The sequence below is a fragment of the Argopecten irradians genome, chromosome 10 (genome assembly GCF_041381155.1).
Source record: "Argopecten irradians isolate NY chromosome 10, Ai_NY, whole genome shotgun sequence".
Taxonomy (NCBI): Eukaryota; Metazoa; Mollusca; class Bivalvia; order Pectinida; family Pectinidae; genus Argopecten; species Argopecten irradians.
This window is the reverse complement of record NC_091143.1, coordinates 14,639,053-14,700,000: the sequence shown is the minus strand read 5'-3', so window position 1 is coordinate 14,700,000 and position 60,948 is coordinate 14,639,053. Positions and strand designations below refer to the sequence as shown.

The 60,948-nt window shown below is 34.4% G+C and overlaps 2 protein-coding genes across 2 annotated transcripts in view; one reads left to right on the top strand and one right to left on the bottom strand.

The window, feature by feature from the left end:
- The first annotated feature begins 933 nt into the window (after positions 1-933).
- LOC138333196 (RNA polymerase II elongation factor ELL-like) lies at positions 934-36,794 on the top strand. The gene is made up of 12 exons (XM_069281404.1): positions 934-1,075; positions 18,393-18,443; positions 19,153-19,265; positions 19,688-19,813; positions 20,175-20,519; positions 22,688-22,758; positions 23,201-23,363; positions 24,161-24,236; positions 26,269-26,431; positions 27,031-27,079; positions 27,327-27,498; positions 28,664-36,794. Exons 1-12 carry the CDS (start codon positions 944-946, stop codon positions 28,820-28,822), a joined length of 1,620 nt encoding a protein of 539 aa, XP_069137505.1. The 5' UTR covers positions 934-943; the 3' UTR covers positions 28,823-36,794.
- Positions 36,795-60,633: 23,839 nt separating this feature from the next.
- LOC138333193 (mucin-7-like) overlaps positions 60,634-60,948 on the bottom strand; it is a 5,072-nt gene continuing 4,757 nt past the window's right edge. Inside the window, exon 2 of the mRNA XM_069281402.1 lies at positions 60,634-60,948. This exon is cut by the window's right edge and continues 1,344 nt beyond it. The gene's annotated coding sequence lies outside the window, so the exon portion shown is untranslated.

The window sequence follows — 60,948 nt, the reverse complement described above, 5'->3', positions numbered from 1 at the left end:
TAACATCAGAAAATGCGTACCGATGACCTAAAATAAGGTTACGACACCAAACATATGCAAGATTTCCTGCGTAATATGTGAAAACAATGGAGAGTCAATTCGCTGTTTTGCCGTCTGGCGCAGTGATAGTCAACTACCGCCCGGTATTTAGGACGACGGCGGGAAACATAATACGACCCGCGTTATGAAAATAAACATTTTATTTATTTTAATCAAATCGTTCAGAAGGTGATGATAAATATAGTATTAACGGTAAGTTAATAATTCTTAAGACTCTACAAAATTATCGATCTTGTTTTACATTCCCATTTTAAAAATTTAAAGCCGTTTCGGTACGGTAGTGGGCCTTTAAGCCATCGATATATATCTTCTTTTGTTATTAATGTTTTTAAGACACCTATAAATTTTGCTCCGGAAAGGTAGTGGCCCTTTAAGATGTCGTGTGTTAGACTCTTATACAAAAATACAAATTATAAAAAAAACCATCAGAAAGGAACTTTGTATTAAAAAACCCAACTCTAAATAATTTCGAAAAAGGAAGAAAAAGGAAAACAAATTGGTAATATCTCATTATTTTATATGTTAACATAAACGACTCTCACCGTGTTGAATAAAAAAAAACAGACAAAGGCATTTTTTATCGGAGACGAATAGGCGCGGTAGATTTGTGCTATGCCACCTAAAATGTTCAGTTCGAGTTACTCCCCTTGTAAGAACTTTCCACTGATTTATTTTATTCCCTATTTTTCGTAAAATTTGTAGGCTACCGTTTTGATTAAAAAGAATATCAAATTAATAGCAAGATTTTGTTTCTCCTCTTTGTGTTCCTTTATTTTTATAAGTATTATCAGAATGGTATTCTTTTCGCAATATTTTTGACAGCAGATAATTTTATGCATTTTGAGACGACCCCCGATGAAAGCCCTCAGTGATCAGACCTAACATGGCAGCACTGGTGGAAGGCCGTCACTATGGGCTCTCATCGTCAATCTCATCCCAGGAGCATAAAACTGTGGTCCAAGTAAAGTTAACTGACTCGGCCCTTAAAACTATTGATGAATTCCTCAAAATCAAGGTAAGTATTGGAAAATTTAATCACATAACGAGTTATGTATGGGCCAAGTTCGAGACCAGACCATATCCGAAGGATTTTGCAAAGTCGACAAAAATATTTTTTGTATTATCGTTTTTCTATCTGAAATTTGATCATATTTGACATTTCAGAATGTGAATTGATACTAAGTGATCAAGAGTGTCACTATACGAGAACTTTTGGGGTCTTGGTTATTTATTTTGATGGAGTATTTGATTAAAATGTGTGAAATATCCGTCCAATATGGTAGCCATTCAAGTCAACATTTTACGTCTGTGATTTAGTTTCCGGATATGTTGTTACGGTATCAGTATATCTTTCTCTTTCACTCAATTCTGAAACAAATGTGGTCTGTTTATCTGAAGAGAGTCTGTTTGTCCCGATATGGTATCGGATACCATGATATGCAGTCTACCTGTTGCCAGTCATTACCATATGTAGGCCCACTGTCGAGCCATATCTAACATATGTTGTTGACAAGTCCAGGTCAGTAGGCCTTTAGATTCCTATATTTCCACTCAAATGCTACAAAAATACCATAAAAGAGCAATACAAAGGAAAATCACTTTATGGGCATATAATTGATGGATTTATCTTTTGCTAAAGAATAGATTTTGAATATATATGTGTAATTTTTACTCAGAGAAATGTTGGAGTTCTACATAGGAGAGGGTTCAGTGTATGTTGATGATATAGAAAGGTTTAACAGTGACATCAAACTTACCTACTTTTGTTTGTAGCGTGTGTGTAGGGCTGGATCAATATATATATTGATATACCGATACGTATCAGTTTTCAGAAGCGTATCGAATATCGATGCGCAAACATGCTGTATATCGCTGTATAGTTTTATTAACTCAACCTACTGTTTTTTTTATAGAAAGAGGAAATTCCAAACAAAATTTATTCTTAAACATTATTCCAGTACGAGCATTTTAATCAAAAGGAAGTGTTAAAAGTATCTGTCACCCAGATGGATTAGAAATGTCTTTTTATAGCTAAGAAAATGAATTGACAGAAATAAATCAATATAGATGGTGAACCAAATCAAATGTTTGATAGGTTGTCGCCAGGTTATAAAATGTTTTATCAAAAGTGTCTTTTATCGTCACAATATTCAAAACACAATAGTCAACTGAATTTGAAAAAAGATGTCCAGTATTTCGTCAATACGTATCCAGTGTTTTTCCTGGGTATTTTGGGAAATTGCCACGTGATGAAAATTGGGAAATTTTGTGCGATATAAGTAGGAAATGAAAAATTTGAACGGTGTTTATGGAAATTTTGGAAAAGGTAGAATAGATAATTATGCTTCTCTAAGAATCAAGTGTAAGAATGGTTACTAAAATACCACATTCAGACTTGGGATTTCCTGAATTTTTTAGTTTCGTCGCACAAAATACGCGTCAACTCACTGATTTGGGAAATTTAGGCATAGATTTGGGAAAAAATAACAAGAAATACAATTGGGAATGGGGCCTTATTTCGGCCCCAAATATATAGGCAGGAAAAACACTGGTATCGTGTATTGTTTCAATGTTTTTTCAATACATATCGTATTGTTTTAGACCTTCCAATACCCAGCCCTACTATCATCTATATGAACAGTAAATATCCATGGATTATTGAGTCAATGAACTCACAATCATATGTTACAAATATGTAGCTAAAAATGTAAAACTGTTATTAATATACAGAGTATTTTAGGGGTTTCAAAATACCAAAATGATGCAGATGAAATAAAGTTTGCTGTTTTGATTTTAAGAGAGAGAGAGAGAGAGAGATATATATATATATATATAGTCGCATGCCACCTCCCAGTTATTGTGACGTCACCACTAATTTTAGACTTATCAACTGTAGTAATACTTTACCCACATGGTTTTGGTATCTCAAAAAAACACTGTAATGGACTAGATTGATCATCGGTGACCATGTAGATCAATTGGTGGATCTATCTAGCATCCAACTATAGTGATAGGAACTTAAGATCCCAGAGGGTCCAGGTTTATTTGAAACCCAGTCCAGCCACTAGTCCATTTTCTCCTCTCCTGTTACAAATACGGTAAACCTTCGGTTAGTTCAAACAAAATTAAATAAGTATTGATGGACTAGTTCAAATTATCCGAAATTAAGCTTCAGGAAAAAATCGTGAGTTCGAACTATCCGAGTTGAAATCGGTAAAAACCAGTTTGGGTACCGATGTACCTGGCATAAGCAATGTAAGGCAGAAAAAGCAGGAAAAGTATTTAGTTTCCTGACGATTATATATTCAATCATTTTCTCGTAAACATGAGCATTTAATATTGGTGAATTTATAATCAATTGCGTAACAGTAGCCGCATGCATATGTGCACGTGGACAAGGCCCCAAACAGCACCGTTCACGATAGCGGCCTATAATTTACATCAACGTCCGTAAACTGATCATGAGATAGAAACTTTATTTAAACCACAGAAAATCTTGTTAGATCTTTGTTATATATCGTAACAAACGTAAATTTATTTATTTACTTTTTTAGTTAAAGAAAATCCGGTTGCATTTACGAAACTGCTGTTGAAAATATTTTTTACACATTCATTTCGTAAAATTAGGTCATAATAGCACTGTGAGTGTCAGATTGTCCAAAACCCGATTGCATATATTGTCTGCTTCTAAAATTACGTAACTAGTTTTAACCTGATGAAAAGCTACGTACAGTAAAACCTCTCTATTAAGACCACTTGAGGGTCTGAGTGAAAGTGGTCTTAATAGCGGGGTGGTCTTAATACCGAGGTGCATCGGATTGACTTCTAACCAGTAAGAACCGTAACTCTGTACATTATAATTAAAAATAGTATATATACTTGTACTGTTCATGTATATACAATGTATATCTTATATGTATACAGTTACATAATAGACTTGTATATTTTTATTTAGTTGAATATTTTGTTTTTAATTAAATAATCTAATTAATAAATTCTAATAAATTCTAATTCACATAACATACACACATAGATTTCCGCCTTTCTCTTCAATATCGACTGCACTTGTGTTTTACCGATACCAATCTTGTTCGGCGAGTTGACTACGGCCTTTGCTACAGTTATGTAAGGAGTTCAACTTTCTTATTCGTTTACGTGGTGTACCCTTCTTGATTTAAATTGCATATGAATTTAAAAGAGGTGGAAATATTACATACAAACGTTTGAAAGTTATCGTGTTTGTATGGAAATTTAATTTAAGTTTTGTCAAAACAAAAATACGGCGACATTCTTACCGGATTAATTTCACAATCATAACGAAACGCCTTAGATCCACGATGTTCATTTTACTCACCCGTGAAGATAGGGGTTTAAATACTGCTACTGTAAAATCATTAGAGCCCAGGTTAATGTTTTGATTAGTAAACTAAAGATCGATTACTACACGCGCTCTTTCAAGTGATCCGATAATTGGTCTAGTTTCACTTTCAAAGCGCCACCTAGCTACTAGGTCAACATGCATGACAAGGGCGACGACCCGTATCGGTAAACAAAAGATCGAAACCGCACGTAGACACGTGGTCATCTTGGCTAAATAATGGGGACCATCAAAAGCCCTATGGTCACAGTTATTATGCGTATGTATCGGGTAATTAATTGGATTATAATTGACCTCGATTCCGTCACTCCAATACCCCGCTTAGTAAACAACCGACCGTACAGGTAACGGTCTGTCACTTGACAAGCGATTGACGGACACGGGTGAATGGTCGTAATGAAGCGGGCAATAAGCGTTGGCTAGTGGTCAACTGACACAGGTGAATGGTCGTAATTACGGGGTCAATTACCGTTGATCAGTGGTCGTTGGGACTGCCTGGACTGGTCGTAATACGGAATAGCGGGGTGGTCGTAATACTGAGACGACTAGCATGCGATGACGTAGCTCTGAACGACAGACGGGAGAAGATTTATGACAGATGGTCGTCGTCAGAGCTACGATTCCGTCCCCATTGCCCGTAGTGTTGCAAAACATCCAGCGGTGAAAATGTTGCATTTCATGTGTGTCATGTAATTTTTTAATTAAATTCAACAATATCAAACACTTTTAACATAAAATGATTATTTATTTACCCACCTCCATGTCTAAATTATGTTTTGAAGCACTTTTGAATGGCTCACATCTCCGACACGGCTCACTTGGCCGCCATGATGCTTCTCGTTAGAAAGTCTCGCGCTCCAAATATGGCACCTAGTACCATATATGAAATGACCTACAAATTTTCACTACGAAGGAAATAAATGTTACAAAGTTTTTAACATGAACTTTAAAAATTCTTTTTTGCTTAATTCTTAATAATACTTACATTTTGTTCAGTTTCACCATATTTATTCTTAGTTTGCTGGGCTTTTAAACCTTTAAACATATTTTACCTGTTGAGTGTTTCATTTCGTCACGGTTTCCGGTAAATCAAACATGGCGGCGTATTTGAACAGAATTATACATGTGTTGTGTTTGCCTTGGATTTTACCACTAGTAGTTGATGAAAGATTATAATGGAAAAGTTTGTGAATTGAATATTGATCATAGTTGTCAGAACAATACAGTTACATAAGGATAATACCCGAAATATCTTTTTATCAGTCTCAAAGTGCCCGATGTGGATCACATCGGGGCTTGCAACACTAGCGGTAACGGGGTGGAATTCATAACCTGCCGGGAACGGAGTGGAGGCAGGGTATGATTATTCGTTCTATGAGACGACCAGTACAAAGATATAGAGGGGAAAATAACGGGACTGAAAAGAAGTGCCCGTAATAGCGGGGTGGTCTTAATTCTGAGGTGGTCGTAAGGCGAGGTTTCACTGTATCTATTGTTCAATTACCCAACACGTGGATTGTTTTGGCTGGAGCTGAATATGTAATCACACCCACTTGCTATGACCCAGCGGCTGGCTTTTGATGCTCGCTGTGACACCTCGTAACTGGCCTGTCCAAGCCAGCGTGAGGAACGTGTTTACAGGTAATTTAACACCTTGATTGGCTGATTAAAGATAGATTGAATGCATATTTTAATGTAGACTTAAACTGATATCCGTATCTAGATTGGACTTAACAAACATTGGCGATTTCTTCCACTTGTTTCCATCAGGTATAGCGACAAAAATCTTACTTTTACGTTCATAATTTGAGGTGTTCGAACTATCCGAAATAGGATTGATTATAAAAAGTCAGTGTTCGAATTATCACTAGCTAAAAAATTACTGTTTTTTCTGGAAAAGATTGCGTGTTCGAACTATCCGGCGGTTCGAATTAACCGGAGGTTTACCGTATCAATTTAATAAGTAGAAATTGACACTGCTGAACGCACAATACTCTGTACTTAATATCTAGATGTTTGTCTGTTTAGTATTGAAATTTTGATTTCAAAATCTGTTTGGGACCCGTTTGAATTACAATGAAAACATCACGTTATACACCAAGGGTAAAGACAATTGCATGCAACATACAGACTGATCACGATGAGCCAGTTAATACCGACCACAGACTATTGACATAGTCCAAAATGCAGTTTCAAGTTCCAAAAACGATGTGGGTAAATTACAATTTATCATCAATAAGTCACATATTCCTTCCGGTGCATGATTATGACATCACCAAATCATGACAAAATATGACGTCACAATCACAGAAAGGTGAGTCTATTCAACATTAAATTGCACTTTTACTCACATCGTTTTGGGATCTTATAATCCCAGTATTTCATTACACTCCTACTTTCTTTACTCAGTATTGCCAACCTCAGAAGAGGTTCCAAATCTGGTTGATCACCCCTTGAAAAAACGGGTGAAAGGGGTCAAAAACAAGGGTCATGAACGAAACAACATTTAAGTGTAATTTTTAACACTTTTTAAAAGCCTAATTATATAAATATGCATATATTTATTATTTTTATATTGTTATTCAATAATATTTATGATTTTTTTTGTAATAATTTAATTAATATCTGATAATGTATAAGAATATTGTATTAAAAATCTTTAAAATAAAATTTAATAAAATCCGGATTTTTTTGTTCTACATTTGTCCGGTTTCAATATTATCTTTGACTAAACAAAATGGCGGCCATTATGATTGTCTTGCCTGCCTACTGCAACAGGATACCGTTCAAGTTGACTATGTTTTGTTCATGTGAGTAAATCTTTGTCTGAAATTACAAGTGTTTGTTTTGAAGAATTTTGAAGAGATTATTTCTTATTTTGGACAGTATGAATTGACCATGTCTAATTTTGTTAGCTGGTTCAGGCTAAAAAACGATCGTAGACATCGTGATGCATGACTGAATAGATTAATTGCTACCATTTCACAACCTTTATTAAAGTTTGTGTAAACACAAACATATCTACCTACATTATACAAGGGTCTGATATGAGTCTTAAGGCCTGAGATGTAATCAAAATTGCGCTAATGGCTTGATCTGATGTAATTTTTGTGAGCTTTTTGACACTTTGCTCCAAATGCTGAAAATCGGGTTATTTGATGACCCGCCGGGTCAATCGGGTTATGCATTCTAAAATGTCGAAAAACCGGGTCAACCCGGAGAAATCGGGTGAGTTGGCAATACTGCTTTCTTAAAGTTTTTTTCCTCTAAGAAACAACCAATCACAAGTTCACTTGTATCTCCCTGTCAAATGTACTTCCAATGCTTGAAACACTCTTTAATTAGTAAGCTTGCCAATTTAATTTTGTAACAGACGTATAGAGAAGAAAATGTAGCTGCCAGACCGGGTTTTGAACAAGGGACTGTAAAAAACTAGCTGGATACTCTGTCGACCAAGTTAGGCCCAAAAAAAAATATGTATGTTTCAGGTACCCCTACCTTCCCTAGTTTTTACCTCCGACCTTACCTATTTTATCACGCTTTTTCAAAACAAAACTGTAGTGTGTGAAGTTTTCAATTTAGATTTTTACGCTGGCTTTAACATCGTGCAACCTTAACACTCCTCATTTTCCCATCGTATATCTTTACCTTGTTTCATAATAAGTAAAGCATACTAATTTTTGCATCTCCGTGTTTCATTAAACAATTTATTTGATTCCATACAGATTAAAGGGAGATAATTATAGACCAAGTGAACATTCTTTTCAGAAAAGCAACATTTGTTTCCTAGGGTACTCCTTACATACAGTGACGGTACTCTTAATATGTCTGCATTCTTGACATTTTGGTCCAGTGCAAGCAAACAATTTGAAAAACCAACATTATAATGATGCATGACGTCATGCAATCGTGATGTCTCAATAAATTTACATTCAATCTGGTGCCACTTCAGTAGTTCCTGCTTCTCCAAGCACTATTGCAAAATGACTTCTGATTGGCTATACTCATCATGTGTGTAGCCAATCAGAAGCTAGCACACTGTGTCAGGTGATCATAATGTAGTACTAATAATAATGCCCAACACAAGCTGAAGCTGAGGGTGTTATATATATATTATATACGACATCATCCTCTCAACTATGTCATAATGAGTAACATGTGCTCCTTATGTTACATTTCTATTTAACTACAGAAAAGCAACTTATTTCCATTCTTCCTCAAATTTGAGATACAATCAAAGTACTGAAAGTACTGAGAGCTTAATGCAAGTGAAGAAATTTAATTTGCAGGTATTCAGATGAGTAGACATAAAAAACAAGTGTTAACTACCCAAAAAGCTAAGAAGGCTACCATACAGCAGTTACCTAGGGTAGCTGCCATAGTTCTTATTCTCGCTTTTGAATAATGATAATTCAAATGCTTTCACATTCAATGTAAAAGATTATCAACTTCATGATATTCATGAAAGGGCCACTAGGCTACCTTTCCGAAACAAAAAATTAAAAATCTTTTTTTATAACAATTATAATATAATAAATTGAAGTTTTGCCTTGTGGCGCAGAAATGGTCAACTAACCCATTGTAATTATGACGACGCCAGGAACATAATACAACCTGCGATATGAAACTTAACCTTTTATTTATTTCAATAAAGTTGTTCATAATGTGAAGAGGGCCTTTTCCTTATGCTTACAAGTTTTCCGTCAAATATACACTATACTGATATACATTTACATGTACTTGGACAAGTTGGTGAAATACATAGTATACAAGCATAACTTTTCGGTTAAAACTGTACTTTACTTTAGCGCATACAGATCCACAAATATCCCCTAAGTAAAGCCTAACTTTGTTTCAGCATCTCCCATGTACCGACAGTTTTTACAAGTAGGTCATGGCCATCTAGCGTACAGTACCAGTTAGGCTATATCTAGATGCTCCACGTGCTCCCGGCAATGTTTCTATTCAGTACGTGTAGCGACGCCTTATGTGATTTCTGAGAATAATGTCCAACAACCAGAAAAAACATTCAGACTTCTCTGGGTTTATCTAATGATAATTTGTTTGCAATGATTTCCCCACTGGTACCCCTTACACACATGAAATCTTCAACAACAAGTAACCAATTTTTTGTTGGCCCTGCAGGTAGGGCGTTAGAATTGTACCTGCTGCCCTTATTGCATGATCGTAAAAGGTGACTAAATTTAGGATCTTATCTTTTCTATTCTTCCTAACTTACTTTATCTTTCCCAATGCCTCCATTGGCACCGCCTCTCTTTTGGCCTTGAGATGAGCGTTCGCCCCTGTAAGGAAGGCTCTGGGTTCTGTCCCCTGGCCGAGACAGACCAAAGTCTATAAAAGTTGTAGTTTCCGCTCCTGCTTAGCGTTCAGCATAAGGGGAGTGGGACGACTGGTTTGCCCGTTGTCAGTATAATGTGACCGGGTGGGGAGTGTTGTTTGGTGTCTTCAGTTGCATGCTTCAGTGATATAGCACTATAAAAAAGGGCAACAGTTCCACTATACAAGAAGACACAACATGAATTTACTGCAGTCTCCCAAAACACGCACCTCGCACGACATTCACGCAACACACTGCATACATAGGAGGCCATAGCTGTTAATAGGACGTTAATTAATCAAACAAACAAACACACGTAAATCATTTGGGAAAGCCAATCAAAGTGCAGTGATAGGGAAGGCCACGCCGCCCTGCGCCATACGCGCATTTGTTGGATAACGGACCCCGTTTTGAGACGGACCCCGGTTTCTAAACACGATGACGTAAGATCTTTTTTTATTGGTTCCCCACCCGCTGATTTGTCAAATGTATACAGAGGTTATATGACATGTATTACAAACCACTAATGCATTGAAATATCGAGTTTTGTTTATCGTTTTTTAAGAAAATGTAACTATTTATCGTGTTCTGCCTTCGAGTGTAAGCGTTTTTCATCTAAATAAGCGACTTGTCACGTGACACTCAGCAATGGTATAAGCGGTCCGATGTAAACAAAGATGTCATAACGCAAAATCTGATACTGTTCAGGGAGTTCCCTGCGTTAGAACCTAGATGTAAATCTGATACTGTACTTGCTGGTCGAAATCATCTATGAGAGATAATTTCCATTCTTTTCACTCAACAGCTTGAAAGCGACAGAGACAATTTCTTTAGCATCCCCCCGATGCGGTCGATCACATTCACGTAACTTTATCTGAAGAACACCTGAACAACGCAACCACGTGCATTACGCTAGTAATCTTCAACATCCCTTCCGTATTTGGAGACAGAAACAGTAAAATTTGTAAGCGTTCATTTCGTTTTGTTTCTACATTAAATAAATTGGTCTTTGGGTCGGTATATGAACTACATACCACTTATGTTTCTGATTTTGTATTTGACAAACAATGACGCATGAAGTGAACTAGGTAACATGTCTGTGTATTTCTGCTAACATACATATAATCAATGTTTTGTTTTACAACAAGAAAAAAAAAGTTTAATATTACTTCTAATTTTGAAGCAGTTTCTGGTTAAATGATCAGTTAACAAATTCATCTGCTAGCATTTTTTACTTATTTGCTGAATCAACAGTACACTGACTAATGAGTGACTAATAAAACATTGATGATACATGCTGATGTTAATTTTTGTTTTCGCCTCAATGTCCCTAGAAAATGTTGTTTTTTGGCGCATTGTCTGATCAAATGTCCCATCGAAATTTTATTTCAAGGGGACATAGTCGCATAGTAACAAATCTCCTTCCCTATCACTGAAGTGAACTGTGTTTAATTATGTTTATTCAAAAATACTTGAATAAAATAACATAGCATAACATAACAAAACATTATTTTTATTTTACTCTTTAGTGATACATGTCCATCTGGACGTATGCATTTTGATATGTTTTTTTACATACCGTTAATCTGTTCAATTGCAAATTTACTTGACATCTGCAGTCCGCTAATTATGTCATGTTTCATCATTAGATGTTTTGCAACACTACGGTCAATTAGACAGAATTGTAACCCTAGATCTGACGACAAAGTTGTCTAGAGCTTTATATATCTGCCATTGCAGCTAGTTAATATATGCCCGGTATTATTTCACTGCTTCTTGATAATCTCAATTCTTCAACATTTTGAGTCTGCTGTGGATGACTAGCAAATATTGGGTCCTGTTATTTTAGAATTTAACAAAATATGCAATAATTTCAATAAAAAGTTATAGAGTCCTCTAACATAAACTTAAAGAATTTTGTTAAGTTCAAGTCAGTTGTGGAGTCTTGTTTACAAGTAATTTGAGTTAATATATTAGCATCATTTTTAATCTTTTTATTTTTAATTTTTATCAATATTTTAAGCTCATGTTTCCAGTTTTTAAATCAGAGATAATAATTGTCTTAATAAAATCTAGCCTTATTAGTGATTACACTTGTCTCTTAAACTTCATATACACACATGTATATTATGTACAAATGTATTGTGTATACATGATTGTGTAACAGGAGAGGAGAAAATGTAGCGGCCAGACCGGGATTCAAACCCGGGACCCTCAGAACACTAGCTGAGTGCTCTACCGACTCAGCTACCTGGTCTCCGATGATTGACCCAGTCCAATCCTGCTACACTCCTCCCTCCTTTCTCAAAGTCTTCACCCTCGAAGACATACGAGAATCTTCCAAATACCACCAACGTGGGTTATTTAGTTGGGCGCCAATTTTGTAACAGGAGAGGAGAAAATGTAGCGGCCAGACCGGGATTCAAATCCGGGACCCTCAGAACACTAGCCGAGTGCTCTACCGACTGAGCTACCTGGTCACCGATGATCGACCCAGTCCAATCCCGCTACAATTGTATCTCTATATTGATTAGCTACTGTTGTAGCAGAGTCAGTCAGAAGGTGATATCTTTTCCTCTACAACAGTAGCTATATATTAATTGATTACATCAATATGCTAATTCATTGTCATGTATGTTACACACTATACAAAATCCTACATACTGTTATGTTTTGTGATGTGACACTCCATTAACACGGTATCAATATGGACAATTTGGCAAATTAAATCTGTTACACCTACTGAATTAAATGCATTAAATTGTATGTCATAAAATTAGAAAATAATGCTAGCAGTTAATTTTTGTCAACTTCGAATTTGAAAAGGAAACTGCTCCAAAATATAAAGTAATGTTCTTGTTCTTGTAATAAAATAAAACATCTATATCACATACGTTAGCAGAAATACACAGAGACACGTAAGTTCACTTCATGTGTAATTTATTTACTGTAGACAGGTATAAGCAAAACGAAACGAACACTTACGATTTTTGCTGTTTCTGTGTCCAAATATGGAATGTTGTAGGCCTTGATTATTGCCACACGGGTCGTGTTGGGGAAGTACCCGGGTACCCGTCAAAATACACGTAGGAACCATGTGTAGGCTTCCCGGCCGGGCATCCGTCAAAATACTGACGAAACATACTGATACTGAGTGTTAGATGTCTGTGTAAACGTAAAATTCAGTAACAAGAAGTACAAAATAGCACTCTTTTGTTCTATTTTACTCACAAAGGATGACACTTCATCTGCTAACGACGTGTTCACAAGCAACATTGTTGCAATTCTTATTTCCCATGATCGGAGAAGTGATCATGAATGGCGCACATGTTTACTTTCACTATCGGTATGCTGTATATGACAACACCAGAGGCTATCCGAATGAAGACTACGTCACTCTTTTGTACTTCCTGTTGCGCATGTGCGGTAAACAACATCTGTCACGGACATTCTGGGCTCTGTCAGCTTGTTACATTACGATTGTATGATGTTACCGATTGATATTAAATTGATAAACCAATGCCATTTGCAGTATTGGAGAATAAATCTCTCACATTTCATTATGATTACATTGAAATTTGCTCCATCTGCAGATCGCCCCAAACAACATCGGTAAATTGTACCACTAAGCTAACTCACGAAGTTGATACGTTCACATAGGAATACGTTCACATACTGTAGGAATACAGGTCGAGTATCTAGGTACGAATCGGATACTTCAATTCGGGTACACGAGGACAAAATTTAGTACTCATACCAACCTACTTATACACACTTAAATCCTGTCAATTCCTTTATTTAGTGTTATCTAAACTAGAAGTTCATCCTATATGCAAATGATTGGCGAGAATTTAGGTCATCGATCGCTATCATTCATGCAAATTATTCTCACTATTTTCCATTAATAGACAATGATATTATAGCTTTGGACACATTTTTGAAACTATAACACTTAAGGAAATACTACAGATTTTTTTCATGCAATCATAATTACACCATGACAGCATATTTGCTTTAGAAAGCGGATTTTTTGGACCTGAGGTGTAGTACTTTTTCACGCTAGGTGGTGTCGTAGTCGAAAAGGCATTTCCAGTATTTCCGGTATCGAAGGCAATGACAATACGCTGTAAGGCTATATAGCCTTAAGCGTAAAAATGAAATGTATTGTAAATCTATCTGTATGTATATACCGGTTCACATTTAAGGATCGTGCATCCATACATAATAATAATAATTTATCAATTATCAATGTATATAGTATACTCTAAGCTGATGGGATGCTTGTGGACATAGCTTACTCTACATCTTGTGGATTTTCAGCAGCAATGCTTGTTGATATAGCTTACTCTAAGCTATTAAACGGGATGCTTGTGGATTTTGTGCAGTAAATCTTGTCTTGCAAACTTGATAACTTCAATTTTAGTTGAGGCAAACAGGATATATCGGTATATCATGTCATGCACTGAAGATAAACATTTGTGACGTAATTATGGGTTCTTCACTGTTTCAATGATACCGGCTCAAAGTTTTAGTGCATATGTTCTTTAAATCAAGGTGGTACATATAGGTGAATAGAGTAAATTAATCAGAGTGGACAGTCTTTTGCCGAATAGCTACAATCAGATGCTGATATGGCAGTTATCAGATTTTTCAAAAGCTAAATGAATCTCACAAACTATAATGAAGGGTTTCATGTAACTGAATGATTACAGTTACCCATTTTAGCACCAGCCAGCTTGCACTGATGATAAATCCATTCAAAAATATGTCATTTGATTTTCTGTTATAGATTGGATGGAAATGGCTAACCTTTATTTTGGTTTAAATTTTGTTTGGTAAGGTTACTTTATAGATACTGTATTTGACCCAATAAGCGTCCTGTCCCTATATTACATTTTTTTATTAGGTGCCTCTCCCCCTTTTTGAAGCCTCAAATTTACTTATATTTTATTTAAGTACATGTATACTAAAAAAATTAAACTGTAGGTTTCTCTACTGAATTTCTTCTGTCAATTGATAAATGACTTATCCTGTGCGATAATTTTGTAAGAGAATTAGCTCAAACTTATCCTAACTAATAAGCACCGCTTTATTTTCAATTTTAACCATCCTGGGGGCTTATTGGGTTGGGTAATTGTTTGGTATACAGTTTGCAGCTGTGGAGGGGTTTACAAAATGTATATATAAAAGATATAACAAGTAAGAGGAGGTTTGTCTTACTCAACCCAATTAAAGCACTTTAATGGGGATTATTTTCTCAAAAGGATGGTTCATGATCACATGATTCAAGGCAAGTAAAATTGAGATATGAAATTATTGAAGGGGACAGGCGCTTATTTTGATTTCTTCTTTTCTGTAAGTTTTCATTTGTCTCCATGCCTTTATGCAAACGCTAAATACTCCAGTGATTGATATTCAAGAAAAGGATGTAGGGGACACTTAAAATGTATTCAGATAATACTGCTTTTATTCCTGTTGGATATATACAAAACAATAAAACCATTGAAAACGATTAAGTCTCTAGAACATGTATGTTAATTTAAAGATTATCATTAAACTAGAATATGCATGAGTGAAAGTTGTGCACATATCAAAAAGGATGTTACAAAAGAGGGTTTGCACAGTCATATGCATATATAGCTGACAATAGGTGCACTTCCCGTATCGGATGTACATGGGAAAGCCTGTGTTGAACGAAGTTCATGCTGCTCACAGCCTGTCATTGCAGCAAATTCAATTAACCTTGGGTCCGTCTCTCTGACCATGCAATTTCCAAGTTCATTTGACAATATGCATTCCAGATCTGTTAATATAGCACTAAGGTTTGCATTTATGCCGTTGCTGCATCATTTCAGCTGAAACAATAAAAAAAACTCCACTTTTTTCTGTAACTTCATTTCAATTATGTTATATTTTAGGATACCCCATTTTATTTGAGGATATACCCTTGATGGAATACCCAGCTCAAGCCCTGATTATATATAATTGCAGTGTGAACTGATTCCTCAAATCCTTCCAACTGCTGTCTTCCTGATAAAATGCCTTAAGTACTAGTATCTGGATCTTAAAACTAATGCATGACTTGTAGTTTGACCTTCCAATAGACCGTAAACCTCAAACAAAATACCTGGCCTGTAGTCAGTTCATATAAAGAAAGTTTTAGAATATCGAACTGTAATAAAAGACACCCGCCCTGCATCCTTATTAGGACATACGTATGTAACTACCTATGCAGATATTTAGATAAATGCTACTTATTCTTGTAAGAAAAAAATAAAATTGATATGTTATTAATTAGTGGGTGACTTGAATATGTTTCTTAACTTTTGATACATCTGAAATATGGGGAAGAATAAGGGTATAATTGTAGAGGCATTTTCATGGAATTCAAACTTGGGTTCATATTGGAGTGAATACGAATGTATTCACTGACTGATCGATGTTCACCTTTGTGAACTTAATCAATTATTTAATTAAAATTTTATGTTCATCTTGATCACTCATGCTATTACACAATTGACAATTGAAGTATGTTCCGTCACTGATGTATAGGTAATATTCTGAAATATTAATGAACTCCATGATACAGAAGTGTGTCAGCCTGCTTAACCCTTACAGAATGTCATGCGCATTTTGTCTTACTATAACATTCATCAGAATGAATTAAACATTCATTAACGCTACATATATTTTCTTTTCATAGATTTAAGTTGTTCCATATATCAGCTTAAGCTGTCCACAATTAACATCTACTGTTTATTATACAAGAATGTAACAAATAATATTAAAAATATACTTTAGGGCTCTGTCAGTTACCTGTCTCACGTCATACCTGTCATGTCTAAAAAATTATTACAGTAAATTTGAGGTTAAAAGTTAGTGTTTCAGATTTGTAAATGCCATATATGCATATGTATTTAGTTACCCATTGTTGCCTGTTTGCTTCATCTTCTGTCTTAATGTGTTTATTTAAAGGTGCTTTACCGCCGACAGGGCATAAACAAAAAATTATCGTTTGGAAAGTATTTGATGTATGAAAACAAAACTACATATAAGGTATATTCTGTGTAAGATTACCTTATTCCATATAGGGCATATAGTATCATCGATTTGTTTTCGATGCGCAATTAGTTATTTTAAATACTTTTATTCTGAAGTAAAATAAGAAGCTCGAATTTTTCAATGATGACAACGGTGTAAAGTAAACAACTTTTGTTATTGAAGATTATTACTAATTCTATCTGCTCCTGTTTCGATAAAAAAAATATGTTAGTCAATTATGTAGTACCCTTAATTAAGCTAGCAATGATCCAATTGCAATCAAATACTATGATTATTAAACTTGATCTTGATCTAGCTAGATCTTTGAGCTTATTAATTAACACTGTAAAAAGAAAAATATGTTTATGTTATTGCAAAGACACTTAATGATAAAAATTTGGGTTTTATAATGAAAAAACCCAACAACAAATGAATGGATTTATCATGATTTATTACACTATATAAAGCATTAAAGAATCAGTTTGTTTATCAAAGTTGTTTATCAAAGTGATAATTTTATCATCGACGTCAAACACAGGTCAACATATATAATGTATTTAAACACCTTTTTGACAATAAGTTGTTTAGAATAAATTTTGACGTCATCTATTTTTAATCAAATTGCACAATAACATGCCTATAAAATATTAACTACGAAGAATCAATAAAAGGAAGAGACGTGATATTAATTATTACATCACTAATTATTATGACAGATGAATCATGTAACTTGGTGACATGTTTATTACACGATATTATCATATACACGATATTATCATATAGACGCCATGCATCCACTGATATCAAACCCAGCCAAAAAAGAAGTACTATCTCTATGTTATATATTCTCTCACCTACAAATTAAAAAGTAAAAGTGCATATGCTGTTGTTACATCCTTATCTGACCATTGATGTCCAAAGTTAACTATTTCAATAGCCAAGCCTAGCCTGTTTATTTTTATATCAAGCTCACCAGAGAGACAAAGAATACATTATCTTATATTTAATATACTGTAAACAAGTAGTTCTTATAACTCAGGCTAAATTGAGTTGAAATTTGGGCCATTTGGGGGTTCCCTAAAAGTGGTCCTCATATAAAGGTGGTATTTGTAGAGCGGTCACTAAGACAGGTTTTACCATACTTTTAAGTTATTAATTCTTGCCTTTATTCAAAGAGAGAGAAACGGAATATTCTGAACTATTTACACTATTTATTTTAAATAGCCCAAAGTTCTCAAGTCTAGCTGGTAGTATTGATGCTTGTTTAGCCATTAACCTTTCTGCTTATCAACATTAACATGACAGCATATAGTACAATGCATGTCATGTGTATATGTGAGGTCAGTCGCATGTCATTGCAAGTAAAAGGTCAAAGGGTCAAATTAGGTCAAACCTTTGCATAGGTGTGTATTTATGATTAATTAAACAATTAACTTATTCTCATAGTATGTAGCATTGCTTTAAATTCACTTCCATGTGTCAAATCTAGGCTTTTAAAGTCTAAATCAAATTTAGGACAATTGTTTCATTATTATTCATTGTGATTTATTTAAGTAATTATTTCTTTTATTGCAGGTACCCCACTCTAAAAGCACACCGACCATCCAGTTCAAGGGCAATACTGGAGTAAGTCTATTTAATGATGTATGCTACCTGTCTTTGTAAACAAGAATTGTATCTTTATCTACAGTTCTGTATATATCCAAAGTGATATAATACTTAAACTTAGTTCAAAGTCTGTGTCCTCTAAGAGCGTGATATTTGGCTGATAAGGATACAGATTTGAAGTCACTGTCATCAAAATTTGCTATTATTGGAAACTTGATCTATATATAAACTAGTTTTGTAATTGTTGTTGATATGAAATATTATATAGGTTAAGGAATGTTGACAGATTATTATAGACCATCTTATCAGGAATCAACAAAATCTAGCAAGTACAGACCATCAAAGTTTATCTTAAATCTGTTATCAGTTCTCTTAACATTTTCAGTACTTCTTCATTCTAATTTCTCATCCTTATTGTGGGAATTCAACTGGTTTTATTCATAGCCAGCATCTGAGCTGTAGTATTGCTTGAAGGAAATGTTCAAATCAGATTTATTAAAATTAATTTAATCTAATCAATAATGCTTGACCATTGTTTGTATTGTCACTCTTTACCTTAAACAGTATCTAATTATCATCAAGGGTATGAACAAATTAAAGAATCGTGTATTCACGGTCCATTTTTGCTAATACTTAGTTTGATATTATCTTAATTTGGTTGATTTATTTGTAATATTTAGTTGTTATTAACAGTGTAAAGTGATACCATGGAAACCTTACTTTACAGATAATCTGCATACCTAGCGCTAACACAAGTGATCCCGTTAGGACATTCCACTTCTCTCTGTCTCCTGTAGTGGACTCGAACACCAGCGACTGTGCTCACCAACCAGACACAAAGTAAGGATAGACACATGTACATTCACTCCTCCAGACACATGTGAAGTCTTCCGAATTCTAACACAGGAACAGTTCATCATTGTACTCTAATAAGGATAAATCCTTGAATACACAACACAAGGATAATTTGTTATTGTAAATATATGCCATTGTCATTGAGCATTTCATATTTTGAGAAAGGAAATATCATCGATGTCTTATCTGATTAATATATATTTTCAGTAATCAATTAGGCGTAAAAAAAAATCTTTTTGTTGTAGAAGAATCGAACTTGCCATTAAATGTTGTACCTTTTTAATCTTTTTGGATTCAGATTTTGTTAAAATGAAAATTCCACTATAATCACTGCAGTTTAAAACCAAATTTCTGTAATAGATCCTAAACAAGACAATTTTTATTTTTTATTTTGATTTTTGTTGTAGACATGGCAGCCATCTCAACACCCTGGGCACCATGTCCCAGAAAATTGCCATTCACGCCACCAGTGATGTATTCCAAGCGACAAAGCAACGCATGAACCAAGCCATTGCAGACACCAACAGTGTATGGTGAGGAATGTTTCCTTCGAAACAACTGATTGGCATGGTGGCCTTTGGTTATATGTCCAGACATATAACTATATGTCATGCACTTCTGGGTCGAGAGGTTGAGTCCTATGTGGGGCAGTTGTCTAGTACCTTTGTACTGACAGCTAGTCAGCTGTGAATAAAAAAACCTTTTCTACTATTAAATAGGTCATCCACTCACAGCTGAAAACTGTTAACCAAATCAGCAGACCCACACATATTCTTACCCCAAGGCAAAAGATAAAACTTAAGCTAGAAGTGAAACATTTTAATTGTGTAATATGAGAAATTCCTTTCCATATTAAAATGTATATCTATTTCAAATATTTACATCTTCTTTCAGTACGCAAGAAATCAAGCCCAGTGGTCGCCACATTGGCCGTAAAATCAAGAGAGTGAAACCCGGACTTGATTTAAGTAGCAAACCCACCGTAGCAAAGCCAACAAAGACTGCTATAGTTACGTCCTCCCATGCCAGTTCAGTACGCCCGAACTCGCTGGGATCTCGTTCTTTATCTCCCTATCAGAGCAACCATGAACCTTCTAAAGTGTCATCGTCTGTGTCATCTTCATCGTCACCTTTGTCACATCACCCAGCATCATCGCTGTCATCGTCCACCCCAGCATCTGTGCCAGCCAGCAACAAAACCAAGCCTATTAACCCAGCCATTGTGGGAGTGCCTATGAGGTAATGTGTCCTTTAAGAATATAAGACTATTTCTTATGAGGGTAGGAAGGATAAGGATTTTCCACCCGAGCTTGAAGTCTGACTAAATGAGGTATAACCTGAGACTCTCCAGAGGGTTTTTATTTTTACATAATTAAGTAATAGTGAGGGTGGAATATCTTATCCTTTATACCCAACATATGAAAGGTTTTGAGAATTTATTTGCTTGAGTACTCCATTTCTATTGATATCATAATGCAGAAAATGTCAAAACATCAAAACAAAGCTTTCCTACCCAGACACTTGTGCAATTAACATGTACTGTGTACACGTTTATTGCCCTGGTAAAGGCCTATCTGTCAAAGGAAGATATGAAAGAAATTATAGAGGATCTTTAAACACGAGTGTTGATATGAATTTAATTTGATATGTCTTGGACATTTTAGTGAGAGGCATATCAAATAATTAAAAAAAAAAACTTCATTCGTAATAAATTTGACTTTACATGACTACGAGTGTATTATTCTTTATGTATGTTACAATTTATTCACTAGACTTGTTTATATTTATGGAAATATAGGTAAAACTATATATAGCTACCTGCCCAAAAACCCAGTCTGGTAAAAGTTGATGAAAGGGAAACAGATTATTCAGGATGACTTAATCTCCAATTGATGTACAAATAACAGTTGTGAAAAGTCATGGTGTCAATTTAAACATTCCATATTTAAATCCAAAATCATCAGTAACATTTGGTTGCTATGGAGTATTTGAGAATTTGGACGACGCTATAAGGCTCCTGCTCTGTACGACTAAACTCTTTATATACCGTCGTCTGCTACTCGCTGTACAAATGTGCATATATCCCCCGGGGCACACTCTGGTTAGCACCGTCACTTGTCACAACAATTACCTGTGATTTGAACACTGACTTCATTGTTGGCAGCTTACATCAATTAATTACTACATAGAAGACAATGTGTAGTTATATTTACAATTGAGGACCTTGCTGTGTTGCTGAATTCCCTGCACCATATGATCATGTACAGATCTACATATAAAACACTGATCAAAATTCTCAGCCACTTGTCACAATTTCTTTGCATTTTAGCACACCAGTCTGATTGTGTTACAATTTGTTGAATGGGGAAACTCAGTACATGTTTTGGATAAACCTATTTATTCATGAGTTTCATTACATGTAGCTATAGTGTTACATCTGGATCTTATGATATCATCCATCCCATACCCATACTTAGATAATATTGAATTTGGAAGAATCTTTGTATCTAACATAAAATCAGTTTAGAGGGAAAATACAATGTTATAACCAATTACCATCCTACAGATTGAATGTATATGGAAAACTTGATGAAAGTTGGCAACATAAATTAAGATTTTATGTGTACTTAACTTATTTCCATTGTCAAAGATTGGTCTTATCAAGATTGAAGTCAAATATTTTTTCAATAATATCGGTAAATTACATCTACATAAAAAGTTACCTCGAGTGATCTTCTGATCCTTTAGCCTGTGTGAAAAATAGCATAACAACTCATTTGTTGAAAAAACCTGATGTAACATTTATCGCTTTCCAAGGCCACAAAGGTTGAATCAAGTTCAAGGATTATGATGTATAGATAAGGAGTTATTCTTTAGCATAATTGCAATTGACTGAAGGGCTATGTATACCCAGTTTGTTCAAATGTTAGTACTTTGCTGCTGTGTGTATATGTATATATATATAGTAGGTTTAAAAAATGATGATGGTGGCAAAAAGCCTGACCTTGCAGTTTTGTGGTGAACAGCTGTTGTCACTGAAGTAAAGGTGTATTGTTTGTAGCCAGCTGTGTAAGGTCCAGGATATATACACCTGTATATCATTCACACCAACTCTATAAACCTACTAATACAGTCAAACACAAATCCTGTATATCCTGGGATTCCATTGTATATTGTAAATAATTCATGAAAAATAAGTTAAGTACTTACACCAGGTAGTTTAATTCCTTAATGAGTATAGATTGAAATGACACCTTAATTGGGTTAATTGATTTCTATTAGCAAACTTCATCATGGAAAAACAAGACCTGTCGTTTTTAAACCAAAGAATTAGAACAATGAATTTATTAATAATGTACAAAAATTTTAAACTCATAGTGATCCAAATTTCTTTATGTGTTTGACAGAGATCGTATAATACACCTATTAGCCTTACGCCCCTACAAGAAACCAGAGCTGCTGCTGAGACTTAAAGCAGGTAGGTGTAGGGTGTGGGAAATTCTTATCGAAATATATATTTGTGGTTTATGTAGGATTTTAAGGGTTCAGTATCTTCATAAAGCTTCACACAATAAACCAATTATATTCAATTTATGGGAAAAGATACTAAATTGCAACAAACTATATACAAAATCCTGATGTTACTTTGAAAATTGAAAATGGTTTGGTAATGATCCTTTAATCATCAGTTTGTATTGCTGATAATAGATTCAAACATATATTTATTTTGATCAATATTTATTTTGTTGATGTAGACTTGTTGTTAGGTAGACACTATCTTAGTGTACAATGTATATATGTAAATGAGATCAAAATAACCAAGGTATTGTATATGCCAATGAGATCAACAATGCTATTTATGCAAATGAGGTAATTGTATAGTTTATGCCATTGATATTCTTATTCTGTCGTTTATCAAGATGGAATCCTGGAAAAAGACAAAGACACTATAACGACAGTACTGCAACAAGTGGCCACATTTATCCCGCGGGATAACAAATACTCGTTGGCCCGTCATGCATTTTCTGAGGTGCGACAGGACTGGAAATTTTACACAGATAATGACAAGGAACTAGTGAAAAAGTAAGATCACTGGAAAGGTTACAGCATCAGAAAGCTGACATACTGAAAATTATATGTAGCCCTCCATTCTGGTTTGTAAGTTTGAAACCAGAAGTCATTTGGGGCAGATAGACCAGCAATGTTCTCTTTGCACTACGGCTCGTCTCCACTTCCTAAAATTGGTTCATTTATTAATAACCCACGCTGTGATGTAAGACTCTTTCATATGTGGGTATGAAGGATAGGGATATTCTACCTGAGGGTCACAAAATGCAGTAAAACCCGAGGCTTGCCGAGGGTTTTGCAACAATTTGTGATCCCGAGGGTAGAATATCCCTATCCTTCATATCCACTTATGAAAGAGTTTTTTTCTTTCATACCTCGACGTTTAATTGCAATTTTACAACTATAACATCCCGCCATTTTGAAATAAATTAGAAGAAATCCACGACGAGGAGTCCATTTTCCATACATAAAAAATTACCTCAAATTCCATTGTTTGCATCTTTTATAGTAAAACCAGTCATATTTGTGAAAAAAAATGTTAAAATTTTACCGAGGAAATAGAGATTTTGTTGTCGCCGTTACGTCACGAGGCTTTATTGCATCGGTAGCCATGCAATACAGCCTCAGGCAACATGAGTGTATTACCCTGGACCAGCCAGTATTACAAGTGTAGGTATGAAAGAAATTTTGATCATTTATACCTCATCATAATTTAATATTTGATTCCCATGAGACAGAATATTGTATAATAATGTGGTTTAGGTGGACTTAGGTAGGTATTCAATGTAAGATATGTTATATTTTCGTTTCAGAAAACTGGATAACTTGTCACCTGCCTCATCTCCTGCTTCTAATCAAAGATCTCCTGATAGTCCGAGTAATTCACAGGTGTGTACAGGTGTTAACATGCTGTTAACATACAGATCCTTATTTTCACTTCAATTCATAGAGGATCTGACAACATTCCATTAGGGGTCATGTTCTGTTGACCTTTATACTCCTTGTTTTTCTAATAATGCATATATTCCTCATGGCTATATCAGATGAAATTAATATTTCGTCATAGCATGCATATACATGTAGCTTTGCAGTAATCTTGGGGTAAAATGACAAAAACCCAAAAATCTACAAACCTTTTCCATGATTTCTTCCCCTGAAAACTTATTTTACTGATTCTGGAAAAAGTGATTTAATTCTAGAATCTGAAAGGTCAAAAGAATCTAACCCTTACTGAGATTATTGTTTGATTATCTATGAAACAAAGTGAGAAAATGATTTTTGTGTCGCCTGCAACGTAAGGGCCACACTAAGGTGTATCATAGGGTTGACTATTGCCTACAATTTTAACTATTGCAATACTATTGTTATCGAGGGAAACACTATTGCGATAGTTTAACAATTGCAGAATACAATTGCAATAGTATTGCATTCTGAATTCGATTACAATCCGGTCGATGAATTGGCCGCCATGACGTACATCTAGTGCAGTCTTGGTTTAGAGTTACTTCTCTTTACCTGCTAGCATCAGTACCAACTCAAATGCAATCAATATCGTGACTGAGAACATGATCGGTGCGTTTGGATTGAAAAGCATGGAAAAGTGACATTTTATCGTGGCTGTTAGTCTGTTACTGTGTAAAACCTCTTTGAGCACATTATTTTAGTCCAAGTTACAGAAAAATATCTGATAGTTTTGCGTACTATCGGCAATTGTTATTGACTTTTTGAAATTGCCATCGATTGAACGAGTTGAGAGGCCTACAATCGCAATATTTTGATAGTCCGATGTATTGTTACACCCCTAGTGTATCACTATGTCGGCGTCTGTGTGATAACTGATGTATTTATTGTCCGATTTCAACCAAATTTTGTTATAGCTTTATATCAATGAGATCTCAAATATTTGCAAGAGTTATGGGACTTTAAAATCGTCAAAACAGATAAATTCATGGTTTCCGCTTGATAACTTAAATATTTATCGTCCAATTTCAACCAAATTGTTTTATATCAATGAGATCATAGATGGGTTCGATACTGGTCGAAATCCTTCAATATTTGCAAGAGTTACAGGACATTGAAATTGTTGAATTATGGTTTCCACTTGAAAACTTTAGTGTTTATTGTCTGATTTCAACCAAATTTGGTCTATTGCTTTATATCAATGAGATCTTATAATAAGATGGGTTTGATACTTCTCAAAATCCAACAATATTTGCAAGAGTTACGGGACTTGATAACAAGGCCTTAAGTGATTAACAATGTTTACAACTGTAAATAACAATTTTTTGTGATGTGCAGGCGAAATTCCGAATTCTTGTAATCAAATTAATAGGGGGAAAGGAGGGTAGGGGACTTAGGTGTACCATATACAGATTTTGAGATATTATATGCTAGTTATTGGTTGGGGGAGGGAGGATCGAGAGCATGCATTATGTTAAAAAGAGTGCATGCAGGTATAACTTTAGCTGTTTGTAGATAAAGAGTTAAAGTGAACAGTCGGGCAAGGATGGCTAAAGTCGGTAAAAATGGTGTGAATGTATCCAGTATAATTTCTTATGAAATGGAAAAATAAAATCTCTCGTCAAAATCTGTCTGCGTACGAAGAAATTAATTTAAAGTATGGGAATTCTAAAACGTCCTCCCGGCTCACTATGTCCGTGGTTACATTTCCACGCAGCCTCGCTTTCAATGCTTTCAACTTTTCTTTACTTTAATGGTCAGAACTGGGAAACTAAGCAGAACTTGACCGTTGTATTAATATGTGAGAACTTTTGGAAGGCCAATGAACGCATTTAGACTGGTTTTCTTTGCCCGACTATTCACTTTAAGTTATATATTTTTTATTGGGATGTAAACTGATGAGTCAAAAAGGAAAACATGAGTATGAGTTTCCAAATGTTTATTTGATATTATATTCCAGAAACGGCCGAGTGAATCTGTGCTTGATCTGCTTCCATCCAAAAAACAGCGTATTTCCCACTCTGTGGCCAAACCCAAGAAAGAAAATAAACCTTTGATTGGCGAGGTCCAAAAACATGATCTCACCGTCAACGGGCATGACCACAAAAAAGAAAATATTGATGGTAAATTTTTGATACATGGCTGAGGAACTGTCAGTCCCTGCAAGAAATACTATGGCTGATCGATTATAACAATATTTGACCTAATAAGCACTCAGGTTGCTTAAAAATGATAAAAAATAAGTTTGTGCATGTGGAAGGGGCTAAATTAAACCAAATTTGGACTTAGTCTAGCCTTTCATAAAAAATTATCACACGAAGTAAGCCATAAAACAATTTTCAAAAGAAACCTACACAGTTTTCCTATTTTCTGCATGCTTTTCATGATCAAGGTACATGAAATTGAGGCCTCAATAAGAGAGCAGGGCACTTTTAGGAAGAGGCGTCGAATACACTATTAATTTGTATTAAATTTACTAATACAAGGGCCATAACTCACTGTCCACAATGTCTTTAACATAAATTGAATATCTGTGTATTATGAGTCTTTCCTCTGTGATGAGTTTTGGAATGAAGGGATTGATTAGTTACTAATGATAATTTGGAAATTTTTATTTGCTTTTTCATCAGAATTTTTTTTGGGTATATACAATTAGAGTGTAATTAGTTATAATCTTGTATAACTAATAATACAATTAATGAACTATTGTTTTTGTTTACAGAACGAGTCCAAGTTGCCACTTCCACTTCTGACAATCCAGATTATATGAAGTAAGAAATAATAGATAAATTTGTTCATTGATTTATTATTTTAAAATAAATTTATATGATATTAATTAATACAGTAAAGATTAAAAGTTTTAATCTGTCCCAATGCATTATTTCACTTTTAATACCCAAACTGAAATGTTTTTCTTGTTTCTACCATTTCTGGTCAGTTATAATGATTTATTATCAATTTGTGGTACCAGCAATTTATAGCCATTCCTTTTAATGAGATTTTAATACTTGTTTGCAGTACCTATCACCCGATCTCCACTGCAGAACAGCGTCAGCGATATAAGCTGGAGTTTAATACAGAGTATGAGGAGTACAGAGGCTTACATATGAAGGTAGAACAAGTGTCAAAGAAATTCATGGACTTTGAGGCCATGTTAAAGCAAGCAGAACCGGGGTCTGAAAGTTACGAGGTAAAGATAAAATATCACAAACATTTCTTAGGAAGCACTACCATATAACCAAACATTAAATGTATGATATATAAATTAAAGTAGAGAATAAGAATGAATTTAAAAAAAAAAAAAAATCACATTACCGTAGATAGCATTATGCAGAGTAAAGTGGACCTTTGATAACCGGGGCACTTACATTCCTAGCCTATACTGTCTGGATTGTGAATTTGCAGGATTATCGAATGCTGTCTACTTGTTCAATAATATAAGACTCTTTCATATGTGGATATGAAGGATAGAGATATTCTACCCGAGGATCGCAACATGTTGTAAAACCCAAGGCTTGCCGAGGGTGTTGCAACATTTTGTGATCCTGAGGGTAGAATATCCCTATCCTTCATATCCACATGTGAAAGAGTGTTTTTCTTTCATACCTCAATGTTTTATTGCAATTTTACAGCTATGATATCCTGCCATTTTGAAATAAGTTTGATGAAAACCTCGACTGCAAGTTAATTTTCTATACATGAAGAATAAGGTGATATTTTCAATACAAATTCCGTTTTTTGCATCTTCTTTAGTACAATCAGGCAAGTTTATGAAAAAAATGTTAAATTTTTACCGAGGAAATAGTAATTTTGTTGACGCCGTGATGTCACAAGACTTTATTGCATGGGTAGCCATGTAATGCAGCCTCAGGCGACACGAGTGTATTGCCCTAGACCAGCCAGTATTACACCCATAGGTATGAAAGAAAGAATTACTCCTCCTGGTATTTCCACCCAGGTTGTGAGTTATTTAGACTATTGGTATCCATATAATCTTAGGTCCACTCTTACCAGTACCTTCACCAAGAATCATAATGTTGAGTTGTGTCCCTTCACAACAAAAATTCAGATTATATTTAGATTGCTTATCAATGAGTTTGTTGATTTAATGTTTTATGTAGATTTTCCGTTCATTATTCAAATGTTGTTATTTCCAAATTAACTGCATGTAATCTCCAAATTTTCATAGTTTTACAACATTTGCAAAACTAGACAGACTTAACCAGACTATATTGAAGAAAGCAATGTGGGGTTGGCAGAGTTGCTGCCTCAAAACAATGTTTTTCATGCACGTTCTTGAGTCTTTGTCTGAATCATGACACTTAGTCACATTCCTTTATTTGTTGCTTTTACAGAATTTGAAGAACAAGATTCGAATGGAATATAAACTACAAAAAAGTGATGTAAAGTACATAGATCAAAAGAAGAGGTTTGACTATTTACACAAGAAACTGGGCTTCATTAAACAACTGATCTTGGAATACGATCGTGCACAAACAACGGTGGATTCCTAGTGAAGACTACAAACCGCTCTTATCTTGCTCAAATCTGGTCTCTGTACACTTGGATTTTGTGATCTCCGTCTTTGAGATGGACGACCTGGCTCGCCTCAGGACCTGATGTTATAGTAATGATATGTGCAACAGCTGTGTTTGTATCGGTCACGCTTGGTTGATTAACGGGGGGAAAGATCTATGACTAACCTGCAACTATATGATAGTGAGTTATTCAATTTAACCTGTATCCCTTACTTGTCGCTCGTACATCAATCATTTTGGTTGTTACTGTCACTGATGAAGTACTGGGGAGATCATTTTTATACCCAATGGGTTGATTCTTACAGATCATTATCTAGGTCCCATTTGAGGATATTGAAATGTTTTCTTTCTCATTCCAAACAGTTTATAGTTCCTTCCTTTAATTTAAGAACGTGTCATTTAAGAACTTGTCCTTTCCTCAAGTGAGAATGAGTTACAGGGTCTGATTTTGAGGAAGAGATATTTAAGTCATTGGAAATGGTAGAAACTGGTAGAACAAGATTAAAACAATAAAATAAACTCTTGCGAATTTCTAGACAGGCTCTGTATGTTCCCTACCAAGTTATGAAAATATCAGATTAAGATTGATGTAAAAACAGGAAATGACAACGACCACATATGTATATTTGTATGTACTGGTACTCATAGAAGTAGAATACAGGATCGTGGGGTTATGTTTTTTATATCAGTCGTATATATATTCCCCTTGTTATCCAATCACGAAAATATTGAATTTAGTCTTACATACATACAGATAAATCAATGCCATAGTAAGATTTAATAAATCATTACTTTGCACATAACTCTTTATTAAATCCCCTGTTTCACAAAATCATTATTAAAATATATTATGTATGTATGCACTTAAAAAACTTCTTGATCTCTGGATAATCTAGTTGCCTAATTCGCATGTAGCAACTGTGTACTTATTTATTTGTCATCGATTGTGTGAAGGAGAGCGAGAAAGATGTTTTTGATATTTATAATTCAGCCTAAATGCTGATGTAATTTAATTTATTGTAAAAAATATTTATGATACTATTTATATTTAATATTGAATTTCAGTATTGAAGACACAAGTGTGCTTAGCTTCTGTTGGCCATTTTATTTAAGCTTGTCATGTGGTTTTCTTTGGAAAAAAAACCATAACATGATTATGATCATGAATTGACATAATCATGAAATTACGCATTAGTAGTTATGAAATTAAAAATCTTATCTAACAGGTAGATGTGGGAAGGTAATTGTGCTATAATATCAGGGATTCCCATCAAAACACAACAGTATTTTATACTTTATATATGATGTTGATAACATTTCTGCAAAAATACAATGAAAATAATTTACATATCTGTGTGGTTTAATCAGTGCACTTGATAGACAATCTTTCAGAACAGAAAACAAATCATCAAAGTATATTTTTGTAAAACAAAAATCATTATTTATTTATTTTGTTTTTTTGCAAAAAATATGTCTTCATGACAGAAATGTTCCATGTTAATTCAGAAAGGTGGTCTATTGACAAAGGATGATGATAATAATGGTGATGATGATGATGAATGGTGGTGATGATGATGATTAGGATGTTCAGTCGTTAAATTTATGTAATATCTGCATTTGAAGTTGATTGATTTTTTTTGAAAAGCTTGCATACAATTTGATATACAAATTTTGTAATTTATTAAACTTTTACCATCATGATGTTAATTGTAAAATACATTTATTGCAACCATATTATTCATTAGACATTAACCATATGAATTATTGAATATCAATCATATAACTTATTGAATACCAATCATATAAATTATTGAATATCAATCATATGAATTATTGAATATCAATCATATAAATTATTGAATATCAGTTATATAAAGTATTGAATATCAATCATATAAATTGTTGATTAACAACTATTTAAATCATTGCAAATAAATCATGTAAGTTATTGAGCTTCTATCATTCAAAATGATCAAACATGAAATATATGGAAGCATCAACCACACAAAGCATTACTTAAACATCAAGCGAAATTAATATTATTGATTCGTTGACCTTGTAAAATTATTAGAGTTATGAAAGGTCATGTATTAAACACTTATTGTTTCATATATACATTATGATAATATATACCATACTTTCCTCATCTCCCGTTTAAGAAATATTAGCATTTCTATGTGGCTCCTGTCATAGTCCTGTGCTTTTTATGTCTGGGAATTCCTGTTTTCTTCAGGGTTATCGAAACCTAGAAAGTTCTGAGAACTGTAATTAACTCCCTGTCATTTCATAATGGACTGTTCTGTCCTCAGTGTTGGAAGAGTTCAAATGTGTCTTCAGGGTATGTGTATTGATTGCATGTGTTTTGAAATATTCTCATAAACACACCTATACAAACAAGTTAAATGCTAATCTGGCCAGTGCTTGTCCAGTGCTAACTGTAAAAGTGTTCCCGTTGGATGTCTTGTGATACTTATTAACCAGGGTGAAAGTGTGTGTGTTTGTTAACACAGTTGCTACATATGACATTGTAACATTACCTGATCAAACTTTATTTACAAGCTGTCATGTATGCCCATTTTCTTCTGTCTTTTTCTATTAATATTTGTCAAATAATTATACAATACTTTTTATAACTGAAAGTATTTCAATGGTAATAAAATATTACATTTTGCTCCAGAAGTGAAAATGAAATACACAAACCTTTTGAAATATTCAGTTAAACTTTGTGGTATTGATGTTTAACATAAATGTATTGTATTTCATATATAATCTAAAAATAAGTTTTAGATCGCTTGTTATAATCCAATTGGCCAGTTATTTAATGTTATTTATTATTCGATGCCATTCTGCATATATTTGCATATTATAGAGTTATTTGCCATTAGGGGTAGGTATTGATTAAAATGTCATGTGTTTGCAAGCGAAAAGTCATACTTTTCAGAGAAAACAATGTGCCTTTGCTCACAAAATAATGATGTCACAATGGACACCTACCCACAAGGGAAATAACTCTAATACATTAAGACGTAATTATAAATACTTGACTTACAAATCAGCTGTTGCACATATTTTTCTAAAAAGATGTTCAATTTCATTAAATGAAATATTTATGTTGCGTAGCATTGTTATATCCCCCCCACTGTTAAAGTCTGATCATGTGTAGATCTGTATGTGTGTGTTTGTTTGGTCATTGGTTTATCACTTTTTACATATAATCACATTTCTGGGTTGAAGTTTACGTCAGTTTGAAGCAGTGTTTGCCATAATTCTTTCTGTCAATGTTCTTCGAATATCAAACTTGGTAGTTTTCTTTTTTATCTTTCTTTTACGATTTTTTCTCATGGGTTGACATATTATAGGGTTTGGTTTTAAATCCTTAATTAACTGAAGGCATAATACTGCAAATCACCATGATGTCACATGTTTTAATTGTGGAGGCCAATTAATCAAACATTTTATCAATATTTGTGATAATTAATTTTAGAAAACAAAAATTGTCTTATGCAACTTTATTGCATTATCATATCTTGATAAATGTTTCCAAAATTAAGCATTATTAAACCTTTTTTGTTAAGACAAGCTTGTGAAATACCGGTAAAGTATTTGTGTATTCAAGTGACAAACAGTCAATGTAATCAGAATATAGTCAATCGTACCGTCTAGATCTTTAAATCACTTGTGATGACCAATGGTGCCAATAAGAGACATTAAAATCTCAACATATTTTGCTTGCAAATACTTTCATTTTTAAGTCAAAAGGTAGGATATTCTTTTTGTGATAGATATTGACGTGACTTGACCTTTTAATGGCAACATTGTTTTGTTGTATGTTACTCAAGATAAATATCAAGACTTTCAAAAAATTACTTTAATTTGTTGAAGTTACATATTTGTCAAGTTCAATAAAATTCCACCAATTTCAAGATAATGCTGTCCAATATATACTATGACTGATCTTACACTTGAATAGCAACTTACTTTTTATTTTGAAGTTTATTGATAGAATTTGTGACTTCCATTGAACTCAATCTGTGTATTGCTTTCAGGTTTGGAATTAGTCTGCCAAATGTTGTTTTCAGTGAAAGACATGGTTGCCATTGACTTGTACATGTAGTTAAATAATTTACCCCTGAAATTTCATATTGGACTGGTCTAGTCTTTGATTTAGGAGAGTCTACATTTGTCTTCAGGGGTGAGTGAGTTAATGAATATTTTTACTGATGATATGTTATTATGGTATTTACTACAGCAGTACTCTCAATGTACTGAGGATAACAAAGTAATTTTGCATAATACAAGATGTAATTTGAAAGGCTAAAATGTGATAATATTAAAAAAAAAAAAACCTGATATACATGTTCAGTGCCTCAGTAAAATGAAATTATTTCCTCTGTATTAGAAACTACACCGTGAATAGCAGTCCTCAAAACACTGGGTATTCATGATAAATTTTACATTGAATTTTAATCTCCAAATTCAAGTGGTAGTTTCATCCTATGTCCAAAAAACATGAGTTGTCTCCCATAACAGGAGACTTCCATGATGTCCAATATTTGATAAGGACCATACCTTGTTTTTGCATCAAAGCTTGTGTCTATTGTGTAACCAAAAAAAATGGCTACTCACATGTGATTCAGTCCTCCAAATTTAAACATTAAAATTTGTCAGAATGAAAGTTTTCTGTGCATATGAGATTTTATGTCATAGCTGCCTCAATGTTCCTTTTTGTACAGTCAGGCTTGATTAAGGAAAAAAAAATCTTCTAAAATGTGCTTCATTAAATATGATAGAAGGAGTCATTTATGAAGATACCATATGTGATAATAGATGTTTACACACATTGACATGTGTGGAATATCTGCTTGAGGTATACACTGTATGTGGTTCTCCACTGGATCTATCATTTGTGTTGCTTCTGGACTCTGTTGTACAGGGCTTGGTTAAGTATCGATCATGTTTACACTTAAATGTTGCAACTTATGATTTGAGAGATATTTCATATCTACTCTGAATGATTGTTTGAATGTGTCAAATGGGAAAAAACGTAATTGTATTAACAACTATGTGTAACTTTACCGACTTATTAAAGTCTAAATGTAATGGCCAAAAATGAAATTAATAAGAGTGTAAAGTTATTGCTCTGTGTACAGGTATTTTGGGACAGAAGGAATCATATCTGTGTGTCTCTGTCACAAGTCTGGTTAATTTATTAGACTGATCATGTTGTGTTCATTAAGAATTTTTTTTCTTCTATTTTCTGTATAACATCGAATGTTCACTTTGTGGGACTTTTCCTTGTTTTCCTAGTTGCTAATGTACCATGAAAAATACAATTAGTATTGTTCTATATACTGTACATGAATGTTGACTAACCAACGACATTCCTACCGAAGAAATAATTGAATTCTGTTGACATCGATAGAAAGTGCCCATGAATATTCCATGTTATATGGCCTAGCTGTAGGTGTACTCTACTCAAATCTGTCACATCAACAAGTTAATTTACATTATTATTTACTTAAAGGTGATTATATGGTAGATACATCTTACTGAATAAGTGAGTTCAGAATTTATATCTAAGTTACTGTAAGCATACATATTTTAGAAGTTATTTTAGAAGTTATCTTATTTTCGTACTTTTCATTCTAAGATATGATTAATTACTAATTGATTTTTCTGTATAGCAATAATTCATCATTTCTCTCCTTTCTGAGAATCAGTTTCACAGTAAAATATGTAAATTTACAGTATCATCAGAATCAGTTTTACGACACAAACTGTTGATTGAAGTTTCTAACTTCACTTTTCCTTGTTTGTGTCTGGGGTTTAATCGCCTATCAATTAGATGTTGAGAAAGTATTCAGTCTTTGTATAGAACAAAGTTATCTGCCTTAGTAGGTAGTGTTGCTATTGTATCATTTTGTGAGCAAAACTATAGTCATTTTCTCTGGAATATCTGATGGCATGTTGACATACACATAACATCACAATCAATACCAAATTACAACATATCAGAGAAATTTCTCCGCAATCTTTGCATTTTATTTCCAAAGATTGTCAGCGATTTCTCTTGAAAAGTTGTATTTGAATCAACACCTACCCTCCAAGGCAGATAACTCTTTAAAACACAATTTCAGGAAATGGAAAGGGTACAAATATGTTCATAGGAAACTCTTCTTATTCTTCCCACATTTGTCTTTATATTTTATTTCATTTTCCCGAATCCTACAAAGTGTACATGTATGCGTGTATATTATTTTAATATTTTTCATTTAGACATTTAAGTGCAATAATGACAAATTTGAGTATATAATCAGGATTGTTGATTTCTTATTTCATTGGATGCTTTCTAATGTCACATGACAGGAAGTCAAAGGTCAGACGTCGTCAAAATTTTATTAAACATCAAAAGTTTGTTTTTTTTAATTTCAAAGAAAACATTTAAATTTTATTAATTTGATGTAAGCAACAATTAATTTAATATCAATATATTGTGTATTATGAATTGATTAAGAAAAAAAATCAATATTCTATTGACAATTACTAAAATATCTTTAAGTTATTGACTTAATTAATTGAGTGACATCGACCAAAACATCAATTATTTATTGACATGAAATTATTGACATGGAATATTAATGATAAATTGATATTAGATTTACATATGATTTACGGGCATTGTATTGCTAAGCAGAAGGCCCTACCATTAAGTGGTATGAAGCATTAATGTAACTGTAAGCCTGACTTTCTTTTACAAATTCAGTGATAGAATGTGACAGGGTACATCTTATAAGTTTAGCAATCTCAAAAACGATAGGATGCTGATACTAATTTATCTAATTTTTAAAACACAATGTTATAAATTGTGAAAAGAATTGGAGTTATCTCACCTGAAGTAGTAAATACTTTCTGGTCACTATGTACCCTCACAAAATTTCTTTGTTACTGGTAACTGTTTCTTATTTTAATGCTATTATTCCATCTTTGTATATTATAGAACTAGCTGCTCTTGGTGGGAGGGATTGATTGTTACGTCATTTGTGTGAATGTCACATCATTTTCTCTAAAAGATATGATGTACATTATACATTGATCTCGCAAACAAATGGCGTAAAAACCTACCTTCCAATGAAGACAACTCTGTAATATGCATAGAAGGGGTTACTGTCTTTGGGTCTTATGGTAAAAACCAAATATTATGTTACGAATAATCCCCAAAACGGTGTTTGGACGTGCCAGAGATTTTGCTATAGGAATTATACTATAAAAATCTCTTGACCTAATGGTGCTCATATCACAGACCAGATATAATGGTGGGTCTCATTCCTCGTAGTTGACTAGTCATAGAAAACAAGCATTCCAATGACAGAAGGACTGTGACCAAAGTGTATGCAGAATGTGAGCAAAGATAGCAGACATTGTACATCTATGATGATTTTAGTCTAAAGGGAAAATGTGGATAAATGAGGCATGATGTTAAAACAATTGAATATCAAAATGTTGGATTATGTGTGTGTCCTGTACATATAACAGAAGCAAGGAATGTATTTTTGAAGTAAATGGAGAAAATGTTTTTTGAGTTTGAGTGAATATGATGCATACCATGTTGGTATATGTGTTTTTAAAATTACCATATAGTGTGCCAAGTCAGGTTTGTAAGCCTGCATTTGATTGGTCGCTATGTGGATCACATGATCTACCCACTTCCTGTTGCCTTATATGGATGTTACTGTATTCCAGAAAATTTTATTTTGCTGATATTTGTTTTAACCCTTTAAATTGTAAAGCTATATGTACTTATTTCAGCTGATGGACTGAATGCTGCATTGACAGCTTAAGGGTAGAGGTTTCCTGGAATACAGTCAACTCATTTTGCTTCCATGCAGTACTATATACATTACATAATTATATTAATTCATTAAATCAGCGTTACAAAGCAGTAATGAAATCTTTGTTTTATCTTTATCATGTTCTTACATGACAACACTGTCTAATTTATGTTAAGTGCTTTTGTTTCATGGTGTATAAATTTCGCATTTTCTGATTGGACTTATTTGCGGGGTCAGGTTAACATACATAAGGAAAATTAATTTCTCACTATATATATTGCAAGGACGTATATATGAGAAGGATAAGCCACACTGGGCTTTGGGGGAGTACAAGGCAGGAGCTTTTGTGTTTGTGCAGTGACCGTGACGTTGGGCGACGGCTGATTTTCCTTTGATATCCGCCGGCGCAGCCTTTGATGGAGCTTGCGGGTGCGAGGGTTACCGTCTTACTTTCTGAAGCGGGCTGTCATTTCATGAGCTGTCGTATTATTTTAACGAAAATTTAGGACTTATCCTCTAAATCTTCTGTCCTTAAATCAAGTTATAAACGTTGTGAAATTTGATAAACTTTACATTGGTGTTTCATTTGGCTCGATAAGACAAGTATTTGTTGAGAAAAATGGTTTTTATTCCCGGTTCATAGGCGTCTCGCGTGGTGTTTAGTAATGTAAAGAGACAGTCACGAATCCTTCTCACTTATAAATCCTTGATATATTGATACTTAACTTTTGCAAGGGTTTTGAATTTACGCATTAAAGTAAATCATGAAAATAGCTTAATGTCAACCCCCTCCCCACCCCTGCAAAATAAAAGCACTTCACAGCGTCTTGCTAACACACTTCATACAAAGCCATAAATCACAGTTCACAGATAAAAAACAGTCAAACCTCATTACTTTAAGCCAGTGAGACCCTGGTAACATGAAAAGTTGAGCTAGCTTCAGTATAATAGGAAACAATATGGCTAGTACCAGAAAAACAATTATTCAAACAGGGTAATCTTTAAAGATGCTTCACCGCTGACAAATGGTATTTTTTCACTATCAAAAACAGAAGCAGACGATTTGGTATTTTTCTTCAGTTACTTACTTTACTGTTCAATGCTTATATTTGCATTTGATTACTACCGTATTCGACCCAATAAGCGCCCCTCCCCCTTTTTGAGGCCTCAATTTCAATTGCCCAGGTATAAATGTTGCGTCTAAAAGGATTAGTTTACGTATGTTAGATGTTGCTTGTAGAGTGAAAACCCTGAACTTTGTAGTTTCGATTTAGAGTACCAACTTGAATAAATGGGAAAAATGATCACATAAAAGGACTTTGGTGTTCTAATATTTTTCTGGCGGTGCCTGACAACCTGAACGTTGAAACGTTATTACATAATTTTGGTTTACACGAAGAGTGAGGAAACGTAACAAACTGGTGTTCAGAAGTGGGATACGTTCTTTCCAAATTAAAACAAAGAGCAGCAAAAACGACGACAAGTGTTGTAAAGGCCAATTTGAATGAAAACTTACAAAATTGATCCCAGAAGTGGGGAAGTAAATTACTTTTAACAACGTGCCTGTCCCAAATTATATATGTAGAGAGACAGAATTTACTGTTATTACTGACTCGGGACAAAATGATGTGTGGAGACTCCTGATTTATCTCCTATTAATTGGACAATGTGTGTCATTAGTGAACAATCAATGCATTGTATGTAGGAGAGATGATGAAAACGATTGTACATGAAGGTTCTAGAAAAAGTGACTTTACTGAGAACTTTGTGCTAGTCTCCCTGAATGCTGTCATTAGTAATTCATCTGATCAACAGTGGGATCCTGGAAAATAATAATGTCAACTACAGGACTGTACAAAGCCCAAACGACTGGAACATATAAGGACTATGGAAATCGAGTTGTGGTTCTATGTAATGTATATACTTAATGACAAACTTACTTGTGATGAGTTATAGAGAAGTTTATTCGCTTATTATTAGATGGTTTTGATGGAATTTCAAAACAGTGATGTGGTACAGAGAAAACTTAGAAATACTGATGCATTGTCCAGTTCTGGTGTGAGTTTTAATGGGATTTTAAAACGGTGAACGTGGAAATGTTGAGGGAGTATTGTCTAGTTGTACCTTATTATAGAGAAATTAATTCGCTTGTTATTTGATAGTTTTGGTGGGATTTCAAAACATGCAGTGATGTGGTACGGAGAAAACTTGGAAATACTGATATATTGTCCAGTTCTTATGTAAGTTTTAATGGGATTTTAAAACGGTGAACTTGGAAATGTTGAGGGAGTATTGTCCGGTTGTACCTTATTTTGATGTGATTTCAAAATAGAAAATATATCTTGGTAGTGTTTGGTATGGACTTAGTATTGTGTGATTTAGTACATGGTTATAGGTTTGGAATAGAACTACTGGAGAGGTAGTCTACTCTAGGCAGGAGATCACCAATACATGTAGATGTATATAGGTTTTGTGTATATAGAATTTTCTGATGTAGTTGCGTGTAGTTTGTTGTTGGAAAATTAAAGATTTTTGAGGTCGTTTTCTTTAACAGGTACGTGGTATCGAGAGATCTAGGTTTTGTTGAACTCTTAGAGAAGGTTAGAAGTTGGAGTTTGAAATTTTGTCACTGTGGTTTGAAGGACAAGATGAAATCATTTGTTCGTGATTTGTTAGTTGTTTATTGGGTTTTAATTGTAACTGGATAATTGATGTCTGTTCCCAAAGGACGCCTTTAGAAAAGTCCAGTTGCCTGTAGACTGATGCGTTTGGGGTTGTTATCAGTGAACCCTATAGACTGTCTTTGCCAATAGGTCCGTCTATCTTAATAGCCTAGTGTTTAGAAAGTAACCATTAATTTTGAAGAAACAGATTTCTCCGATTCAAAGACTCAGTGGACACATGAGTTGATAAGGGTCTGGTCAGTTTAGGGTTAATTGTAACGCCATTAGTGACAATGGACATTATCCAAGCAGTTCAGATAGAAATAATGAGTCTTCACTAGAAAAATCTGATAACTGTCATGGAAAGAAAGCTTTTGAAGAAACTTTTGACGAAAACCAAAATCCAACATATAAGTGACTGTCACGTATGGGAGGTATTTAGTTTTCATAAAATTACAGACGGATCAACATCTACGAATACAATCCAACCTTTCGAGTTATGGATCGCGATTTGGGAACTCCAGTACAAGATGAAGTTGACATAACTCCCTATTCACCGGTGTCGGAGGTCTATTTCTGCACGGCGTTACCAGACCCAACTATACAACAGCCAGTAATACAAAAATCGCCGCAGACTTCTGCTGAAATTTTGGTCGGTTTTTATAAACAACGTCAACGGTCGAGACTAACTGAAAATTGAAAAGAAAATCGAAACACAAGGGAGAACTTTTCATTAAACAATATCTCCAACTAAAAAAATAAGTCAAAAGGAGTGAGAGCACCTCCCTCAACTACCAGAGGGTTTCTTGCAGAAAACATTCAACGAAATATTCAAAAGGTGTTTTACCGGACTTAAAAAAATAACAGAGACCGGTCAAAAGTCCTCGATACCTCCAGAATTAATGAAAAGTATTTGTCAGTTGGTGGAGACCACAACTTCACAGCTCTCTGCATCATCGTCGACTAGGGAATGAATTATCCGATTAAAGATTTGGAGAAAAAAAGAAATAATTGTGTGCTGTAGGCTTTAAGTTCAAAAGAAATGTGTTCAAGTCAGTTTAAGTCCGTGTTTCTCGAGGAAAATCTAGTTTTACACAGGAAAGAGAAAGTAGTATTTGTGAGGATGGTTATGGTCCATATATATGTGTCTGGGAAATAATCCCAGTTCAGTAATTGTGTGATTCCAGGAAAGTGTTGGAAAAGTAGTGGTAAATCGCCAAGGAGTTATCGTTGAAATAATAGTTGCTAAAAATGTGTAGTTAGTTTTTATATAGTACCAAGTTTATACCTTGTGGAAAATATATTTTCGAAAGTGGAATACCTTAAATATGTTTAAAAAAAAACCAGTGTCTTCATATTAATAAGGAGAAAATATAAAGTTTTCTGAAGTTTTACTTCAAGTGTTGGATTGTGTTATTCCTGGATGATTCTGGTTAAAGCTGGGATGTATGTTTACTGCGAGTTTACAGGAAGTGTCAGAAAATCCCGTGAATACCTCAATAGTAGTTGATCTGATCAGTGTGTAAAGTTCTGATAAAAAATATCTTCATGTGAAGGTGAAGATGTACGTGATTATGGATAGGAGAAAAATTATTAAGAAATTCAGTAACCGAAGTCTATTATAAAAGTGTTATATTGATGTGTTTATGTGGCTTAGTTTGCTTATAGAGCAGAGAGTAAAAGTGGCTATTTTTCTGGAATTCAAATGTTGCCTTATTGGATATATATATATTCTCCCGGATTGCCAACGTCTACATCGATCATATTCGTCTTCGATAACAAAACTTTCTTCTGGAAATTCAACGTCCACATCATCCTATTCTACAAGGATAACGAAGCCTAAACAATCGTCTTCTTCTGGAATTGCAACGCCGGAACCAATGCTTCAACGAATAAGTCATCATATTCTGCTGAGAGTCAACCTCTAATTCTTCATTTCCTGCTGGGATGTCAGCATCCAAGTCATTGTTTCCTTCACGCGTTCAATACCAAACCATCTGACCCTGTTATGACCAAACAAATGGTCCAGAATAAATAACAAAGGAAGCAAAACTCAGCTAATGTCCAAACCACAAATAAATTTACAGCCTGGTCTGAAGAACACGTCCAACACTGGCTTGCCCACCGAAACTCCAATGTCAGATTTATTTGCATAATAAATCGAATTTGCAGTAATGAACTTGACAATAACAATAAGTGCATGTGTTTTTTCATTTTTAATCGGCCGTCCAGGATTACGTTGCAGTGATGAAATGAGAACTAAGTTCCAGTTATGAACTTGACAATAAAAATAAGTGCATGAAATTATATTTTTCGACCACTTGGAATGGAATAAGGATTAAGTTGCAGTGATGAACCTGACAATAAAAATAAGTGCATGTATTTTCCATTTTTATTCGGCCATCAAGGATTACGTTGCAGTGATGAACTTGACAATATTACTTATTCTCGGGATTTATTACCTTTAAGTGTAAACCTTATTTCAAATTCTCTGGATTTATATTTGGTTTTCAAAGTGTTCGCAGGAGCTCACAGCAGGCAGGAGATAGTGTGGCGTGTTTAGTGTATAAAGGTTGAGTATAATTGTAGTTTTAAGTAGTTTTAGTTTGTTAGTCTCTATGACAGGTAGATTAGATCACTAGGATCATTAATTTGGTGTAACAATTAGCATGTCCAGTTAGTTTGTAGTTATTGGGTCAGCAGACCAGTAGGGGTTAAATAGAGATGGCGGTTATGGTCAACGCCAGCTGTAAACTGAGCCATTTGTAGACTAGAAAGGGCTGTGGTCAGTCTGAGAGCGCTAATGATGTAGTAATGGTGGTGAGAACATTAGGGCACTGTAGTTCAGATGATATGTAAATAAAGGGGTCAGTAATTGTGTATCTATAGAGCCTTACTAATGAGCTGTCTGTAGCAAGGGTCGGTCATTGAGCTAAGAATGGATAGGGGATTTCTTGTCTTAGTTTTGGAGTTATTTATATACTTATGCTCTCTGGTTGATTCCAATGCCTATCTTTAGCAGCAGATAGAGATGTGGTGCATGGGACAGTCTTTAAATTTTGCATATTCAGTATTGTTCTATCTTTAGTTATGGTATCTATGTGCTAGGTCTAATTTTGGCCAGGGTCACAAAGAGTTCAGGGGCCATTCTATTTTAGGTATGCATGTGTTATTCATAGCCATCCTATAAATATATATCCTTAGTTTAGATTGTTTAGTTAAGAATAGCATTTTATTAATAAGTATCCTTAGAATTGAGAGTATCTAGCTAATAATAGTAGTCTAAGAATAGAGATGTAAATTAGAGTCGGTAAAAGGGAAGGGGACACTTGGAGTTGGGGGAGTTAGGTTGGAGTTAGCAATTTTTTAAGCGCCCTGTGCGGACAGTCAGATGATAGTAGTTAGTGATTAGTTTGTAGTGCGTTTAGATAAATCGGACAGTTGGTTAAAAGGATTAGTTTACTTATTGGGTCGAATTAAAAACAAAGAGAGCAAAAACGCAACAATTTTTTAAGCGCCCTGTGCGCTTGTTGGGTCGAATACGGTATTTTATGATGAAATACCAAGAGACTTTGCATCTGTAATGAATAAGGAATTATTTATCATCAAAGAAGGAACAGCCATCTCCCATGATCACTGGCACGACAATTGTGACATTATAATAAGCAGATGGCAGTTCATAGACTGATGAATGCCAACTGCGCTTGGTAAGGTTACATAGTGGGACTGCAATGAAAATGTAAATATAGACAATTTAGAATTAGTCTGTAATAGAATTAGAATATAAACACCAAAGATTCTTATATTTTGATAACAGTTAATTGACATACACATCCAAAAAGTAACCAATAAAAACTTTTGTTGATGACGCTGTATCCTTCCTTTGATTGACTTGTGCCTAGATTTACCAGAGGGTGGGGAGGGGATAACATAATTTACCCTGCCTCATATAGTATTGGATTTTATCAGTATATTTATCTAGTTATTATATTGTCTGGGATTCTTGTCATCAGGGGTTTCAGGCTAGGATCTCCCAACAGTATTTTGACACAATGATTGACCAACTACTCCTAAACTACTGAGGACATTTCAACAAAATTTGATGACAATAAGCCTTATACAGTGTAGATGTGCATAATTTATATTGGAACAAAATATCTCTATCTTACCCAAGAGTTATGCCCCTTTGTTAGAAAACTATTAAACTATTGGGGGAATTTCAACAAAACATTGAGGCAATAATCATACAAAGGAACAAGATACCTTCAATATTTTGAGAGTTATGCCCCTTTGTTACAAAACAAAAACGGGTATGAGTTAGGCCATTTTCGTTTATTCGGAACAACCAGTTCGACCATTTGTTTAAGTCATTATTTTAAGTATAAATCCTGATGGACCTGCAGTTTTTTATACAGGTCTGTCAGGGCTTTGTCAAGGCTCGTCTGAAAACAATATAATAAACAAACAACTAGGTTTAACCAGTCAAACCGTATAATCGAAAATCCCCTTGGTCTCCTGGGTGAAGTACAGTTCTAATTATTCATTATAGAGCTTCGGACTCGCAATTCCATGTTGACATAGGTGAAACAATGATATTTCTAAAAGTAAATGATTAATTGTTGCCACTGATCTATATATTGAAGACAAAATTTTTCCAGACTATATCTCCAACACTTTATTAGTAGACCAACATACTTTGGTCATAGATTCTACCAAAATCAGGTCACTGCAACCTTCATCTTAACCAATGGCCTATATAGTAAAACTTGCCCAGACTATCTTTATAACACCAATTGTTTTTTAACACTTCTGGTCACTAGATCAAACAAGATTTCATCATGGGTTCAAGGTTGTACATGTGTTATATGGACCAAAAACAGGTTACTGTGACCTTTATTTTGATCTTTGACCTCGTGACACCCGATTCAAAGGGAAACCTCGTCCAGCTTTTTACTTTGTGATAAATTTGCAAAATTGATAAGTTAATACAAGCTACCTACCATTATTTGCTGAATTGTTCTATTGCTCAACTGCTTGTAACTATACAATGAAAATGTACACATCAATCTCAGAAGGCTCTAATAACCAAAGATGTCATTTTTTGAAACAACTGTGTATGGTTTGAGCCCTTATCGGCCTCCAGATCCATCAATTTTTCAACTAAATGGTAAGAAATTATGCTGTTGTATTTAAGATATTTACATTGGAGTACATCCCTGATCTATCTATGATGGTAGTTTTCTATTATTAGAGTTGTAGTTGCCATGGTAACCATTCCAAATATGCATAAATTTGGCGAATTTGAAAATATTACAGTACTTCTGTGTAAGGATACTTCAATGAAAGAGACAAGACAAACTTTAGGATTTTTATGGTTTTTATTGTCATAGAATATTTTTTATTATAAGGCAAGCATAACATACTGAGATCACAGATTTTTGTGTTACAACAAATATCATTTCACTCAAAGCCCTTAGCATGCATACGCTCTGGTGTAAACATATAGTATTACATTATACATCAGGGCACAGGGACTTGGCACATATATCCAACCAACCGTCAATATATACATATGAATTATAGTCCCATACCATATTGACCGTTGGTTAGAAATTTGTGCCAAGTCCCTGTACATCAGGGCAACATGGTGTAGAGATAATCTAACAAGAGATACCAGAGGGATATTGGCGCCCACCACAAGAATGAATCTAAGTCTGACAAACAGAAAGAAGCGGATCCTTTCTCCTGGCTTTTCAAAACTCTTTGACGTTACATATATACTATGAAGATACCTGAGAGAAAAGTTCCTTTCCGTACTTTATGAGAATATGTAGCCAGTAAACAGACTTCAATTATCAGCAAAAATTCAACAGAGATTCGGCAAACCTGGTACGGATTCATCTTGCTGACCGATCTGTCCCAAAATGCAATATGCACAACTAGGGTCGTAGGGGAACCTACATATGAAATTTGAGAAAGATTCCTTCAGTACTTTCTGGGAAATAGTGTTAACAAACTTTAACTATCAAAATCCAAGATGGCCGCCGGTCGGCTATCTTGTTGACCGATCACTCCCAAAATGCAATATGCACAACTAGGGTTCAAGGGGAACATGAATATGAAATTTGAGAGAGATCCCTTCAGTACTTTCTGAGAAATAGCGGTAACAAACTTTAACTATCAAAATCCAAGATGGCCGTCAGTCGGTCGGCCATCTTGTTGACTGATTGGTCCCAAAATGCAATATGCACAACTAGGGCCCTAGGGGAACCTATATATGAAATTTGAGAAAGATCCCTTCAGTACTTTCTGGGAAATAGCGGTAACAAACTTTAACTATCAAAATCCAAGATGGCCGCCGGTCGGCCATCATTGTTGACCGATTGGTCCCAAAATGCAATATGCACAACTAGGGCCCTAGGGAAAACCTACATATGAAATTTGAGAAAGATCCCTTAAGTACTTTCTGAGAAATAGCGGTAACAAACTTTAACTATCAAAATCCAAGATGGCCGCCAGTCGGCCATCTTGTTGACCGATTGGTCCCAAAATGCAATATGCACAACTAGGGCCCAAGGAGAACCAACATATGAAATTTGAGAAAGATCCCTTCAAAACTTTCTGAGAAATAGCGGTAACAAACTTTAACTATCAAAATCCAAGATGGCCGCCAGTCGGCCATCTTGTTGATCGATTGGTCCCAAAATGCAATATGCACAACTAGGGCCCTAGGGGAACCTACATGTAAAATTTGAGAAAGATCCCTTTAGTACTTTCTGAGAAATAGCGGTAACAAACTTTAACTATCAAAATCCAAGATGGCCGTCAGTCGGTCGGCCATCTTGTTGACTGATTGGTCCCAAAATGCAATATGCACAACTAGGGCCCTAGGGGAACCTATATATGAAATTTGAGAAAGATCCCTTCAGTACTTTCTGGGATATAGCGGTAACAAACTTTAACTATCAAAATCCAAGATGGCCGCCAGTCGGCCATCATTGTTGACCGATTGGTCCCAAAATGCAATATGCACAACTAGGGCCCTAGGGAAACCTACATATGAAATTTGAGAAAGATCCCTTAAGTACTTTCTGAGAAATAGCGGTAACAAACTTTAACTATCAAAATCCAAGATGGCCGCCAGTCGGCCATCTTGTTGACCGATTGGTCCCAAAATGCAATATGCACAACTAGGGCCCTAGGGGAACCTACATGTAAAATTTGAGAAAGATCCCTTCAGTACTTTCTGAGAAATAGCGGTAACAAACTTTAACTATCAAAATCCAAGATGGCCGCCAGTCGGCAATCTTGTTGACCGATTGATCCAAAAATGCAATATGCACAACTAGGGCCCTAGGGGAACCTGCATGTGAAATTTGAGAAAGATCCCTTCTCTACTTTCTGAGAAATAGCGGTAACAAACTTTAACTATCAAAATCCAAGATGGCCGCCAGTCGGCCATCATTGTTGACCGATTGGTCCCAAAATGCAATATGCACAACTAGGGCCCTAGGGAAACCTACATATGAAATTTGAGAAAGATCCCTTAAGTACTTTCTGAGAAATAGCGGTAACAAACTTTAACTATCAAAATCCAAGATGGCCGCCAGTCGGCCATCTTGTTGACCGATTGGTCCCAAAATGCAATATGCACAACTAGGCCCCTAGGGAAACCTACATATGAAATTTGAGAAAGATCCCTTAAGTACTTTCTGAAAAATAGCGGTAACAAACTTTAACTATCAAAATCCAAGATGGCCGCCAGTCGGCCATCTTGTTGACCGATTGGTCCCAACATGCAATATGCACAACTAGGGCCCTAGGGGAACCTACATGTAAAATTTGAGAAAGATCCCTTTAGTTATTTCTGAGAAATAGCGGGTAACAAACTTTAACTATCAAAATCCAAGATGGCCGCCAGTCGGCCATCTTGTTGACCGATTGATCCCAAAATGCAATATGCACAACTAGGGCCCTAGGGGAACCTGCATGTGAAATTTGAGAAAGATCCCTTCTCTACTTTCTGAGAAATAGCGGTAACAAGAATTGTTAACGGACGGACGGACGGACGGAAGGACGGACGGACGGACGACGGACCACGGACGAAAGGCGATTTGAATAGCCCACCATCTGATGATGGTGGGCTAAAAACCAATACCCACAGTGTATTACAGGGCTTCAATATTAAAACAGAGATTTTACATGTTAACAGCTCTAGAGAACATTTTTGTTCTGAACTTTTTGAATTATTATGCTTGATAACTGCCAAAATCACTTTCACATATTTCTTGATAAAAAATAATGTGCTAGAAAAGATGTACTTGATTGTGTACTAAAATTGAGTCATTGAGAACTCTCTTAATGGGTTTAAAGGTTGAATAGAAAGAAACCTAAATGAAAGATATTGTTCTATTGAAAGCCATATAATATTCACACCAATAATTATAAGTGGATGAAGTAAGGGGGTACATTATTATGTAATAATATCACTTGGACTAAATACCATGCACATTTGATTGTGTGCTAAAATTCAGTAAATTAGAAATAAAACTTTCAAAAACAGTGGAGTTAAAAATTATTATTCTCAAGTAATACAAATCTAATATACCTTTCAGCAATGATTGGATGAAATAAGGAGAGATGATGTCATTTGGATTAAATGCAAATGTACCTGGCATACAAGGTTTTACTGCGAGTAGATGTATTTTAGGAGACTCTTACTTTTGTGCAATTTCAAATCTATTAATAGCTTATTTAACTGCATCATTAATAAGCATAACAAAATAATTGCCACAAGAAAGGAAAAAAAATTGAGCAAAATCATTTTAGCAAATTTTTATCTACACCAATTGTGCTGAAATCAGACTTACTAGTAAATACTGCTAAAATATTATAGTACTTCTGGATGGTACAAATTGCACAACCACTTTATGGCCACTCAAGTGCGAGAATCATAGTATTAAATGTACCGGTATATGCATTTTTTTCACAAGCCATTTACAAATAAAATAAATACAATATTGTACAGCTATAGCAGTAGTGATGTTATTTTCACAAGCACACCATTGGTTCTAGAATGCAAATTTAATTGGTCCCATTAAATAATTTGCCTACAGTAATACATTTTTTTTTGTTAACATGAAACACAATATAGATCACAAAGTAATAAATTCATACAATAGTAAATTGAAAACCAGATATTTTCTCATTTCTTATACAAACATTTTCATGTTTGGAATGTACATGTACAGGTAATTCATTTGCAGATATTTAGTTATCAACTACCACAAGGTAATGTACATGTACAGGTAATTCATTTGCAGATATTTAGTTATCAACTACCACAAGGTACTTCTGTACAATATCCCATTGCTCAAATATCACATAATTTACAAAAAAAAAAACAAAAACAAAATCCCATAAATAATTATCCCAACAATATGTGTTACTTTGTTATCTTATCTGTACCACTAATAAGCTTGTTACAACCCTTAACCTAGCTTCTATACACAGTATTTATTTACACCATTATTCAGCAACCAGTTTACACATCGAGAACAATTATTTCAATCTTTGTTTTCATTGGAAAATATATTAAGTTGATACTCCATTGCATTTTGTTTTTTTTTCCAAAATCTCACAGTTAGATTAATCTAGTTCTGTCTGGGCTCTCCGAACGATATGTTACGTTACAAGATGTACATAGAGGCTACACAGTCTTAATGAACAACGATCTAATGGGATTACATCATTCAGAATGTTTCGAGGAGGCATAGTCAAGCTCTACAAACTTGAGAATGTTAGAAAAGAAGAACCATTCAATATAAACGCATGGGATGATATGGCCAAACACAGCAGCCGAGGACACTATAAAGAACCGTTTGAACCATTGTAATTGAAGACTTTGCTGAGAGACAGAGCTATAATATGAAAACTACCATAACATATTTACAGTTCTATGGAATTTGCTATACCTAAAGGAATGTAAAAACGTCGGGATAATCGTAGGGGAAATAACCAACTAAAACTCAAAAATAATCAACAAGCAATGAACTTGAGATGTGAGAATATCAGTATGGATATCTTCCGCTTGTCCAGTAAGACATTTCCCTTACACCTGGTTGATGTTCTGTCGATTACAGATGGCCCTGCATGACCCCAGTGGATTGATGAGCCGTGAGCAATACAATGTGTGATGTAGGTTTGTATGACCTTATTGTATCGCTAGGACCTCAGTGTTCTACAGCATAAAGTATGTTTAGCTTATATTAACTGTGCGATAGTATAGGTTTGTTCCTGAGAAATGTGTTGCCTACTTTTAAATATTTGATTGAAAACACAAATTAATCAGATACAAGTTGTTTTACTCTCAATGGCCGGCTATGAACCCCATTCATTACAAATATTAAGATTTTGAATTGGTATATTTGAGTGATAAAATTATCATAATATTCAATAAACTATACAGAATAGAAATTTATTCCCGATTAGTGACTTTTTTTCGATAATTGTAAAGTAAAATGACTCTTTTTTTATTCCGTCGAACAAGAGGTCTTTCTGAATTATTGCTTAAGTCCTCATACTTATTTTTCTCTATGCTAACCTCTAATGTGATATATTATGTTTTAGACAGGAAATTAAATATATCCATGCTTGCCACTAGCCCAACTTTAAAGATGAATCGTCTAGAATGAGGTATATATAATAAAATAATGTTTTTAATTAGTTTTATCAAACGGATTGTAATGATTTAATAATAACCATAATGTTATCTATTATGTTCCAATAGATTCGAATTGAATTGAAGAATAACATTTTCATAAAGAACATTATATCGACACTTTGGGTGTAACGTTTTATGTTTCAAATTTGTCCATTTTAAAATCTCAATACAACCACTAACACCTGTAATAAAACTCCTACGACCTTACCTGTACGGTAAACATTAAATGGGACTTATATACAGGAGTGGAGCAGATCTACTAGACAAGGATTTATGGTGATCCTCTCTTATCCTAAACCCTATCCAACCAAGTCCGGATTCTTATAATAACTAATGGTGGTTGATTTATAAAGATTATTAAACATTTTTAAACATATTTTGATTTCAGGCTTCTTCCTTAACTAACACGTTGAATAAACGATATAAATGATTTTAGAATATACACATACACATATATAATACGACAAATACTCTTAATGTATTTTGTATGAATTCCTTGTACATATCATTGTATCAATAATCACTCTTATTATTTAAAGAGGAATTATATAACAATAACATTAATTGTTATTGTATAATGTATACCTCATTTCATTGCATGTCTGATTCCTGTGGTACCTAACTTTGATGTTATATATGCTTGATGTTGTGCACGATATAAGCAGTGGTGCATACAGTGTATTAAAAGTGTTCAAATACATATAATCACATAAATAACCAATGTCATTTCAATTCCAATGCATTTTTTATATTATAACATTACACATGTGTCAAACCTACACACATGTATACATAGGCGTGACATGCCTATATGCACATATTACAGTACACAGACAACTGTATCTAGCTTACCTTTAAGATGGTCGAGTCGTTATGTCCATCTGTAGCTACTCTGAGTGAAATGGCTGCACATACACACGGTCAACACACGAATAAATGTTGTTTTTATCTTCACACATGATTCAGACACAACAACCGAATAGCTGTGTCTAAGCTGGATGTGTCGAGTGTTTTCATTGGCCGACTCTTAGAAAAAGCAGGTCGTAACTTATACATCAGAACGAACCGCCACTGGCAGCCATCTTTAAATGTCTGACTCTAGGGCTCTGCACGAGAGAGGTGTCGTCAAAATCGATTACACTCGTTGATACATTAGAGCCTTGCAAAATATACACAGTAGGTAAACGTATATCTACACATGGTCATGGCTGAGTGATTTTCGTACTGTTTTGAAGGTCCCGCCAACGGATTGCTCATATGTCGATTGCAATTCTAAGATATGGTGCCACGTCTAGCATCCAACAGCACAGTCCAACACTCCAGTGTGCCAATTTATGCATGCATTCTAGACAAATCATTAAGTCTCCAAATGATTCCACGAGCACAGTTTCAACGTTAACAATCCAACGTTTCCAAGTGCAATATACTCTCTCTAGTGCTGAATGCTCTCCTGGAACCGATGTAAGATCGATGGATTGGGAGTACAGAGAAAGGAAACAGTGGTCCCCGGTTGATAGATTACAATACTGATATAATTGTATATACATAATACATAAAAAAATGATTTGCCGGATAGGAAATATTGTTCAGATATATGTTAACGTGGTACCGGAAAATGGTTCAGATATGCCAAAATGGATAATATATATTGTTGAAATATACTAGCTTGGTTAGAGGGTTTTGTTCAGGTATTCTAACAGGGAAACCATTTTTAAACAATCCAAATCGATAACAAGAAAATATTTTTGAAAGAAAAGTATTAAACAGATATCAGATAAGTGTCTCGAAACTTGTACAGGAAAACTCGCTAGATACTTTCGTTTGATAGATATGCTATACTAACCTTGGTAAAGAAATATCCGGATATCAAACATGGTTAGGGCATATTATTTCAATATACTAACGCAGTTTGGATATATGAAGATAAACTAATGTAATTGATGAAATATGAAAGTGAATGGTAGTATTGGTCAGGTATACTAACATGGTTAAACGTCACTTAAATGTACTAACATTGTCAAATGTCACTTGAATGTACAAACATAGTCAAACGTGACTTAAATGTACTAACATGGTAAAACGTCACTTAAATGTACTGGCATGGTCAAACGTCACTTAAATGTACTGGCATGGTCAAATGTCACTTGAATGTACAAACATGGTCAAACGTCACTTAAATGTACAAACATGGTCAAACGTCACTTAAATGTATTTACATGGTCAAACGTCACTTAAATGTATTTACATGGTCAAACGTCACTTAAATGTATTTACATGGTCAAACGTCACTGAAATGTACTAACATGGTCAAACGTCACTTAAATGTATTTACATGGTCAAACGTCACTTAAATGTATTTGGTCAAACGTCACTTAAATGTATTTACATGGTCAAACGTCACTTAAATGTATTACATGTCAAACGTAACTTAAATGTACTAACATGGTCAAACGTCACTTAAATGTACTGGCATGGTCAAACGTCACTTAAATGTACTAACATGGTCAAACGTCACTTAAATGTACAAACATGGTCAAACGTCACTTAAATGTATTTACATGGTCAAACGTCACTTACATGTAATTTACATGGTCAAACGTCACTTAAATGTATTTACATGGTCAAACGTCACTTAAATGTATTTACATGGTCAAACGTCACTTAAATGTATTTACATGGTCAAACGTCACTTAAATGTATTTACATGGTCAAACGTCACTTAAATGTACTTACATGGTCAAACGTCACTTAAATGTACTGGCATGGTCAAACGTCACTTAAATGTACAAACATGGTCAAACGTCACTTAAATGTATTTACATGGTCAAACGTCACTTAAATGTATTTACATGGTCAAACGTCACTTAAATGTATTTACATGGTCAAACGTCACTTAAATGTATTTACATGGTCAAACGTCACTTAAATGTATTTACATGGTCAAACGTCACTTAAATGTACTAACATGGTCAAACGTCACTTAAATGTACTGGCATGGTCAAACGTCACTTAAATGTACTGGCATGGTCAAACGTCACTTAAATGTACTAACATGGTCAAACGTCACTTAAATGTACTGGCATGGTCAAACGTCACTTAAATGTATTTACATGGTCAAACGTCACTTAAATGTATTGACATGGTCAAACGTCACTTAAATGTATTTACATGGTCAAACGTCACTTAAATGTACTGGCATGGTCAAACGTCATCTGAAATAACTTACATGTCAAACATCACTTAAATGTACACACATGGTCAAACGTGATTTAAATGTATTTACATGGTCAAACGTCCTCTAATATAACTTACATGGTCAAACGTCACTTAAATGTACACACATGGTCAAATATCACTTGAATGTACAAACATGGTCAAACGTGACTTAAATGTACAAACATGGTAAAACGTGATTTAAATGTATTTACATGGTCAAACGTCACTTAAATGTACAAACATGGTCAAATATCACTTGGATGTACAAACATGGTCAAACGTGACTTAAATGTACAAACATGGTAAAACGTTATTTAAATGTACAAACATGGTCAAACGTGACTTAAATGTACAAACATGGTCAAACGTGACTTAATGTACAAACATGGTCAAACGTGATTTAAATGTACAAACATGGTCAAACGTGACTTAAATGTACAAACATGGTCAAATGTCACTTAAATGTACAAACATGGTCAAAAGTGACTTAAATGTACAAACATGGTCAAACGTGATTTAAATGTACTTACATGGTCAAACGTGACTCAAATATAACTTACATGGTCAAACATCACTTAAATGTGCAAACATGGTCAAATGTCACTTAAATGTATTTACATGGTCAAACGGGGATAATATTGAATTATCATAACTTAGTCAAGGGATTATGTTCAATTGTACTTACATTATCAGGAGATGTGAGATGTGATCTGAATATGAAAGCAATAAATAGAAACATGAATGTCATATCAAAACATTCTCGTAAAAACCAACTTACTTCCCTGGCTATTAAATTTTGCGATTTACACTTCAAAACAAATTTGCGAAGTTTACATTCGCGGATTTGCAGATGTAAAATTTAAATGAAAATTCCTATCAGTATCAATGGTACGATCATCTGTAATATCTATAATAATATGCAGGGTCAAAGAAGTAATATCAACAGGATTTTCCAGATGACACGGGATACAATCAAACGTAAATCTGTTGGATACGAATTACTTCAAACGGTAAATATGGGACAAGGAAGTAATTTCAACCGTGTTTACAAAACAAAATTGTCAAATTTTCGAGGCGATCTGCCCCTTTATCAAGACAAACAAAACGAACACGATTACATAATAGGATACGAACAGTAATGCGGGACAAAGTAGACAAATATTAAACTATACAGCAACAATGGAGCGCAATTTACCCTTCGGCAGTGGCAGCCGAAGGTCGGATCTACAAAAATGTATCCATGCTGTTCGGCAGAACGCTAAAATATGAGCGATGACTGTAAAGCGTGCCACGTGTGACGTCAAATGTGTGGCGAAATTTATATATATATAGTGCGGTATATGATGCAAATTTAGTCGCCTATCTTCTTAGTGTGTTTACAAAGAAGCAAAGTCCCAAATTTAGTCGCCTTTTGCTGGGCAGCATATGTAAAGGATCAAAAACGCGTAGAACAGAACGGGAAAATGCCGGAAATAGGGATAATTAATTGAAAACCAAGTGATCAATTGATGTCGATAAGTTTATTTAACGTTCGTTAATGCCTTTGGGATAGCGGGTCTGTAGATAGGTAATCCAGAATCTCTCTCTCGATCGACGTTTGGTTTGTGTCCAGTAGGAACAGTGCTCAATATTGCAATCACCTGCATGTTTTTCAAACTATGGATGGGTAAGTTGAAATGTCTGGCAACCGGATAGTCAGGTTTGTTCTGTTTGATAGACAGGCGGTGATTGTTGATTCTGACGTTGAGTGGACCACTGGTTTCCCCAACGTATTGCATTGTGCATTTCCTACACGATAGGAGGTAGATGACTTTGCTGGATTTGCACGTCAGGTTCTGTCGGATGTTGTATGCTCTATTGTTGATAGCACATTCAAATGTGTCTTTGGATGCTGTGTATGGACACATCATGCACCGTTTATTGTTGCATGTCTGGAATGAACCTGTTTGTGCAGCAGGAGCAAGAGGAGGAAGTTTGCTGCTCACTACAAGGTTTTTACATTTTTTGGTCTGCGGTAGGCTAGTAGCGGTGGCTCTGGGAAAATACGCATAAGTTTTGTTGATGACTCAATGATTTTCTAGTGGTTCCTAAGGAAAGAAGGGAGATGTGTTAAGTTAGGATGGAATGTAACCACACAGGGAACACGTTGAGTGCCAGTCATGGTTCGGTATATGAGGAGATTGGCCCTCTCTAGGGCGCGGACCTTGTCGATTTCTTGGTCGATCAGATGCGATTTGTATCCTCTAGAGAGAAGGTGGCATTTCACCTCTTCGCATCGGCGTTCGAAGTTGGAATTGTCGTACACTATTCGACGGATTCGTAACGCTTGTGAATAGGGAATGCTTCTGGTGGTATGCTATATATGGAGGTAAACACTTATAGCGTGGCAACTATATACTTGGTAAGCCAGGCTATATTAACACTACCGTTATAAGTTACAAATATTTACACTTCTTGGGCTTACTTAAAGTGTTTATATTTCTTTACCATAAATTTCTTTTTTAAATAAACATTTTTATCAAGTTTTAGAAATTGAACTTTCATGAATATGAAGTACACTATAATATTTTTAACAAACCTTTATTTTAATGAACTCATTTTTCCATTTTAAGAATAAATATTATATCTAAAGAGTTTTACATGTACGTGCCATACGCATGTCGTATCAAATAAACATAGATTACACATTTGACATTATAAAAAATATAGACATTTTGTAGGTTAATACGAGACCTTATTATACCCGAGAAAGATAATATTCCCCGAGACCGAAGGCCGAGTGAAACATCACCTTTCGAATGTTTAACAGTTCCTCGTATTAACCTACACAAACTCAATAATTGGTTGTGAAAGAATGCCTATAATACAAACTTTGCAATTTGAAATGAAAAAAGTTTTGAAGTAAGGACAGCTCAACTAGTAATAAAAAAAACAACCAAGAAAATCATCATCCACGCATCCTCAGTAGGCACTTTAAGTACTTTTTTAATGCTTCTTCACAATATAATCTTCTACCATACAGCTTCATGTACTTTTAACGCCTTATCCCTCCACACTTTATCCCTCCACACTGTTGTCTGCCATGTTTGCTATGAAATGCATGTTGTCTGCCATGTTTGCTATGAAATGTATGTTATCTGCCATGTTTGCTATGAAATGTATGTTATCTGCCATGTTTGCTATGAAATGTATGTTGTCTGCCATGTTTGCTATGAAATGTTTGTTGTCTGCCATGTTTGCTATGAAATGTATGTTGTCTGCCATGTTTGCTATGAAATGTTTGTTGTCTGCCATGTTTGCTATGAAATGTATGTTGTCTGCCATGTTCTATGAAATGTATGTTGTCTGCCATGTTTGCTATGAAATGTATGTTATCTGCCATGTTTGCTATGAAATGTATGTTGTCTGCCATGTTTGCTATGAAATGTATGTTGTCTGCCATGTTTGCTATGAAATGTATGTTGTCTGCCATGTTTGCTATGAAATGTATGTTGTCTGCCATGTTTGCTATGAAATGTATGTTGTCTGCCATGTTTGCTATGAAATGTATGTTGTCTGCCATGTTAGCTATGAAATGTATGTTGTCTGCCATGTTAGCTATGAAATGTATGTTGTCTGCCATGTTTGCTATGAAATGTATGTTGTCTGCCATGTTTGCTATGAAATGTATGTTGTCTGCCATGTTTGCTATGAAATGTATGTTGTCTTGCCATGTCTGCCATGTTTGCTATGAAATGTATGTTGTCTGCCATGTTTGCTATGAAATGTATGTTGTCTGCCATGTTTGCTATGAAATGTATGTTGTCTGCCATGTTTGCTATGAAATGTATGTTGTCTGCCATGTTTGCTATGAAATGTATGTTGTCTGCCATGTTTGCTATGAAATGTCGTACGGAAGAGGATGGACTTCCAATGCAAGGTTACTCTGAACATTGACTCTATTTTCGAGAGAAGAAGTGTGATGATGGGGTAGATAGGAATATATGCCAGAAAGTTTTTTAAGAAAATTCTTATAATGTTAACACGAAATCATTGTAATATACATGTTTTTGGAAGAGAATATTGTTGTTTCAAAATGGGATATCCACTTGATGAAAAGAGGAAGACTAAAAAGGACTTCTGAAATAAAACGTTAACATATTAAGCCACCAAAGAATACACAATTTGTAGAAAATCTGAATGTTATCACATGTTGTTTTGAGTAGTCTGGATATAAAAGTCAAAGTAGTAAGGTAGCATGCAATGACTAGGCCTTATTAGACGTAGATTCAACACACACTGTCAAATATACGAATGGCAGAATACAGAAAAAGAATTCGGGTCAGATTGAGAGACAGATTCAATTAACTGAGATTAACCATTCGAAACACTCGCTATATCACTAACAATACTTTAAAGATGCTCCACCGCTGACAATTAAACAGAGTCTAAAAATCTTCAGGATATATCTTGGTTTCTAAAGATATCGAAATATGATATTTATACAAATAATGAGTATCTATCGGTGTTATTGATAGTGTTACGGGGTCTGTCATTTCACATTTAATGCTATTCAAATTAAAATCAGATCTAAGATGTCAGCTAGAAAAAATCAATATTCAAAGTAACATAGTGATAATGTACAATTCAACGTCATCAAGTGAGCACGAGTTGCCGCCCCTGATGTGTATTACACATTTCACATGACATTTGATGTTGTTTTAGCCGAAAGCTACTAAGTGCTTAAATGAGTCAATCATTAGTTTGTTCTCCTCTTACAATAGTCATTTTGACAATGATATAATGTCATATCAAACGCTCGTTGTGTTGTTGGGCCAAATGCGCTGAATTTAAGTCACGACTTTTTTTCCCTCTTATCACAAAGAATCGTTTTAGAAAAATAATCTTTATATATTATGCGTAGTTACAACCTACTTTGAACAAATTAAGGACATTTGCAAAATAAAATAAAATAAATAAATTGATAATGTAGTTTGAGTATTTTTCGTTGCATCATATTTAAAGCACATTGAAATAGTTTTCTAAGTGCGTTATTTTTTCAAAGTCGGTTGTTTTAAGCACTGCACTGACAACTTATAATGTCGATTTTGCAATAATTGATAGTAACTTTTCTTTGCCATTGTTTTACGCAGGAGTTTTTGTTTGCATTAAACGTGTATTAAACGTATATAAATGTTATCCATCTATCGATTTTAAAATCCTATCTCTTCTTTGATTCAACTAGTATTACCCTACAAGAATCCGCACCACTAATGTTGTTCACTGATGTTGTTAATAAGATTTGTTGATTTCATCACTGTAGGCTTGTCTGTACTTGAGCTGGCGGGGATAATCCTCTTTTGCCGTTGTTGAACTTTTCAGCTCACTAGTGACGGTGCTGATTTCCTCTCTTACCGATTGTTGCTGTAACTTTTCCTGTCTACATAATGAGTTTGGTTATCATTAAAGTCTGTTTTCCGGTGACACTAAAATGTTTTCAGTGATTAAATTTCAACTTTCATGTGTGACTTGCTAATTTAAAGGAAATATAAACTTTTGAGTGAAACAGTGGCAGATCCATGAGTTTTGGGGGGCTTAAAAAGCCCTCCTGATTATTTTCGTTAAAATCATGTTTTTCCACAACACTCACGGAAACTCCATAGAACATTTGAACACTCCCAGGAGTCCGCCACTGTGAGATAATATCATAAATTCTCTTTGACTTCCTTTAGATTCGTTTTCCTTTTGTAGGAATGTTTTACTTTCTTGGGCAGATAACTATAGAAAACTTCAACAAGTGACTTTTTCATAACTAGATTAATAATGTTCTCTTAGTGAGGTATTAGAGATTACTACACTCCTTGCTATCATTTAACAGTCGAGGTAACCGATGTATTGTGGTTAATGGTTTATAAAAGCACATTGTAATTTGTGTTCATGGGAACCTTTTTAAATATTGTTCATGTATCATTCCTTAAATATTTTGGTGTGTGGAAAATGGTTGTTCTATCTTTTTTAATTTTACAATAGTACCACAGAGAAAGAGTTTACTTCGAAATGTGTTTTTTTTTTAATTTGATATTGAGTAACTCCAGCATAACAAACTGACTAACAATAGTCGTATAATGAAATTACTAAAATAAAATACTTTTTCAGTATTTACCTCGTATTCTCCAAAAGTAATTCAACTTTTTCATCTTTTACAATAAATTGTGATTCGGGAATATTTCTGTTTAATCCCGATCTCACTTTACATACCGTAGGTTATTTTGTATCTGATCTATGCCATTTTTCATCTGTTGTTTAATTCCCTCTTTCGACATTTTATTAGTTTTAATTCCATGCCGTTATATAACTTTTATATCAAGGATAAAGGAGATGCGACTACGATCTGAAATATCATGAAATGGTTTTTCTAATTCTAGTTTTGCCATTCTAAGAGTCAAAACATACACTAGTCTATTGAACTGTAAGCCGTTGAGAAGGTTTGGTAATTTGAATGTGTATTCATTTTGTTCTGGTATTTTTCAAAATCATATCGACATGATGGAATGAACAAAATGACGAAAAAACTGTAAGGCCTATAGAGATTATTCATAAGACTGAGCCGATGTTAATTTACGATAACAATCTAGATGTATGTTAAATATGTAATCAATCACTAAAGGGAGGTTACTCATACAGATACACGCTTATATTATTGTAATCTCAAAATCAACACAGTTAAGATAACATACATGGTACATAAGACACACTATATTATATCATACCCTATGTATATGTTATACTGGTTTATCCCATGCATTACACTCTTGTCAGCTAAAGCTCTAATTACATAACTACCCATACAGCCGGATGACGACACGAGTGATATCAACATCACTGTTAGAGATTGTTTTCTCGGTAAAATTTCAACGCCAATTTCAGAATAAAACAATCAGAGAGGACAGGTTTAAGTTAGAAATATTGCGGACTTTTTATGATTTGATAACTTATTTATAGCTTTCTTAGGAACTTATAATGAGAACGAAAATAATAATTGTGGGATATCTGTAATTATAATAACTATGAGGTATCAGAGAAAATACCCTTTTATATGTGCATTTAATTCCCTTTATTGCTAATAGATTGATTTCACTTAAGATGAATAAGAAACCGAAAATTTGCAAACATGTCTTGTGATATGATTAAAATTGTAATTGCACTATGTCAAAATATATATAATAGCTTTAGTAAATTATTAATATTACAAATGGATTATTACTAGTAGGTTGATTTCATTTAGGACGGATAAGAAACCGAAAATTCGCAAACATGTCTTATCATATGATATACCTTTAGGAAATTACCAATTTTACTAAAGTGGAATACAAGCAATAAAATCATCAATTTATATTTATTTGCACAAGACAACGATTAACAAATGCATTAAACATTTAAAACATCCTAGAATTTCCTCATACAAAAATAATATGTAGAACACAATAATAAACGTCAACATTAAAATGGGTTTTTTTTCTTCAGGTAAATGAATTGTCAAAACCTTTGTAATTTATGTGAAATATTAGTAAATACGGTGTATATAGAAAACCGTCCCCTAACATGAACACTGACGGTTCATTATCTTTCACTGGTTTCAATAATTGAATGAATTCAATTGATGTAAATGATTATGGGAAACTATTGTCGGTT

What these genes read in the sequence shown, in the direction of transcription:
- LOC138333196 (XM_069281404.1), top strand. Translation starts at nt 944, where the DNA reads ATGGCAGCACTGGTGGAAGGCCGTCACTATGGGCTCTCATCGTCAATC. An exon ending in GCAGACACCAACAGTGTATG is followed by an intron (nt 19,814 to 20,174) that starts GTGAGGAATGTT and finishes ATCTTCTTTCAG; the next exon opens with TACGCAAGAAATCAAGCCCA. An exon ending in ATTGTGGGAGTGCCTATGAG is followed by an intron (nt 20,520 to 22,687) that starts GTAATGTGTCCT and finishes TGTGTTTGACAG; the next exon opens with AGATCGTATAATACACCTAT.